General features: G+C 35.1%; 1 protein-coding gene and 2 long non-coding RNA genes across 3 annotated transcripts; all 3 read right to left on the bottom strand.

Annotated features, from left to right (window-relative positions):
* Nucleotides 1–7,393: 7,393 nt before the first annotated feature.
* Nucleotides 7,394–10,614, bottom strand: LOC128981995 (uncharacterized). Its single transcript, XR_008489527.1, has 4 exons — nucleotides 10,530–10,614; nucleotides 9,369–9,488; nucleotides 8,783–8,883; nucleotides 7,394–7,574 (listed from the first exon to the last, which is right to left on the bottom strand). It is a non-coding gene; the product is annotated as an uncharacterized LOC128981995 (long non-coding RNA).
* A 29,121-nt stretch (nucleotides 10,615–39,735) lies between these two features.
* LOC128981998 (uncharacterized) lies at nucleotides 39,736–42,955 on the bottom strand. Its single transcript, XR_008489528.1, has 4 exons — nucleotides 42,871–42,955; nucleotides 41,711–41,830; nucleotides 41,125–41,225; nucleotides 39,736–39,916 (listed from the first exon to the last, which is right to left on the bottom strand). It is a non-coding gene; the product is annotated as an uncharacterized LOC128981998 (long non-coding RNA).
* Nucleotides 42,956–48,738: 5,783 nt separating this feature from the next.
* On the bottom strand, nucleotides 48,739–51,027 carry LOC128981994 (putative uncharacterized protein DDB_G0285119). The gene is made up of 2 exons (XM_054401025.1): nucleotides 50,507–51,027; nucleotides 48,739–49,360 (listed from the first exon to the last, which is right to left on the bottom strand). Exons 1-2 carry the CDS (start codon nucleotides 51,025–51,027, stop codon nucleotides 48,739–48,741), a joined length of 1,143 nt encoding a protein of 380 aa, XP_054257000.1.
* Between the last annotated feature and the right edge of the window lie 21,062 nt (nucleotides 51,028–72,089).

Raw genomic sequence — 72,089 nt, 5'->3', positions numbered from 1 at the left:
TACCATGAGTACTACGGTAATAGCTTATTCCCTATATGGGAAATTCGCTAAAAGTTAATTTAAAGCTTAGGTCGTTTCATAACTCACCAGGAAATGCAGGCTCCCCCGGTGAAACAAGACGTCGCGAAATCTGCCAACTTACCAATATGGGAGCCGTGTTCGCGACTGGAATGCTATCCACCCCCTTAGCAAAATATGATGCTATGTAATAGTAATTTTTAATTTGGGTAATTCCGTTTGATATTAGAACAGTTTGACAACGAAACATGTGTTTCCGTGACTGGAAAACTCTCCCCCCTCCCGATCTCTGATGTCAACATGACGTAGGAACCTGCTTGGGGGGGGGGGGGGGGGTAGTTGTCCGGGGGACAGTCTTCCGGTGACCCACTCCCCATAGTGAATAATCTTAGGCTTCGCCATAGGTGATAGAGATCGGGTACTTCTCACTGATGTACTTCTCATACCAGTGATTATTGATATTATATAACAACCGCTTTAAATGTTAAGATGACCTATTAAAATGTTTATCAATTGGATTCCTGCTATTTTGCCAGATTCTTCTCAAAATATATCCATAAGCATTAAGCAATCAAACTACGTAAAACAGTTTAGGCTACTTACAGTATCCTCCAAAAGATTAAAAAGGAAATTTTGAATTTTTTTTTCTCCGTTACCAATAATTGTACAAACACTTTAATGTACTAAATTATTTTTATATTTTTAAGCTATTCAAAATGGTTTAGAGAAGAATTGGGAATTTTTATGTTTTGAGGGTAAAAAATTAGAAAAACCCCATAACACCCTGTTCCCATAGTCTGATCGTGCTGGTTCGGGAGCTCATTCAAGTTTATCCTGCCCTACACCTTCAAGCCAAATTTCATCAAAACCAGACAAAATGACTTGAGTTATCACGTTCACGGACACATATATAGTTGTTATATATATGTAACAATTTGAATGAATAGTTTTTTTTGGCCGCTAAGGACATCAAAATGAAAAAGTATATCAGTCCCGGGTCTAGGTCTGATCGTGCCACCTACAGTGATAGTTAATTCTCTTATAGTACAGGTAAAATTCGACTAAAAGACTAGTGGAAAACATAAAAATTAGCCCATTCATGAAACTTGCAGGAAACGTAGTACTTACCATTAGGTTTTGAAATCTGAAGAGTCCCTAGTGATTGGGGGGGTGGAAGTACCATTTTATGGGGGTTGAAGTTTATGGGGGTAGTGATTTTGAGAAAATTTTTATTTATGGGATCCAAGCAAGTGGGGTGTCATTTTCTATGTTTTTTTCATGCAGAAGTGAAGAAAAATACCCCCGCCACAGAAAACCTGCAGACTAAGCAAATTTTCATTTGCCTGATTGGATTTACACTAAAATTTCTCCTTAAAAATATCACATTTATTACCTATTTAAATATAATCAGTTTAATAAGTAATTAGGTTTGCTGCAACAGGGAGGGTAGAAAGTTTTTTTTGTTAAATGTTAATAGTTTAGTAAGATATGAATACATTTTCCAAATTTTATCAAAATATGTTCATAAACAAGCAAACTAAAACAGTTTACTTTCTCCATTAAATTAACATGGGAATTGTAAATTTAACATTTTTTCGAATTTTCTCCATAACCATTAGGCGCATGATAAAACTCCAATATACTAAATTATTTGTTTTTTTAAGCTCTACAAAACGGGTTGGAAAGAAATTGTGAAATTTTATGTTTTTTGGGTCAAAAATGGGAAAAAACCAATTTTTACCTTATAAACCCCAGTTCCCATAGTCCTATCATGCTGGTTCGCAAACTCGTTCAAATAAATGTAGATTTAAACGTTTATACCGAATTTCGGATAATTTTTGCTCGAGTTATCGCACAAAAATGATATATATATACATAATGAGTGCATTATGCATGAGTATATGAATTTGGACGAATGGCTTTTTTGGCCTCTAGTGACCTCTGCTAAAACTTACAATAAATACAACCAACAGTTGATGAGAAAAGACAAATTTATTAATAAAAACCTAAATATAGTATGACAAATTACGGTACTATAATTAATTTGTCTATGTGGCATATTTTAATGTTATGGCGTCAGCTGAATACTGGACAGCAACCCACAACAGCTGATGTTTTCAGCTGCCACTATCCTGATTAATCTTGTGTTCATTGTTGTGCAATGTTTACATATTTTGTGTATTGTTACTTCAATTATTCGTCTTTGACCGAATATAGTAATTCTGTTCATGTTTTTAGTGAAAACTCCGTGACGGCATTTTTTGCCATGTATATCCGTATTTGTTAGTGGCTGATTTAAAGCGAATGAGCATTTAATGTTTGATAATGAGTGAAAGTTGCAGTGAAAATGAAGTAAGTGGTTTGTGTTTTATTTGTGAACAGCCGGTGACAAGTCGTGAAAAAGTTGTTCCTAACCAAAGCGCACGGCAAACAATCATAAACTGTAGCATAGAGAGGGGTGACGAAAAACACAGTTTAATTACCGCAGATAGTTCTTTAGTAGTACACAGACAGTGCAGGAATGAATATACAAAGCCTTCTAATGTTAAGAAAGCTAAATTAAGAAGAGAATCACAAACCGATGAAGGTAATGTTTTGTCACCCAAAAGATTAAGATCTACAGGGACCTTTGATTTTTCTGGTGTTTGTATATTCTGCTGTGAATTAATAGCCGATTTAAATAAGAAACCCAATTGGAACAATCGTGAGATATTAAATTACACTTTCAAAAGTAATGTTGAGAAACGTGCACTCAGTAGGAAGGATAGATGGGGCCGGCAAGTTTTTTCAAGAGTTTGCTCAGTTAACGTGGAAGAAGTGAGGCCTAAGTATCACTATGTTTGCTGGAAGAAATTCATGTGTGAAAATCCTGCTTCCACGTTCATGCCTGATCGTCCTAAGGATAACAGTATATCCCAGGCAATGGAGTTTGTTTACTCTTACATGGAACAGAGTGATGACAGCCAGTTTTCAATCCTGGAGTTATGTGAGGTAGTAGAGGATTATGGTGTCAGCGTCCAAACAATGAAGGTAAGGCTCAAAGAACATTATGGAGATGACATTAGCATAACATGTACACAATCCAAAGTTCCAGTTGTATGTTTCCGCAGCTGTGGAGACAGAATCATTCGTGATCATTGGTACCAGGAAAGGAAGAAAAATATACAAGAAGAAGAAGAGAGGATTATGACTAAGGCTGGTGAAATAGTCAGGAGATCTATTGAAGATTTTATATTTGACAACAAAACGTACAATAATCCTCGTGGGTTTATGAAAAATATTTCTGAATGTATTCCGAGGCAGTTAAATGTGTTCCTGGATGTTTTAACTACGAAATAAGCGAGATCCCGCAAGCCAAAATCTTTGATTAACAAATCCGCTGTAATAGCCCACTGTCTGATTTCGCTAGTGAAGCCAAACTCTTTTCTCTCACCTGTTTTACTAAGTGTGGCTACTTACATTCATCAAAAGGTAGGATCAAAATCTCTCATACATATGCTTTAAAATCTGGGTTTGTGTGCAACTTATCACGATTTGAAGGTCTTTGAAGCTTCTATAATTGCAGCACCTAAGGAAATAATAAAAGAGGGCACTTTTGCACAGTTCAGTTTTGACAACTGTGATGTGAATGTAAACACCATTGATGGGCATGGTACATTTCACAACATGAGTGGAATTATGTGTGTAACTCCGTTAGACGCCATTGATACCTCCAATGACAGAATAATCAAACAAAAAAGAATCTCACAATCCTGCTTACTAGAAAACAAAGGAGTAGTTACAGCCCTAGATTACAGGCCCGGAAACGCATCTGGCCTGGATTGCTTCAAGTTTGTAGACTTGGAGGAACTGTTTCTAACAACAAATTGTGACGACTTTCCAAGCACATTGGATGTTTGTTGGTTAGTTACCAAACTGTGGAAATTGCCTGAAATACCAGGGTGGCAAGGAATGTTAGAAAGATTAACTTGCAGTGAATACTGTGATGTGTCCAGAGTAATTCAGTTACCCTTCATTATGGCCCCACCTTCAGAAAATGACACTATATATACTTCTCTAATGATGGCTATTAATGAAGGAGACAAAATAAACCTGAAAACTATTTTTGTAACATTTGATTTACCACTGTTCATGAAAGCAGTTAGCATTGTACTTTCATCCCCGCCTCAATCGCCCTTGCAGAGAATTGTTGTGCGGCTGGGAGGGTTCCATTTAGTGATGTCTTTTTTAGGTACTATTGGGTACATAATGGCTGATAGTGGGTTGGACCAGTTACTGAGTGTAGTATATGCAGAGAATTCAGTTACACACATACTTAATGGCCATGCTTATTCACGTGCAATTCGTGCTCATATGTTAGCATCTACCGCTATTGCCCACTTGGTTTTAAAGCATGTACATTTAACCCAAGAAGAAGAGGTTGAAATCAGAGACTTACTGGAAGACTTTACTGATTGTCCACCAACTAAACAAACTGTAGATGACAATGCAGCTGTAAGAAGTATTTCTGAAAAATTTAAACAAGAACTTTTGAAGGTTGAAGAGAGTGGACCAACCGCAAAATTATGGATTCAGTACCTTAAAATGGTAACTTTGGTTAGAAGATTTATTCAAGCAGAGAGAACTGGTAATTGGGAGCTCCACTTGGCTGTTGTAAAGATGATGATGCCTTATTTCATTGCAAGCGGTCACTTACACTACAGTAAAGCTTGTTACATATACCTTCAGTTGATGTCAACGTTACCCCAGCGAATGGATCCTGAGGAGTATAGAACGTTCGCTAACGGTTACTGTACTGTAAGACGCACCAACAAGTTCTGTTCAGGAACATGGACCGATATGGTCATAGAGCAGACTGCCAATCGTGAGTTTAAGGTACTGGGGGGGGGTGTGGTAAGAAGAGGGTTTACTGGTGAAGTGTTAAATGCATATGTCGTCACAAAACCTGCGTTTTCAGATATCGTTGAGTCACTTGAAGACTTCTCTGAAGTACAATTTTTTTCATCTGAACAGCATGTTGATGCTCGAGACAGTAGAGTCAAAAGAGATGAACAAGATATTGAAAAGCTAAGTACTTGGTTAGAAACTCATGATCCTTTTTCAAGTACAACTACGGTCGTCGTTTCAGTTGGCAGTGGTGTCATTGGGAACGATTCGATCAATTGCCACCTAGCCAAAGAGGTCGGTTCAAAAAGACTGTAGGACTTCTTGTAGCACTTCTTGTAGGACTTCAGTTCAAGGACATCAAACTGAAAAGGTGTGACAACATCCGCCCATTAAGTTCAGTCAACTCATCAATCAAATTCAAAGACAAAGTCGTTAACATTGACCCACTCATCCTGTACCAAAGAATGCTTTTAAGAAAAGAAGAAGACTTATCATATTTCTTCACATTTGAGATTGCGCCTTTCCCGTTGTCTTTGTTTACGAACACAGGGATGAGGAAGAATGTCAAATCTGCTCTGTGCAAAGAGTTTGATTGTACCCCAGAAGAAGACGTGAAGGAGAAACTGGAAAAAGTTTTAACTTACATTATTGATGGCGGGCACATTTTACACGCTGTAAAATGGGGTAGCAACATAAAAAGTCAAACTTACCAAGATGTATGCAATAGATACTTGCGATCTGTACAGAGTAAGTACAGGTCTCCGGTAATTGTATTTGATGGTTACAGTGATCCTGATAGTGTTAAAACATGCGAGCAGCTACGCAGATATCAACTTACGGCCCCTAAGATAAAAATGACTGAAAATACCGCTGTGTGTACGAACCAAGAAAGATTTCTTGCTAATGCTGACAACAAACAACAGTTAATAAGCATGTTAACAAGGACATTTAGTGAAGCGGGAATAGAAGTAAGACAGTCTACTGGAGACGCTGATGCGCTAATTGTACAGTCAGCCTTAGAAAAGACGTGTAGCGCTATAGTCACCAAAGACACAGATATACTTGTACTGTTGACTGCCCTTGCACCAGTGAATCATGAAGTTCTTCTTATCAAGCCAAACAAAGGATCTACCAGTGAGAGTATATTTTCTTCAATCAGCCTTCAACAACAGCATCAAGATGTTAAAAATTACATTCTCTTAGCTCACTCATTCAGTGGTTGTGATACCACCAGCGCAATTTATGGCAAAGGAAAAAAGCAAATACTCAAACTGCTAAAGACTGAAACTGGTTTGGCCAACCACGTACTCACCTTCCACAGACCTGATGCCAATCACATTGAGGTGAAACAAGCAGGGGAAGGTATACTACTTTTCTTGTATGGATCCAAGGACGGGACGCTTACACTAAATCAACTAAGATTTAATCTTTTTCAGTAATCGCTAAAGAAAAGTGTAGCCAGATTGGAATTACTACCACCGACTTCGGACAGTGCTGCTCAACACTCCTACCGCACCTACTATCAAATACAACTCTGGCTAGGGAATAAGCTGCGTCCAGAAGAGTGGGGTTAGGCTAGACATAACAACTACTTGCTACCAATTAGAACAACTGTTGAGCCAGCTCCAGAGACAATACTCAAATTGGTATCATGTTCGTGTAAAGGTAGCTGCTCAACATCACAATGCTCATGTGTAAAGAGCGGGATTAAATGTTCACCTTTATGCCGATTTTGTGAAGAAGGGGGATGTAGAAACTCAAAAAACATAACATTGAGCTGTCAGTAGTTGGCAGTGAAATTGTCTCAAATCAAAATGATAATGATAATGGAGAAGAACTAATTGAAGACCCTGACGATTTCATAGATGATGATGATGATGCGTCAGTGGGTGATGAACAATATGCCGTATAGTGGATAAAAGAGGCGTAACTACAAGTTTCTTAGTTACCAGTACTTAGTCCTCTCAATGTAACATAGACTCATTTTTTAATAATTAATATTAATTGTATTATTTTATTTTAACTTGTCATATTTATTTTTTAATGAATAAATTAGCCTTTTTCTAATAAATTGTCGGTTGTGTTGCTTTTATTATGCTTTTTTTCGATTCTGCATCCTAAGAAACATAGAAAACGACACCCCACTTGCTTGGATACCATAAATAAAAATTTTCTCAAAATCACTACCCCCATAAACTTCAACCCCCATAAAATGGTACTTCCACCCCCCCCAATCGCTAGGGACTCTTCAGATTTCAAAACCTTATGGTAAGTACTACGTTTCCTGCAAGTTTCATGAATGGGCTAATTTTTATGTTTTCTTGGTAGAGTTTTACCTGTACTATTAATACATTCGATATGCTTGATAGGGTCACATAAATATATCTTAAGACTAATATTTTCTCACTACTTAAACCAAAAATAGCAATATAGGCCTACCTTGAACAAATTGTAAATATTAATCAATTGAAACAAAAGAGTTGTTGAAATATAGTTTTATTTATAAAACACACATATTTATTTTCCAAAGCTAGCTTTTAAAATTTAGGTGTTAATTTTGTAAAGTAAAAGAATAAATTGTTAAATTAAAAATAACTATTCTTGGTCTTTTGTTTCCAAGTGTTGGGTGTTGCTTGGCTCCAGAACCAGGAATATTGTCCCATTTGTTCCTAAAAAAAATTGAAAAACTATAGTACAATATGGCAATGTACATTGTTGTAACAATATTTTTGGTCTGTAGACTGGCATAGATTTAAAACATTGACAAATTGATCGGCTGTTGGCAAAATATTTTTCCTACAGTTACCTAACAATGTACATGTTCTCTCACTGATTTTAGAAAGCAAAGTGGCCAATTCGCTCATCAGTGAGACAATGTTAACATTGTCTCACTCTAATTACTTTGTCTCAATCACTCCAGATTTGCAACGTGAAGGCACGAAATAGTGAGCGTGTAACATGCAGACAAGGTCGTATGCGCGCAATATACGTTGGCAGCACTGGCTGTAAATCAGCTGGTCAGCTGTTGTATCATTAAATGTAATATTAAAAGTTCACTTCTGTGTAAAAATATGTCACGTTTCTTTACCATTTATTTGTTTTATGGTAACTGTAGGAAAAATATAATGTACAACTCGAGTGCAAAGTGCAATTGCCTCACTCGAGAAACCATTCCACACTCGCCTACGGCTCGTGAGTAAGTATTTCTCTCGAGTGAGTCAATTGCTCCCTTTTCTCACTAGTTGCACAAATAACTATATTAGAGAGGAAGAAACAGAATAGACACATCTCTTCTGACTGCAACACTTGAAATAATTTTCACTCTGTAAAAAACATTCATCGTCAATTTTTTATGTTCTGGAACTTTAAGTGTTATATTTTTCACTATGCCAAGTCATAAACTGTACCTATGCAGTAGAACCTCGCTAATTCGAAAACCTATATAATTAGAAATGTTTGTCTGTTCCCCTCACAAAGCCTCTAAAATTAAAAAAAATAATATACCGATAGTACAAAGTAGTACAAAGTAGTTTTAAGCTTAATACAGCCTCTACAATTTGAATTTTGTTGCCATAATTAAAACTGTTACTTCCAAAATTCGAAGTCAACCTCTACAATTCGAACTGCATTACCGTAAGACAAAAAATATCTTTGTTGAAACATGAACTGACAATCCGTCCCCCAAGATGTGTTCATTAGTCTCCATTCTCTCAAACTCCACACTTAAAACTGGGACCTCCACAATTCAAATTTTATTTTTCTGACCTCTATAAATCAAACTCTTTACATTTTAAACTTCCCATAGTTCGAAATATATTTTCTTTCCTCTGAAATTCTACTGTACTAAGCCTACTCACTTACCACTACTAAGACTTACCTTGTATTTGGCTCAGACCTCTTGATTTGGCTTGTCCGAGCCAGTCTTTGATTAACTGCCTCTAACTCAGGGTATGTCGCTTTAGCCGAAGATGCATGAGTCTAAACATAAAAATAACACAAATTTGTTAGTGATGGGTTGAATTATGATTAAGATCATAAAATCAAAAATAAATCTAAAAAAGTTGTTGGCATTAACAAATTTAGGTAAACATTTACTTTGATCCTCTATAGTCTATAGGCAGCCTACATATTTTTGAATGTGATGAGTGACTACCTGAAGAAACATTAAGAGGATAGCTTTGCAATAGCCTACAATTTTATTAAAATGGTAAATTAAATCTTCTCTAGCTGGAATAAACATGATTTAATTTTTCCCAAATACATGTTGGTACATAAAACTATAGGAAAGCCTCAACTGTCAGATGCTTCAGCAAAATTTGATAGCGGCTCTGACCATTGCAGTGATCTCGTATTTGATTGGCTAAGCCAAAAGGGATCCAGCAAGAGACTACCGTTGACTTATCACTATTGACATTAATGCACACATGGATATGATTACAAAATAATATATTAACTGTTCTTACCAAATAAGGTAATCTTGATTTAAAACAAAGATCAGAATTCAACACTCGTTTCTTCTTGAACCGTACTGATCAGATGTTACTTTTGATGCCTTGCATTTTGTTGAGCCACCTTCAAGGAATCTGTAACAAGACAATAATAACTTAGTGTAAGTTAAACATAAGTTATCGATTTTTTTTTTTGTCGAGGCATATAAATTTTAGGTAAAATGGTGGTCAAGTTCATCGGGTTAACATATATCATTTGTCTCAAAGAGGTGAAAGGTGAGTTAACTTAGTCTTAAAATTGATCAAGATAATGCTTTGACTTAATGTAACCAAACATGCATGTAGGCTAGCCATTTTTAATTCATTAACTAAGACATAGTTGGATGAGCCACTTCAGTAACTTTGTCGTTCTACAGCCAGTTTATACTGACACCGGTCCGCAGAGCTTCCTGGATCAAACTCGCTATCGGCTTAGTCATACAATTTATTCATCCTTCATCCATCCCTTGCGATCAAACTGTTTTATGCTAACTTACCGACAAGTGTTCGTGCCCTATATGTTACCTGAAACAATTTAAATGTGTATATACTTTTCGGAGCCTACTCTTAATTTTAGGCCCTGGTAATTTATTTTATAAAAGAACATTTGACGAGCCACTTGCATTTCATAAAATCTGAACCACATCCGTCAGTTAGGCCTACGATTAAAACCTAAGTTGTAACTTAATAGGCCTAAGTAAGTATTTGCCTATCTTCAAGACAGTTTGTATAAAGCACTGTCTTTATTTCCGAAAATACAATACAAAGTTTTAACAATTTCGCTACTGTTAGAATCGGCTCCGCATTACAAGACAGCAAAAAGCAGGCAGCTCCAGCAATACCTTGTTTAGGTGATGAGACCTTCATGAGGCTGAAAGTTCTAAATAACTTACTGTTGTAATGCCTTCAAATGCCAATTCAAACTATGAACACTATGCCTAACTGATAAATAAGTAGCAAATAACAAGTTAGTGTCAGTAACTTAGTAACAGAAATCTTGCAATAATAATACTGTTGTAAGTAATGCCAATTCAAACTATGAACTATGCCTAACTGATAAATAAGTAGCAAATAACAAGTAAGTGTCAGTAGTAACAGAAATCTTGCAATAATAATAAAAATACTAAAATACTCAACTGCAACTCTTGTCTTCTGCTGCACCGATCGATGTATCAACATCAACAAAACATCAAGCCAAGCCTAAAAAAAAGTAAAGTTGATGACGTCACAACGGTGTCGGCTGCCTGACTAGAGTGCTGCCCGTGGAACAAATTTGAACTAATTAATGACGTCATCGTCCTACTACGAGTCCTCCCCTCATTGCGACCGCTCCGCGGACCGTGACCTACATAACAGTACCGGTGCTGCTCTGGCAGCTCCTAGCGACACGGTCCTGTACTACGTCCATTCGCGGTCCTCGCCTGAACTTCAATGCCCCCGTATGCTCGGCAAGTCTAGTTGTGGTTATATAAACTTTCGTTTGGGCATTATCATTGACTATATAGTCAATGATAATGCCCAAATGAAAGTGCACATTTAAAAGTGAGTTACAAGCGAAATATCCGTTTATTAAACTTAAGTTTGAGACGATCAAAAGTGATGTAGGCTGTGAGAAGTGTCGTACTGAGTTAGCGTTGCTCATGGAGGAGCTTATGATATTGATAAACACTTAAAGTCAAACAAACATGTTGCTTCTGACCATGCTGCGTGCTCGAGCAAAACTATATCTTCATTTTTCAAAAGCAACGTCCCAAACAAAAAGACCTGGACGTCTCAGCGGCTGAGGGTGCCTGGGCCTACCGGGAGACGGTCAGAGGGTCCCAGCCTCAAAATCTACCTAAAAATCCTTTGCCTGCTTTGGTGAGCGTTGCCACAGGGTCCCGGGCCGACCCCTCATTAATCCTGGGACCCTCAGACCGCAGTCGCCTGGAAAGGATTAGGTTCGGGTTTGATAAATGTTGACAAGGGGCAGCGTATTTCTATCTTTCACGATCAACTTAGTAAATTTAGTCACTAATTATTTAACAAAGAATTGTCACTTAAAATTTTAAAACGTCCCATATCTGTTGTTTGCACTTGTTATGTTCTCATTACTCCCTAATTCTGCCATGCCGAATTCAATACAATTATTTTCAATACAGAAAAATGGACCAAAAAGGCCCAATTCGTACAGGCGCTTTTTGAAAGGTATTCAAATGCATACGTGTAGTGTGATATATTCATTTAAAGATCTAATCACCCTAATAATTTTGGTGCTAATGAAAATAAATTGTCTCTAACAGTATTTACAGGGTGGGCCAAAACGTTTATAAAAGGACTTTGAAGTCAAATGCCGTATACTGAACGAAACAGCGCCAAATTTATTATAAAGCATATTTTTAGCTACTCTTTAAGACAACTTGCAGTAAGGGCATTTTGTGTTAATTTTTAATTTTGAAAAATCCCCAACTATAAGATTAAAAAGGGGTTGAACACTCTACATTCTCAAATACCAAGGTATGACAAATTTTATAGTTAAAGGCCTTTAAAAAAATATTTTTATTCAAGCAGTTTTTGTAATATTAACTACTACCTAATTTACTTTTTAGTATAAATGCGTGTATAATAAATCTACCCTATGTAAGCAAGCTAAGTTGTAGGCCTACCCATAAATTAGGTTATAGCAATTATAACTTTTAACACATCTTTTAAATATAATTAACTATACGAACATTGAAAAATAACTGAATTATTTCTTTTGACTGTATTCAAACAATAAATCCGGTAGCCTTAATGTGTATTCAGGAAAATGCCATCAATAGCTAGTACTGGGAAAGGTGATGGAAATGCCTATTGTAGAATGTTGTTTGGTCCGTTTATAACAAAGTATTCGACTTATTGTTGAATTCAAGCTAATTCAGAAACATAGGTCAGCACTTGGAAAGGAAAATGGAATATGAGTGAACAATGCAAAAACAAGCTCCGTTAATCCGTTCGAATTTCTTAGATTCCAGTAATTAGGTGACAAGTCACTCGGCGTTCCATTTTTAGGCATATGATCGTGTTTAACCTCAAAATATAGAAGTGTTCTATTCATTTAGTATGTGAGTAGGTGACACATTAAAATCCTACATCCGGGGCCGATATACTTTTAACGGTGTCCGTGAACACGAGAACTTGGGTAATTTTGGTCCGATTATGATGGCATTTGGCTTGAAGGTGTAAGGTGGGATGAACGGGCGTGAGTTAAAAACAATTTTCATGATATAAAAAAACACACTTTATTGCCCTCCCTGTAGCAGCTAACCTAGGTACTTGTTGTATAATGCTAAAGGTAACGAAGAAAGCTTGAAAATAAAAAAGACGACATTTGAAATATCTTTGTTACTGTTGTGGAGATGTAGTTTACATGTTTCTCATTTTACCTTCGTAGCAGCAAAACTAAACACTCTTTAAAACTAACTTTATTTACGCTATTATTTTGCCCGTGCCGAGGGTAGAATATAAACATAAATTCCACAAGGATGTATATTTCTAGTTTTACTGTTTGATGTATTTTATTTGTTCGTGGTAATATTAATTTAACTTATTTGGGGATTACACTATGTAAATAGCTTTCTAATATATTATATGATTAACAGTTTTGCCAAATAACTTTAAACAGTATAAACTCTCGTATAATGTTAATTCCAAAACATTCTAGTTTTTTAAGACATGCAGCAGTTTAGAACTTCACATGTAGGCCCTATACATACTTCACATATAGTTAAATTGTTTTAATATAGTTATGCAAGTGTCATCAAAACGGGTTGACACTGATAATTATTATTCATATCCTTATACCGTTAAAAATAAATAGAATTTCCTTCAAATCTTCATTATTTGTTTACAAACAGTATATCAGTAGTTTTTTTCTCTGTTTTCATGTCAATAACTGTAAATAGTTGTATTTTTTAGTTTTACTGTTTGACGTCTTTTTATGATTATTAAGTGGTACTAATAATCCATCTAAACTTATGTAATCATTATAAATTTTTTAATAAATTAGGCTTTCACGACTTTATTATTGTACTCTATATGATCTAAACGTTTTATGTAGAGGTTAATGCACCCGAGTAAACAATAAAAAAGTCAATGGTTTTATACATAACAGTGTTTACCCGAACATTAGTATTTTAGATAGATAGATGGATAAAAAACTAAATAAATATTTCATTAACAATCAGCAAGCAAAGCCATCGGACGATATCGAAGCATGAACAGTCCTAAATAGATCCGAGGTATGGTAATTTTATTTTTGTTAGTTTTTACGTACTTGATTAGCATACCCACAGCAGACCCCTTTAGATTTTTGTATGATATTATTGCGTAGTACAGTGTGTCAGTTGTTACATTGGTCTTTTATTTATAGTTGATTGTTTATTTTTCTCTTTTGCATTTTTCCATTTGTTTAATACATTTTCATTGGAAAATAGAGTTAAATCTCAATGAAGTTATTAATTATGATATTTCAACAAGGCTGATTAAAATACATAAACCAGAGCTATATTCCTTGAAACTAGTAGTACATCGAGTTTTAACTCCATAGTAAATTGAGCATATAATAAAGGTTGTAATGCAACTGAAACGCAAAATAATTTATTTCCAACAGTAACCCCACATGTGGGGTATTTCAGTGACTTGCGCGTTAATCCTCTCTTGGCTGGCGTTGCCAGAGAGTCCCATCGCTAATGAGGGGTAACCCTGGGACCCTCTGACCGCACTCGCTCAAATATTTTACGACCGACCCTTGTCTGGGTAACCCTGGGACCCTCTGACCTACAACCGGGCCTACCACACCGTACGTGAGAACCATAGCTTCCGCTCCAACGACTGCGCCTCCAAGGTAATAAATACTTGTTTTGAACCAAAGTTTCACTGTGCTAAGACCAAGACTCCGGATATAGTTACACAAGTTATTGCCCCATTAGCTCAGGCTCAGCTTAAAAAGGATCTGACTAGTTGCAACTATGTTTGTATACTGACAGACTCATCCAATCATGGTTCACAACAAATGTTTCCTGGTGTAGTACGCTATTTTGATAAATTTAGCGGCATTAAAGTAAAGGTTTTAGATTTGCAAATACCTCCCCGGAGAAACATCTGTAAACTCACCTTACAATATTCATTTAGGCTAGGCCTATTCTATAAATGTTTAAAGTTAATAAGTTAACAAAGATAAGGATTACAAAAGGTGTTTTATTTAAACAAATGAACAATTAACATGCAATGAGAAAAGGCTTGACGTTACAATGAAAGGATTGACAATGGTGTATGGGGTTAAAATTAAATTGAAATAAAAGATAAATTTGAATAATAACTTGAAGGTTCAAATAATTTAGATGTGATCTATCTCAGGGTAGGGTGTCGTGCTGGCTTGAATGCTGATAATTAATAAATTTAATAGCGTCCAAATAGGCCTAATTAAAGTGTTAAATTTACACAATCTCAACAATGGAAAATCTAATTTTGGTGTTGTCCAAAAGGTAAGTCCAATTAGTATAAAATTTAAAAGAGTTTAAAGAAAAGGTTATACTTAATTTTGAAGATAATGATTGAGTTGAGTCCTCTTGAGGTTTAGGCTACTATATGATATAACTTGAAACTTGAAATGAACTTGATTCTTGATAAATGAATTTGATTTAACTTAGGTAAAAATGTTGAGTCCTTCTTCTAATAATTTCAACTTCTCAAAGGCTTCCTTCTCTCTCAATTCCAATGTTCACATCACTGATTGTTGAACACATGGGATCACTTTCACTGCTTCTTAAATTTTGATTCCTTATGGACTAATTTTGAAATTATATTATAAGAAATTTTGATGTATTGCAATTCTCTTACATATTTAATAAATAATTAGGTTGTGGGTGTTGAAAAAAAATATAGGCTATGGAATGAATATTATTAATGATTAATTGAACATATTAATGAAATGATATACCTAAATTAGGAAAATGAATATTAGGGCAGCCTTTCTGAGGAGTGATTATTAGGTGTATGAATAAAAGTTAACATTTAAAAAAAATTTAATACTAAATAATGAATGAAATGAAATGAAATATTACAATTTATCTCCTCAGAAATTTGTATGATATGGAATGAAGGACAAATTTCGAACGAATATGAAATGGAATTCATGAATCATTTAGTATGAATTATATTTAAAGCTAGTTATGGGTCACATTAAATGATTGATATTTTTGGATGATGATGATTAGAAACTTCTTAATCTAAATTTACATAAACACAGGAACAAACATAAATGGGGAAATTAGTGAGGTCTAAGATAGTTCATGACCTGACACAGGGAAATAGCAATAGAAGCAATGTTAAGGATATGTTTTCACAGTTTTCACTTGGGAAATGGGGAAAGGTACACGCACTCGCGATTAAGGTTCATGACGATCTCCTCTTATATAATTTATGACACTTGATTAATATGGATTGAATCGGAATTTATTTACACAATGTTTTGAGAGTTTATGTCGCTGAGATATTCTTCACCATTTGACGTCTCCTCTTCTATAATTGGTTCTATGTATCGTTTTAAAGCAGAGATGTGATATGGTCCGAGTAAAATATCTTAATTCTCTCTTGTTACATGATACGTGGATTTTCCTAATATTTGCTTGATGAAGAACGGTCCTTCATAAACTTCGAAAAGTTTTGCTGTTTCTCCATAGATGGCTCTGGAGAGGGGATGTGTTTTTATTAATACTTTGTCATTTATTTTTAATGTTTGAGGTTTTCGATTTTGATTTAATTTTGCTGATCTCTTGAGTCTTATGGTATCCAACCTACGCTTAGCAATCAGAAGCTTTTGTTCTATAGGGGTTTCGGTGTTGAATGGATTTTCAGATAAATATTTCTCCCAAAATCGGCGATCTCTAACACCAAATTGTAATTCATTGGGTGTGAATCCGGTTGATTCATGGTAAAGCTCATTGAGACCTGCATTAATGTCAGGGATATATTTTGCCCACTTCTTGTGTTGATTGGAGCAATATGTGCGCAAACATCGCTTTATTTCACGAATCGGTCTTTCGGCAAGATTATAACATGGATGGTACACTGGATTAAAGATTAATTCAATATTATTTTGTTCCATCTTATGAATATATTCTCCGCTCTTAAATTGGGTTCCATTATCTGACTGGATTCTTTTTGGATATCCATAATTTGGGAAGTGCAGTGTAAATAACTTGTTTAATATTGTCTTAGTATTAGCTTTTTGCATGGGATATAATTTTACAAATTTTGTAAATATATCGATGACTATAAGAATATATTTAACGTTTGACACACTGGTAGGAAGAGGTCTGGTAAAACCAGCATGCCTATATAATCCTGACTTGACTTCTCTAATGAGTGTTCTTCTAGGAGTACCCAACAGAGTACGGCCATCAGAGGGCTATTCAACATGCCCTTGATATTTAGGACTTTATTTAAGGAGACCTGAGAGGGCAGACTGGGTTACATTGTGTTGTATGGTTCAAGAGGCTTTCGCGTTTTCATTTGAGATAGCCAAGGCCCTATCAATGATAATAATAATATCAGTCAGTCAGCTAGGCCTTAAAAGTAACAATATTCTTGAAGATTTTGTATCGGAAGTTATAGAAAAGCTATAGAGTTTGGAGTACGTGATAAAAAAATATGAATCGCCATAAAATTCTTTGTTTTTGATGTTCCACCAAAATCATTTGTTCTAAATACGAAAGGACATGGGGGCTACTCTAGTTGTACATAGTGCACAGTCAAAGTGCACTAGTGCACTACCTCAACAATAGAATGTGTTTAACCGATCTTGACGCTCCCAAACGAACCGATAATGATTTTTGAAATAAGACAGTTGAAGATTATAATCTTGGCTCTATCATTTAAAAACAAATCCAAATGTAGGATTTGTCACTAATGTTCCCTTAGACTACATGCACTTGGTGTGTTTAGGAGTTGAAAGACAACTTTTGTACAGTAAAACCTTTATAACAAGCCCCTCAATAACAAGTCACCCTTTATAACAAGTGTCATTTTCTAATCCCCTTGAATTTTATCTTACCACTAATCACATGTTATCGTAAACCTCGATAAGAAGTCGACCTATAATCCCCGTGAGAGTCTTGTTATAGAGGTTCTACAGTATTTATGGGTTGGCGGGGATTTGCAATTTAGGCTACAAAGTAGTTAAGTCAATCAAGTATCTAACAATCTTGGGGTGTTAAAAGAATGGATAGCCATATAATTTGTACGAAAACCCAGGAGCCTTACTTTTGTGAGACAGTGGAAAGCCACAGAACATCGGCAGTTCCTCTTGTATACAGGGCCGGTTGCCTTAAAAGATGTTTGTCCAAAAAATCCTTCCAACACTTCATGACACTCTCAGTGGCGATTAGATTACTGTGCAGTGTAAATTACCTTGACTTAGTAAGCTATGCCAATGAAAGATCTGTTGAAACATTTTGTCCAGTCTTTTACTATCATGTATGGGGAACACCAAGTTCCACACAATGTTTACGGGCTTATACATTTAGCAGATGATGTGGACAATTTTGACGTGTTAGAAAAATTCTCAGCATTTCGCTTTGAAAATTACCTAAAAAAGCTTAAAAAAACACCCGCAAGTCACACAATCCACTTGAACAGCTTAGTAGGCGCTATGCTGAGTTTGAAAGGAATTTCTCCCAATGTTCAGAATTGAATCAGCATTCCAAGTTAACCTCTATTCATCATGATGGACCGTGATGAAGTCCGAGATTGTGAAAATCCTCAGTATAAACATCTTACTATGCCGTCTCAAAATAGGCAGTAGCTCCATTGCTATTTGACCTAAGCTGCTGCCAGTGTAATGAAGAGTCTATTGTATTAATCAAAAATATTGCCACATCTGCAAACTCAAATGAAACTGTTGTTATAGGACACAAATTTCAAGTCAAAGAAGACTACTTCAATAAACCTCGAAAAAACTTCACTTGTCGATATCTTTAAATTTAGACATTTATCTTCAATACTTACTCATTGGTCCATCAAAGAAAATGCATTTAAAATTTTCCCACTGCAAAATGGGGATTACGTGACTTTTCCTTTAGTTCATGTTGAAATTTAGCTTGGTAAGTTACTTTCCTGTTAAAGGAAAGTACCAATAATTATAATTCATTATCATGGATGATTTTTTTATGTCGACCTTTTTTTTAAATTCAATTTATCCAATTTAACGATTTGAAACATAGACTATCAGCTGAAAACTACGATAAATAAAATATTGTAAAGAATCAAAAAACAACATTCAGGAAAAGGGTTGAGGGGCTCCTTTTGGCAAACCCATTAAGTACAGGGTTAAGAATTTTTTTATCTAAAAGAAGAATATGTAAGTAGATTTATTAATTTTTAAACCGAGTGATGTGTGCTGTTTTGTTTCTCTGCATGGATAGTTTCAGGAAAATGTGTTATATTGGTAAGAAACCCTGTACTTTTAATTATTTTAGTTTTCATTTTAGTTGACATTTTCTAGTAGTGTAACCATTGTATTTTGTAGAAATAAAAATTCTTGATTCTTGATTCTCTGTAAAACCTAATACCATTGACTACATATCCTCTTCATTTTGCTATTCAAAATCCTGAGGTCTTTCAAATTCCTGACCTTGAGCCGTTCCTTGGACATAACCAACCATTCATAAGTTGTATTTAAAAAAAGGTAAAACTGGTGCCAAGGAACTGGATAGTTCAAGAAACTTTCAGTGCTATTGGCCAGACGTCTCCAATCCTAGGAGTTATGATCGACAAGTGGAAAGTATGGAACCACCTAAAGATACGTGGCTACTGTTTAACCTCAAGAAAATAATTGCAAGAGCAAGTAAATCTCTCAATTTACTCAATACTTTTAGATAAACGTTTCTAAAATATTTGTGCTCGCTGCCCACCTAATATAATATGACCTTACTTATTTTCCCTTTTAATTATATTTTTATCTTTGTTTTATGTTAGCCTACTTATTTCCTCTGCTCCCTTTTTGCACGTTCTGTTTTTCAGAATCATTCCAAAGAGGAAAAGAAAAATTAAGAGAAGCCGGAAGCCGATCAGATCTTTCAACAGATGTTGATGGTTGAAAAAAAATCAGGGCACTCTAGGGCTAAAAAAGGTTGCACTGCCCCTCAAAGTGATGATGTTGACAACATTATGCCGTTTACAAAACCGCCATCAACATTTGAGGCACAAACAAAACGCGTAAAATGAGTTGCAATCGGAACCTTTACTGGTACCCAATGTGTCAGCAGTGGTCAAACACTCCCTACAAGACAAGAAGTGAGAACACCACCACCACCTAAAACGGTGCAAATTGAATTGAAGTGGTGTGTTCTTAATAACAATAATAAAACTAATAGTAAAAAAACGTTATTAAAGAATCTACAAGAGTCGTGGAACTCACGAATTACTCAGGTGCGCCTTGCCGTTAGATTCAATGCGGTTGGTCACGAGACATAGTTATTGGCTAAAGTTATTGCATTATTGTATTCTTGTTATTGTTTCTTATTCTATAATTATTCATGAGGGTGTCGGGGGAAGATTTGATTACGCCATCAAACTCATGCATTTACATATAAAATATTCCCCAATATCCATTAGATTGTCCCATTTAATGATTAAAGATTTGTTTCAACGTTTCAAGCTATAGCTGTTTACTAGTTAAAGACATCGTTTACCTACAAAAAAATTAAGAAGTAGCGAACAGGTAAGTTTTGAGTATGAATATGATAGACCTTTTGTGTGTAATTTTACTATAAAACACTCTAATTTTAACATGTTTCCCATATCTTCTTCCCCAACTAGAAATTTTTTTGTGTTGTTGAGTAGACGTGTCTACCCATTCTACTTTCACTCGAGCCTTTTAGCACGTTTTACTGCCCGCGCCCAGCTACCCCCAGTTGTAGTGCGGAGAGCGATGTGTGCGGGTGACTTTAACGATTCCAGTTTGTTATTTTGTTAAAAATATACTTAGAATATTTATATTAGCAGTAAGTGTTTTTTTAGGTTTTATTATTAGTAGTCGTTAGTGTGATCTGATATATTATTGTGAGTATTTTCGTTGAACTGTGAACAATGGAAAATCCTAATTCCAACAAAAGACAACATAGGTGTTGTTTTGCTGGCTGCAGCAACACGAAAGGTCACAATCCTTCCCTGCGTTTTTTCAGATTTCCTATTAAAAGGGAAGAAATTTGTGAACAATGGATTGTTAACTGTGCAAATGACAACCTATCATGCTTGGCTCCTACGACGCTAAACCGGAAAGTGTTGTGTGAACTGCACATTGCAGACAAATGTTTTACAGGTTCCTTAAAAACTTACATCAGACCAGCCTCCCGTAGAAGTAAGCCCCATAACAACACCACTTTTCAAAAAGCTTAAACCAATTAAAGGACGCAAGCCAACTCCAGGTAAAATGACTCCCAATAAAAGGCGAATGTACAGAAAACTTTAAAGTCAGATAAAACTTAGAAAAAGGTACCAACAAGCTGCTAGACTTTTGAAAGCTAAAAAACCGAATATAAGCAAATCGGAGCAACTCGAAGCCATCCAAGATTATTTGCCGGAAAAGGTTTCTGATTTTTTTGCTATGCAGATAAACCACTGCAATCAGACAACAAAACCGTATACGGACAAAGAGAAACCGCAAGCTCTTTCGTACAGGTACCGGTATGTAATCTAAGCTAATTGCATTACATACTTAAAATATAATACAATATTAATTGTAATATGATTACATAATATTTGGTTAATTGTGTCATTCTTAGCTAAAAATGTTGGAAAAATTCAAACAAATGATTAATTTCAAAATATTGGTGGTTCAAAATGAACATGTTATAACATAACGGTTATAACAAAAGGTATGAGTCAACTATCTAAGTCGAAGACAGTATACACAGACAGTATATATTTACGTACTAATCTGCTTTATTTAATTATTAAGAAGAGATACTTAAATTAAATTTTTTAAACTGTACTACATTAATCAACATTTTTTTTTTGTACAAATTGATAAAATTGTTGAGGGACCCGTGCGTAAATTGTTCATTTTAATTGGTTAAAAAATCTTTTCCCGAGGCAAAACAAATGTAATCCAATGCACTTATTTTTTTAAATATTATGTTTGTTTAAGATAGTTAATTTTCGCTAAAATTAATTATTTATATTTTCGAACTATAACATAAAGTGGGATTTAACTACTTTAATTAGGTTACAATTAATTACCAATATCTTTAGCCTTTTTACACTCAATATAAACGGTTTCGTCTCGTTATTTTACAATATCACTACGGTTAAAATTCCAATTTGATGATCTGATCGATAATCACAACAATCCTTTAAGTAGAACGACTGAAAAATAACTCCGAGAAACTCCTTACCAGTACAAAAATGAAAAATATAAGCTTAGTAATTGTGGGCCAAATTATTTGATTACGATTGGCATGAGTATGCAGTGCTGGCCAAACTTAAATAACTTTTGAAACAATTTTTTATAGTTTAAAAACGTACATTTTATTTCATTGAAAATTTGTGTACGCTTATTAATGTTTACGGGGGAAACATAAAAATGTACATTTAAAATTGTCTTGTTAATGTTTAACCTTATTGTTAAAAAGTCAAGTGTTTGTTTACATATTAATATATTTTTGTCAAATTTTGTTTGGATGAATTTATCTCATAATGATAACTTAAAATAAATCTGTACATGGATAATGACAAAAATCTATGTATGGGTTGTTGCGGCGCGTGTGATGCGCCAATTTTATGGAAATAATAAAAGAAAACTAACACTTTAAATGAACTATGAATTTATTGATGTGAAATAGATATTAAGTGGACTGTATAAATGATGAACTAAACTAATGATATACGTGGAGGGATTTGCCTCACACGTCCTATAGAGGAAAACGAAAACTAACTTGATAATGCGATGCTAGTCGAGACACTGAATGAATAAAAGACACCTTCCTCACCCACGATTGGGGTTACAACTTTCTAAAAGTGGTGAGGAAGGGTCCGTCCATTCGCAGAAGGATGATGGTTTATGACTCTGTTGCCGGCGCTAAAAGCCGACAATTGCCCTAAGAGAATGCATGTTTGCTATTTCACAACACTAAGTTCTAATTACACATGAAATATGGCATTTATAATGATTTCCTAATAATATAAACGTAATGACGCACAGGATCAGAAATACAGGGTGACACAAAGGAACCGGACGTTTTTTAAACAGCTGTTCCATTGTTGTCGCACGTGGTAGGAAGATTGAAGTTGTGATCATTACCTTCAGTGAGGCTTGCCATTTTTGTTGAAATGGCTCAGTTGATCCTAAACCATCACGATTTCACATACGATACTTTGGTCTAAAAAGGTGAATCCATCGTCAAAGCCAGCGGGAATTTAGTCGACATTTTAATATTGAACGCCATGGAACGGTTCCAAGCCGAAATACGCTATTAAGACGGTTTCACGGTTCCAAACAATTCGGAATGTAACAAGAAAGAAACCACCAGGCCTTGTCAGAACTTCGAGAACACCCTAAAACATCGCCAGAGTGAGAGCAGTATTGAATTAACGTTTCCTAACAAGGTGATTTCTCGCTTTGGTGACATACCGTGGCCGCCAAGGTCACCTGACTTGTCCACTAGTGATTACAGCTCGGCCAAAACTTCTGTGCGCGTGAACGGGTCGCTACTAGCCGAACTAAAACATACGGGCACCGGCTATTGGCAGTGCTAGGGGTAGTGGTGGTAGTGGTGAGTAGCAAGACACAAATGTTTTCACAAAAGTACCCCCGCCAACCCCCTCGCCTAGACTTAACCAGATCTGGTCGCGCGCACAGAAACTTTGGCCGACCTGTACTTCCTTTGGGGCTTCTTAAGGAGCGTGTTTATGCTCACTAACCACGCACTCTAGAGGATTTGAAGTTGGGAATCACAGAAGATGTCAATAGCATTGAACAAGACCTCCTGACCCGAGTTTCAGATGATTTTCAGACCAGAATGAACATATGTAGAGAATTACATATGCCCGCCACGCCATATGCATGACGTCATTTTCAAAAAATGACTGTTTTGTAACAAATGGCAATTGTTTACCTCACTATGTACAGTATTAAAACCATTTGATTCCGTTTAACTACTGTGTACTACTTATTTAAAAAACGTCCGGTTCCTTTGTGTCACCCTGTATATACAATCCTCAACATTCTCCCCCCTTGAAAGTGTAAATCTTTCAACTACTAATTAAAAATTTCAGTAAACTAATTACACGTTTTATTGAAAATGTTAACAGCACATATTTATCAAAATATCATTAAGGCAAAAATAACCATATTGCCTAAGGAAAGCGAAACATTACAGATGCTTACTTGTTTAAATAAGAGTTTAACATAATAATGTACGACTATAAATAGCGTGTAACAAAGTACTGTAACTTGAAGATAAACTGGAAGTGTGCTTGCCCTTGCACAGTACACGAGTGAACTCAGCGCAGAATCGGTCACCGCGACCTGCATACACTTGTACAGTGGATGGCGCATGGCGGGCAACAAGCAGATGCGAAGGTTAAGTGGGGGGGGGGAGGGATCCACAAAAATGACGAGCGAAAAAGTATGTGCTCTCATAGGCAGCTGTACCGCAACTAAAGCGCTCCGCTCCGCGTAGAGGTGTGTCGCTGCAGCTGGAACTACATTTATCCACCGTTCCGAGAGTGGAACTCGTTCCACCGTTCCAAGCGGAACCACAATCCAGTTCCAGTTCCGCCGGAACTACTTTTTTTAGCTGCAGCTGAAAACTACTGAGAGGAACGATTTGAATGTAGTTCCGCACAAACAGCTGCAGCGTTTTCGTAAATTTTGAAAGATAAGTTCCGTAGTAACTGGATTTGTAAAACACATAGTTACGCCAAAACAGCTGCAGCTGGTTTATTACTAACCACGAATATAAAAGACATAAAATCCTTATCGGGCAGAGCAGCTGCTGTGTTTTGACTTGGTCTATCAGCACAAAGGCTTAATGACTTTTTAATGGTTTTATTGCAACTGGCAGCAATAAAATAAAAATACACCAATCTCAGTTCTAGTAAAGTCGTGCTCGTGTACGTACATCTCGGTACAATAATTTATTGTTTTGATTAACATAAGTCAGTTTTTCCTATATTAATTTTTGAATACGGTATTTTGTGAAGTGTTGGTGTCAGTGTTGTGTTTAGGTAAAATCGTTTATAGCCGCATTTACACTATGTAACAAATGTTGATGATTGATATTTGTGTAAAGTTGTTGTATAACTTGTTATATGACAATATTTTAACAAAAACAATTAAATGTATCATATGGTTTTATAACAATGACATGCACTAGAGTGTTTAAAAATATGTAATGTTAACAGAATTGTCTACTCAGCATAAAAATTTGGGCATTATTATGTTTATAATCAACATGGTCAATATTTAAATTTCTTTTCGAATTTAGTTTGTTATAGTTGCAAAAATATTAATCTATACTATTATAAAGAAGAGGTGGTGTCTGTGTGTGTGTGTGTGTGTGTGTTTGTATGAACTAATCTCAAAAACTACCGAACCTACTGGTCTCAAATTGCACACAAATGAAGCTACAGCTCTGAGGATACATATAGAACTAATCCCGCTTCGATATCGACCTCGGGCTTTGCCCCGTGGGCTTTCAAAAGTCGGAGGTGAGAGATTAAAAAGTAAATATTGATTGATGGTATCCATGGTAACAAAGAACAAACCTAGAAAGTTAAAAAATGTAAACATGCAGAACTAACTAACTATCAAATGAATTTTGATTTCACACACACACAGCTGGTTCAAACATTTATTTAAATACTGCACGAATATTAGAACAGAGAGGGTAAGGATCATATTTAAAATAATGATGTCACTAGCCTGAATGTAAACATTATTTAACATTTACTTAAATGGAGCTGTCAAACCATATGTAATTTCATCATAGTAGGATTCTTTCAGTTACATCATTTGTTTATGTTTATAATCTATTATACTGAGTCTGTTCTAACATTTGCGATACGCTGTAATAATATTTTACAGTGAATATTTCATTGTAAAAATAAATCATTCATGGATATAGGAAATAATTAAGATTCTACAATCATTGCCGTATCAACCTAGGCCCTTATCCTGAATTGTATGAAATTGCAGTTTTGGATTTATTTTTGTGTAAACAGTAATTTAATATCCCTGCTGCAGCAAACCTATAGACTAGCGAGTTTCCATTTGCCTGATTGTAATTTTCCTAAAATATGTTAGAAAACTACACTATTGACAGGTTTGGAACTATTGTGATAGCTTTTCGTTTACAGTCCAAACTATTAATCAGGTTCTTTTATTATACCTTAAAATATATCATTATGGTTTTGTATACTAGGTAGCCTAAAATAAGTATTCACAGTATGAGTAAACAAAAAAGTACTAGACCTATTACTATTAGGCTAATACAGTTCAATTTCGTTTCTAAAACAAATGGTAGGGAGTGAAACCATTTGGCATTTTCAAAGAACCAGCATTCATTTTTTCATACTGACCCCGTTGCAAGGCAATGGTATAGCTGCTAACAAATACGAATAGTAGCGCACCAGTCAAATTTTTAAGTGACCGACGCTACTAATTGGGACCGACTAGCAATAAAAAGCTGTGGTACACAATGAGACCTTTACTTTTTTCTATGGTTCAGGGGCAGTGGTAGAACAAAAGAACAAAACTTTCTTAAACCATCTCACCCATAACTGCAATAAGCATTTTATACTTATATACCAACCCCGTACGAAGGACGGGTACTCTGCTAGTCTACAATAAAACAACAACTCAAAGTGCGTCTGACATTTAAACTAGCCTTACCACTTACGATATTATTTTTAAACCCAATATAAACTAAAATAATTGTATTTTTAACTTAGATAAAATTAAGTATTGTATAGATATAATAGCAATGTTACATTATTTTATTTTTTGCGATTACATTCCCTAGTAAAAGGTCATATAACTATGTTTAAAATCATTGTTGTGTTACAAAGTGTAAATGCGGCTTGAGTGCTAACAATTTATTTGTAGGCCAAGACACTTTTAAGTTTGAACTTAAACAATGTTTTCGAAACATCGGAAGAACTGCAGTAGTATGTGGAAATATTTCACCATTACCAATGAAAAACTTAAAAACTGTAGATGCGATCTGTGCGGAATCACACTGTCGTACCGTTCAACTTCGTATAATCTGAAAAAAACATTTGGAAAGAAGGCATGTGGGGGTCAAGCTCAGTGCGGATCCAGGCCGTCCTTCAGAAACTACAACATCTGCTGAACAACATCGAACATCGATGGTATCTTTAGAAACAGCAGGTCCATCAAATTCTGTACTACAATCTTCATCAACATCTGTATCACAAGCATCTTCATCAACATCTTTACCACAATCTGCATCAACAAATACTGATGGAACTGCTACATCAGGTAATGTACCATTATCAAACCTTCCTCTACCTGCAACTACAAATATTCAGATAAGTCATTCAGAAAACCCCCGGAAAAAAGCAAGGCAAGGGAGTATTACAAGCTACGTCCCTAAAAAATTCACTCAAAGCCAACAAGAAAAAAATGACTCAGCATTCTTAAAACTTTTTTATGGGGATTTTCAACCATACTCCATAGTAGAGGACATCGGATTTAAGGAATTTGTTTCTGCCTTAAATCCAAGCTATCAATTGCCCTCCAGAAAGACGATTTCCCAAAATTTAATTCCTAAATAATTTGAAAAGTGCAAAACCGTTATCGCTGAAAAAATGAGCAAAGTGGACAAAATTTGTTTAACTGCTGACGCTTGGTCATCAAGTACAAATGAAAGCTACATTGCAGTTACTGATCACTTTTTGGATGACGACTTCTTATTGCAGTCAGTTCTCTTGGACTGTACAGTCTTTGAGGGATCTCATACCTCAGAACACGTTTCCACAGAGATAAGTAATATAATAAAATCTTACAAATTGTCAGGAAAAATATCTGCTATTGTAACTGACAATGCTCCCAACATGGTGTCCGCGGTTACAAACTTTTTGAAACTAAAACACTGGCCCTGTTATGCGCACACACTTAACTTGGTAGTGCAAGACACCTTAAAAAGTGTATCTGTTGTTGTGGAGAAATGTAAAAAAATCATTACTTTTTTCAAAAGAAGTAATACAGCAACAGAAAAACTTCTTAAATACCAAAAGAACTGCGGGATTAAAAATCCTAAGAAACTGTTACAGGATGTATCGACACGATGGAACTCGACTTATTATGTGTTAAACAGATTTGTCGAGTTACAAGAAGCTGTCCGAAGTTCCATCGCTCTCATTGAAGTGGATTTGCCGACCTTGACAAACGACGAGTGGAACATGTTTTCAGATCTCTGTAAAGTATTAAAACCATTTGAACAGGTAACATGCAAGATGAGCGGGGATAAATACTTCACAGGAAGTCAGATTGTTGTTTTAACAGTTGGCTTACAAGACGTATGCTCGAAATTGTTATCACTCGATCTACACGCCACAGTCAAAGGAGTCGTCTCAGATCTATTAGTTGGCCTTCTTGAACGATTCGATAATATCGAATGCAATAAACTTATATCGGTAAACTCGTTTTTGGACCCGAGGTTCAAGCTCTATCCTTTTTCAAGTGATGCTCACAAAGATTCTACAAAGAAACTGGTCATTAAACTTGTAGCCTCAAAAATTGCTCAATCCACCACCCAGGGAAGACCTAATGACAACGACACTCCAGCTAGAATAACAGAACCACAAACAGAACTTTCCGTATTTAATTTTTTTGACTCAATCATCGGCAATGTAAGTAAAGACTCAAACAAAAGCTCTCCGCAGGCGATGGCAATCATTGAAATAGATAGGTATCTTGCAGAAAATCCCCTTGAGAGAGAAGGTGACCCGTTTTCATGGTGGAAACACAATGATCGGTTCTATCCTAATCTAAGTGCTTTAGTTAAGGAGTACATGAACTTTATCGCAACTTCAGTTCCCTGTGAAAGGTTATTTTCAAAAACGGGACTTGTTCTTAGTGACCGCAGATCTCGTCTGCATTATACCAAAGTCAGACAACTTGTATACCTTAACAGTAACTGGAGGTATATGTAACTTAATATCTAAATTAATGTCCAGAAGTTTCACGTTCTGCACTTCATTCCAATTTCTCTAAAGACGTATATTCTTATCGCATTTACTTCGTATGATCGTGTGAACGGGTTGTACAATACTATAGGCTAGTTGTTGATTCCAAGTTGGTAAATTTTAATTTTCTTATTTAAACTAAAAGATGTACATTAGTTTATGTCCATCTCAATCTATTTTGATTTATTAGCGTATCATTGTATGAATTTGACTAACTATACTGTAATTAATTTATTTCAAACAAGATAATTGTTTAGTACTTGTATGATAAGTTAATTAATTGGTAAACCATTGTGTAGTTTAAAAACAGTTTAAAAACAATTTTTAACTGTCTTCCATACAAACGTACATAAACTAACCCCTTCATATTTTATATTTATTAGCTTACCTTTGACTAAACTTGTTTAGACTATACTGTAATTAATTTATTTCAAACAAGAAGATGATTGTTTAGTACTTGTATGATAAGTGAATTAATTGGTAAACCATTGTGTAGTTTAAAAACAGTTTAAAAACAATTTTTAACTGTCTTCAATACAAACGTACATAAACTAACCCCTTCATATTTTATATTTGTTAGCTTACCTTTGACTAAACTTGTTTAGACTAAACTGTAATTAATTTAATTCATAACAAGAAGATATTTCTAATGCAGTAGTATGATAAGTCAATTGATTTTAAAGCCGTGTTTTATTGTATTATATATATATATATGTATAACTATTCTTCAACATAAACAAATTTACATGAATTTATCCTTTTATATTTAACATTTTATTAGGCCTAATTTCCCTTTGTAACATGTTTAAACTGGACTATTTAATTCGTAGTTGAACAATAATTTAATAGTTGATTTCAAGTTATAACCATTTTATTTTCAAGTAAAATCAAGTAAAAAATTTACATGATTTTATTTTCATCTCAATTTATTTTGCTTTATTAGCGTATCATTTTTTGAATGTGTTTGAACTATACTGTAATAGTATTTCATTTTAACAAAAGGATGTTTGCTGTGTATTGTTGTATCATGCAATAATTAAACCTTATTTATTATTAAGTACATTGTTTGTATTCCATCCCGAGAAAATTCTTATCTATTAGCTTCTATTTAATTTAAGATCTTAAAACTAAGCTTTACTTATGAGTTTGGAATTATTTTGTACATATATAGGTGTTATCTCTTGCAAAAAGGTTGATCACGTCCACCCTTTAAAGTGCATCTTTTAAATACGTTCCAATACTGACATCACTCCGCCGCAGCGGGAAGAACTAGCTGCAGCGGGCAAAACTAGCTGCAGCGGGCAAAACTAACTGCAGCGGGCAAAACTAGCTGCAGCGGGCAAAACTAACTGCAGCGGGCAAAACTAGCTGCAGCGGGCAAAACTAGCTGCAGCTGGAACTGCTTTTGGAACGAGTTCCACAGCAACCTTGGAACTAGCTGCAGCTGTTTCGCCCGTGTAACTGCTTGGCACATCTCTAGCTCCGCGGACGGTCGCGATGGGGGGAGGACTCGTAGTAGGACGATGACGTCATTAATTAGTTCAAATTTGCTCCACAAGCGGCGCGCCAGACGGACCCGTGATGAAGATGACGACGTCACCGTTTCTCGCGGCTCGCGAGCGGAGAGAGCAGGCGTAATCAAATTCGTCTGCTACTTGATTTGTCAACTGTTGAGTTAGGTTAAGAAGCATTAATTTACTTGCAATAAGGTTTTTTGTAATAATTAGGCCTACAGTTTGATTAATTAAGTTAAGTGGATGTTAGAACGTCAGTTTAACTCTTGAGAGTAATTAAGTGAACATAATTTATCGATGTAAATTAATTTAATAAGTTAAGTTAGCTCTTAAACTCAAGTAAGTTAGGCCTTAAAACTGTTTTAACTGTGGGTGTGGGACATTTACATTAGTGAAGATATGACACTGTGACAAAACACCCTTAAATTTTAAATGATGTATGCATAACTTAGGGCCTAACGATTTCATTTCAATAACATCCAGTCAGTAACTTTAGTTGGTTACACTTAGAGCTATCCCAATTAATTTTCCAGTAAAATAAAAAAACTAGGTTAACATTAAAAAACAAGCTCGAAGCCTTTGAATTAAGGCTATCTAACTTAGGCCTAGCTTATTCATTTGAGTTGTTAACAAATCAGTCGATAGATAAATCTAAAAACCTTGCCTACTTGGTCAGAATTGATCTGAAACTAAGATGCCAGATATAGTCTGTGGAAATACTGTAAGTTAGCATCTAATGTTCTAATAAAAAGCAAGCCTCGACTTGAAAACTAGGTTTGCTTTTATAGCAGTGAAAACCAGTTGAGTGTAGCAATCATGTTTCATGGTTTTTAATGAAACAATAAATATAAAAAAATGTTTATGGATATAATACAAAATACAAATGTTCCCACACACTGCACTGCTAGCCTTTACTACTTCCTTCAGCTCTTCCTACGTCGTGGACCTGTTTCCCTTCCTTCCCATGGCATTTTAGGATAGCCGATTCATTAATCTTAATGCCACAAACGGTTCCCACACTCAGCACCTTTACTACTTCCTACGTCGTGGACCTTCTCCCTTCCTTCCATGACCTTAATGTAACTGCCACAAACGGTTCCCACTCTGCACTGCTAGCCTTCACTACTTCCTTTTCCCCTTCCTACCTCGTGGACCTAATTCCCTCTTCCCTCCCTTCCCATAGCATTTTATGATTGCCGATACATTAGTCTAACCAGGGCAGCGTTAAGGGTCAGTGAAATTCTGGTCAAACCCAAAAGCAGCGCCCCCTTTTTTCCTAGTGCGGGCGGGTGGTGGTTGGGGGGCACCCCTAAACCTCCGGTGCCCCTGGGCATATGCGCAGTCTGCCCGTTTATAAAAGTGGGCCTGAATCTAACTGACACAAAGGGTTCCCACACTCTGCACTACAATAGGTTGGTGTGTTGCTACAGAAAATAAAATGAGTGTTTTTTATTCAAATCTTGAACGCTTAATATGAAATAAACAAATTTGTCAAAACAAAAAAGTAAATCGGTTGGTGGTCTAGGTCTTATCAAGAGACCTGCGGTAACAGCTTATTCCCCATTTGGAAAATTCACTAAAATTAGGTGTAATGGCGGAGGCCGTATTAAATAAAAATAAGTAGTTTTTTAAACGATAAATACTTACCTTATACCATTGTCTATTGGATAATAGTCAAAGCTTATACCTAAATATTGAGAACTCACAGTACCTAAAATGTGCTGTGGTCAGGGAAATTAACAGAATTCCGTCAGGGAATTCTGTTAATACACTCACGTCACTTAAGATATTTTTGTGGGAACCCAGTTCAAATACCTTGGGAATTACTGGTAAAAGACTTAGGTCGGTATGATTTTACCTGTTCAAAGAGGCTTCCCAGGATTTGGGATGACAATTGATTGTACCCTTTTGAAATGAGCTGGTAAATATTCCAGTCTTAACATTGTATTAAATAACATGGTAAAAACTTAATTCCTTTTTGTGGAAGCTCTATAAATATTTTGCCAGTTATGAGGTTGTAACCAGGAGCCTTGTCAGAATGAAGATCGTTGACGATGATTGATTTCACCTACGATGATATTTACTTCTGCAATGAGAAGTCAAGTTGTAATGGAGACTACAAATACTCAAATATCTCTTCCTCGTTGTTTACTTCTGCATTTGATTTGAACACATCCTCAAAGTATTGAGCAAAGGGTTCTCTGTGTTACATTTGGCCCAGGCAATTAGACTTTAAAAAAATACCCCCGCCGCAGCAAACCTGCAGACTAAGCGAATTTCCATTTCCCTGAATGGATTTACACTAAAATGTCTCCTTAAAAATATCACATTTATTCCCTATTTAAAAAGAATCAGTTTAAAACATACTTAGGTTTGCTGCAACAGGGAGGGTAAAAGTGTTTTTTATGTAAAATGTTAATAGTTGGTAAGAAATAAAAACATTTTCCAAATTTGGGCAAAATATGTTAATAAACAAGCAAACTACAACAGTTTACTTATTCTCCATAAGAATAACATGGAAATTTTAAATTTACAATTTTTTGGAATTTTCTCCGTAAATATTAGGCGCATTATAACGCTTCAATATACTAAATTATTTGTTTTTTTAAGCTCTACAAAATAGTTTAGAAAGAAATTGCAAAATTTTATGTTTTTTGGGTCAAAAATGGGAAAAACCCATTTTTACCCCATAAAAGCCCCCATAAACCCCCGTTCCCATGGTCCGATCATGCTGGTTCGCGAACTCGTTCGAATAAACGTAGGTTTACACGTTTGTACCAAATTTCATCAAAATCGGATCATTTTTGCTCGAGTTATCACGCTAACGGACACATATATAAATATATATATATGAATTTGAACGGATGGTGTTTTTGGCCTCTAGGGACCTCAAAACGAAAAAAAAATCGGTCCTGGGTCCAGGTCTTACCATGAGTACTACGGTAATAGCTTATTCCCTATATGGGAAATTCGCTAAAAGTTAATTTAAAGCTTAGGTCGTTTCATAACTCACCAGGAAATGCAGGCTCCCCCGGTGAAACAAGACGTCGCGAAATCTGCCAACTTACCAATATGGGAGCCGTGTTCGCGACTGGAATGCTATCCACCCCCTTAGCAAAATATGATGCTATGTAATAGTAATTTTTAATTTGGGTAATTCCGTTTGATATTAGAACAGTTTGACAACGAAACATGTGTTTCCGTGACTGGAAAACTCTCCCCCCTCCCGATCTCTGATGTCAACATGACGTAGGAACCTGCTTGGGGGGGGGGGGGTAGTTGTCCGGGGGACAGTCTTCCGGTGACCCACTCCCCATAGTGAATAATCTTAGGCTTCGCCATAGGTGATAGAGATCGGGTACTTCTCACTGATGTACTTCTCATACCAGTGATTATTGATATTATATAACAACCGCTTTAAATGTTAAGATGACCTATTAAAATGTTTATCAATTGGATTCCTGCTATTTTGCCAGATTCTTCTCAAAATATATCCATAAGCATTAAGCAATCAAACTACGTAAAACAGTTTAGGCTACTTACAGTATCCTCCAAAAGATTAAAAAGGAAATTTTGAATTTTTTTTTCTCCGTTACCAATAATTGTACAAACACTTTAATGTACTAAATTATTTTTATATTTTTAAGCTATTCAAAATGGTTTAGAGAAGAATTGGGAATTTTTATGTTTTGAGGGTAAAAAATTAGAAAAACCCCATAACACCCTGTTCCCATAGTCTGATCGTGCTGGTTCGGGAGTTCATTCAAGTTTATCCTGCCCTACACCTTCAAGCCAAATTTCATCAAAACCAGACAAAATGACTTGAGTTATCACGTTCACGGACACATATATAGTTGTTATATATATGTAACAATTTGAATGAATAGTTTTTTTTGGCCGCTAAGGACATCAAAATGAAAAAGTATATCAGTCCCGGGTCTAGGTCTGATCGTGCCACCTACAGTGATAGTTAATTCTCTTATAGTACAGGTAAAATTCGACTAAAAGACTAGTGGAAAACATAAAAATTAGCCCATTCATGAAACTTGCAGGAAACGTAGTACTTACCATTAGGTTTTGAAATCTGAAGAGTCCCTAGTGATTGGGGGGGTGGAAGTACCATTTTATGGGGGTTGAAGTTTATGGGGGTAGTGATTTTGAGAAAATTTTTATTTATGGGATCCAAGCAAGTGGGGTGTCATTTTCTATGTTTTTTTCATGCAGAAGTGAAGAAAAATACCCCCGCCACAGAAAACCTGCAGACTAAGCAAATTTTCATTTGCCTGATTGGATTTACACTAAAATTTCTCCTTAAAAATATCACATTTATTACCTATTTAAATATAATCAGTTTAATAAGTAATTAGGTTTGCTGCAACAGGGAGGGTAGAAAGTTTTTTTTGTTAAATGTTAATAGTTTAGTAAGATATGAATACATTTTCCAAATTTTATCAAAATATGTTCATAAACAAGCAAACTAAAACAGTTTACTTTCTCCATTAAATTAACATGGGAATTGTAAATTTAACATTTTTTCGAATTTTCTCCATAACCATTAGGCGCATGATAAAACTCCAATATACTAAATTATTTGTTTTTTTAAGCTCTACAAAACGGGTTGGAAAGAAATTGTGAAATTTTATGTTTTTTGGGTCAAAAATGGGAAAAAACCAATTTTTACCTTATAAACCCCAGTTCCCATAGTCCTATCATGCTGGTTCGCAAACTCGTTCAAATAAATGTAGATTTAAACGTTTATACCGAATTTCGGATAATTTTTGCTCGAGTTATCGCACAAAAATGATATATATATACATAATGAGTGCATTATGCATGAGTATATGAATTTGGACGAATGGCTTTTTTGGCCTCTAGTGACCTCTGCTAAAACTTACAATAAATACAACCAACAGTTGATGAGAAAAGACAAATTTATTAATAAAAACCTAAATATAGTATGACAAATTACGGTACTATAATTAATTTGTCTATGTGGCATATTTTAATGTTATGGCGTCAGCTGAATACTGGACAGCAACCCACAACAGCTGATGTTTTCAGCTGCCACTATCCTGATTAATCTTGTGTTCATTGTTGTGCAATGTTTACATATTTTGTGTATTGTTACTTCAATTATTCGTCTTTGACCGAATATAGTAATTCTGTTCATGTTTTTAGTGAAAACTCCGTGACGGCATTTTTTGCCATGTATATCCGTATTTGTTAGTGGCTGATTTAAAGCGAATGAGCATTTAATGTTTGATAATGAGTGAAAGTTGCAGTGAAAATGAAGTAAGTGGTTTGTGTTTTATTTGTGAACAGCCGGTGACAAGTCGTGAAAAAGTTGTTCCTAACCAAAGCGCACGGCAAACAATCATAAACTGTAGCATAGAGAGGGGTGACGAAAAACACAGTTTAATTACCGCAGATAGTTCTTTAGTAGTACACAGACAGTGCAGGAATGAATATACAAAGCCTTCTAATGTTAAGAAAGCTAAATTAAGAAGAGAATCACAAACCGATGAAGGTAATGTTTTGTCACCCAAAAGATTAAGATCTACAGGGACCTTTGATTTTTCTGGTGTTTGTATATTCTGCTGTGAATTAATAGCCGATTTAAATAAGAAACCCAATTGGAACAATCGTGAGATATTAAATTACACTTTCAAAAGTAATGTTGAGAAACGTGCACTCAGTAGGAAGGATAGATGGGGCCGGCAAGTTTTTTCAAGAGTTTGCTCAGTTAACGTGGAAGAAGTGAGGCCTAAGTATCACTATGTTTGCTGGAAGAAATTCATGTGTGAAAATCCTGCTTCCACGTTCATGCCTGATCGTCCTAAGGATAACAGTATATCCCAGGCAATGGAGTTTGTTTACTCTTACATGGAACAGAGTGATGACAGCCAGTTTTCAATCCTGGAGTTATGTGAGGTAGTAGAGGATTATGGTGTCAGCGTCCAAACAATGAAGGTAAGGCTCAAAGAACATTATGGAGATGACATTAGCATAACATGTACACAATCCAAAGTTCCAGTTGTATGTTTCCGCAGCTGTGGAGACAGAATCATTCGTGATCATTGGTACCAGGAAAGGAAGAAAAATATACAAGAAGAAGAAGAGAGGATTATGACTAAGGCTGGTGAAATAGTCAGGAGATCTATTGAAGATTTTATATTTGACAACAAAACGTACAATAATCCTCGTGGGTTTATGAAAAATATTTCTGAATGTATTCCGAGGCAGTTAAATGTGTTCCTGGATGTTTTAACTACGAAATAAGCGAGATCCCGCAAGCCAAAATCTTTGATTAACAAATCCGCTGTAATAGCCCACTGTCTGATTTCGCTAGTGAAGCCAAACTCTTTTCTCTCACCTGTTTTACTAAGTGTGGCTACTTACATTCATCAAAAGGTAGGATCAAAATCTCTCATACATATGCTTTAAAATCTGGGTTTGTGTGCAACTTATCACGATTTGAAGGTCTTTGAAGCTTCTATAATTGCAGCACCTAAGGAAATAATAAAAGAGGGCACTTTTGCACAGTTCAGTTTTGACAACTGTGATGTGAATGTAAACACCATTGATGGGCATGGTACATTTCACAACATGAGTGGAATTATGTGTGTAACTCCGTTAGACGCCATTGATACCTCCAATGACAGAATAATCAAACAAAAAAGAATCTCACAATCCTGCTTACTAGAAAACAAAGGAGTAGTTACAGCCCTAGATTACAGGCCCGGAAACGCATCTGGCCTGGATTGCTTCAAGTTTGTAGACTTGGAGGAACTGTTTCTAACAACAAATTGTGACGACTTTCCAAGCACATTGGATGTTTGTTGGTTAGTTACCAAACTGTGGAAATTGCCTGAAATACCAGGGTGGCAAGGAATGTTAGAAAGATTAACTTGCAGTGAATACTGTGATGTGTCCAGAGTAATTCAGTTACCCTTCATTATGGCCCCACCTTCAGAAAATGACACTATATATACTTCTCTAATGATGGCTATTAATGAAGGAGACAAAATAAACCTGAAAACTATTTTTGTAACATTTGATTTACCACTGTTCATGAAAGCAGTTAGCATTGTACTTTCATCCCCGCCTCAATCGCCCTTGCAGAGAATTGTTGTCCGGCTGGGAGGGTTCCATTTAGTGATGTCTTTTTTAGGTACTATTGGGTACATAATGGCTGATAGTGGGTTGGACCAGTTACTGAGTGTAGTATATGCAGAGAATTCAGTTACACACATACTTAATGGCCATGCTTATTCACGTGCAATTCGTGCTCATATGTTAGCATCTACCGCTATTGCCCACTTGGTTTTAAAGCATGTACATTTAACCCAAGAAGAAGAGGTTGAAATCAGAGACTTACTGGAAGACTTTACTGATTGTCCACCAACTAAACAAACTGTAGATGACAATGCAGCTGTAAGAAGTATTTCTGAAAAATTTAAACAAGAACTTTTGAAGGTTGAAGAGAGTGGACCAACCGCAAAATTATGGATTCAGTACCTTAAAATGGTAACTTTGGTTAGAAGATTTATTCAAGCAGAGAGAACTGGTAATTGGGAGCTCCACTTGGCTGTTGTAAAGATGATGATGCCTTATTTCATTGCAAGCGGTCACTTACACTACAGTAAAGCTTGTTACATATACCTTCAGTTGATGTCAACGTTACCCCAGCGAATGGATCCTGAGGAGTATAGAACGTTCGCTAACGGTTACTGTACTGTAAGACGCACCAACAAGTTCTGTTCAGGAACATGGACCGATATGGTCATAGAGCAGACTGCCAATCGTGAGTTTAAGGTACTGGGGGGGGGGTGTACAGAGTTGCGATCTGTACAGAGTAAGTACAGGTCTCCGGTAATTGTATTTGATGGTTACAGTGATCCTGATAGTGTTAAAACATGCGAGCAGCTACGCAGATATCAACTTACGGCCCCTAAGATAAAAATGACTGAAAATACCGCTGTGTGTACGAACCAAGAAAGATTTCTTGCTAATGCTGACAACAAACAACAGTTAATAAGCATGTTAACAAGGACATTTAGTGAAGCGGGAATAGAAGTAAGACAGTCTACTGGAGACGCTGATGCGCTAATTGTACAGTCAGCCTTAGAAAAGACGTGTAGCGCTATAGTCACCAAAGACACAGATATACTTGTACTGTTGACTGCCCTTGCACCAGTGAATCATGAAGTTCTTCTTATCAAGCCAAACAAAGGATCTACCAGTGAGAGTATATTTTCTTCAATCAGCCTTCAACAACAGCATCAAGATGTTAAAAATTACATTCTCTTAGCTCACTCATTCAGTGGTTGTGATACCACCAGCGCAATTTATGGCAAAGGAAAAAAGCAAATACTCAAACTGCTAAAGACTGAAACTGGTTTGGCCAACCACGTACTCACCTTCCACAGACCTGATGCCAATCACATTGAGGTGAAACAAGCAGGGGAAGGTATACTACTTTTCTTGTATGGATCCAAGGACGGGACGCTTACACTAAATCAACTAAGATTTAATCTTTTTCAGTAATCGCTAAAGAAAAGTGTAGCCAGATTGGAATTACTACCACCGACTTCGGACAGTGCTGCTCAACACTCCTACCGCACCTACTATCAAATACAACTCTGGCTAGGGAATAAGCTGCGTCCAGAAGAGTGGGGTTAGGCTAGACATAACAACTACTTGCTACCAATTAGAACAACTGTTGAGCCAGCTCCAGAGACAATACTCAAATTGGTATCATGTTCGTGTAAAGGTAGCTGCTCAACATCACAATGCTCATGTGTAAAGAGCGGGATTAAATGTTCACCTTTATGCCGATTTTGTGAAGAAGGGGGATGTAGAAACTCAAAAAACATAACATTGAGCTGTCAGTAGTTGGCAGTGAAATTGTCTCAAATCAAAATGATAATGATAATGGAGAAGAACTAATTGAAGACCCTGACGATTTCATAGATGATGATGATGATGCGTCAGTGGGTGATGAACAATATGCCGTATAGTGGATAAAAGAGGCGTAACTACAAGTTTCTTAGTTACCAGTACTTAGTCCTCTCAATGTAACATAGACTCATTTTTTAATAATTAATATTAATTGTATTATTTTATTTTAACTTGTCATATTTATTTTTTAATGAATAAATTAGCCTTTTTCTAATAAATTGTCGGTTGTGTTGCTTTTATTATGCTTTTTTTCGATTCTGCATCCTAAGAAACATAGAAAACGACACCCCACTTGCTTGGATACCATAAATAAAAATTTTCTCAAAATCACTACCCCCATAAACTTCAACCCCCATAAAATGGTACTTCCACCCCCCCCAATCGCTAGGGACTCTTCAGATTTCAAAACCTTATGGTAAGTACTACGTTTCCTGCAAGTTTCATGAATGGGCTAATTTTTATGTTTTCTTGGTAGAGTTTTACCTGTACTATTAATACATTCGATATGCTTGATAGGGTCACATAAATATATCTTAAGACTAATATTTTCTCACTACTTAAACCAAAAATAGCAATATAGGCCTACCTTGAACAAATTGTAAATATTAATCAATTGAAACAAAAGAGTTGTTGAAATATAGTTTTATTTATAAAACACACATATTTATTTTCCAAAGCTAGCTTTTAAAATTTAGGTGTTAATTTTGTAAAGTAAAAGAATAAATTGTTAAATTAAAAATAACTATTCTTGGTCTTTTGTTTCCAAGTGTTGGGTGTTGCTTGGCTCCAGAACCAGGAATATTGTCCCATTTGTTCCTAAAAAAAATTGAAAAACTATAGTACAATATGGCAATGTACATTGTTGTAACAATATTTTTGGTCTGTAGACTGGCATAGATTTAAAACATTGACAAATTGATCGGCTGTTGGCAAAATATTTTTCCTACAGTTACCTAACAATGTACATGTTCTCTCACTGATTTTAGAAAGCAAAGTGGCCAATTCGCTCATCAGTGAGACAATGTTAACATTGTCTCACTCTAATTACTTTGTCTCAATCACTCCAGATTTGCAACGTGAAGGCACGAAATAGTGAGCGTGTAACATGCAGACAAGGTCGTATGCGCGCAATATACGTTGGCAGCACTGGCTGTAAATCAGCTGGTCAGCTGTTGTATCATTAAATGTAATATTAAAAGTTCACTTCTGTGTAAAAATATGTCACGTTTCTTTACCATTTATTTGTTTTATGGTAACTGTAGGAAAAATATAATGTACAACTCGAGTGCAAAGTGCAATTGCCTCACTCGAGAAACCATTCCACACTCGCCTACGGCTCGTGAGTAAGTATTTCTCTCGAGTGAGTCAATTGCTCCCTTTTCTCACTAGTTGCACAAATAACTATATTAGAGAGGAAGAAACAGAATAGACACATCTCTTCTGACTGCAACACTTGAAATAATTTTCACTCTGTAAAAAACATTCATCGTCAATTTTTTATGTTCTGGAACTTTAAGTGTTATATTTTTCACTATGCCAAGTCATAAACTGTACCTATGCAGTAGAACCTCGCTAATTCGAAAACCTATATAATTAGAAATGTTTGTCTGTTCCCCTCACAAAGCCTCTAAAATTAAAAAAAATAATATACCGATAGTACAAAGTAGTACAAAGTAGTTTTAAGCTTAATACAGCCTCTACAATTTGAATTTTGTTGCCATAATTAAAACTGTTACTTCCAAAATTCGAAGTCAACCTCTACAATTCGAACTGCATTACCGTAAGACAAAAAATATCTTTGTTGAAACATGAACTGACAATCCGTCCCCCAAGATGTGTTCATTAGTCTCCATTCTCTCAAACTCCACACTTAAAACTGGGACCTCCACAATTCAAATTTTATTTTTCTGACCTCTATAAATCAAACTCTTTACATTTTAAACTTCCCATAGTTCGAAATATATTTTCTTTCCTCTGAAATTCTACTGTACTAAGCCTACTCACTTACCACTACTAAGACTTACCTTGTATTTGGCTCAGACCTCTTGATTTGGCTTGTCCGAGCCAGTCTTTGATTAACTGCCTCTAACTCAGGGTATGTCGCTTTAGCCGAAGATGCATGAGTCTAAACATAAAAATAACACAAATTTGTTAGTGATGGGTTGAATTATGATTAAGATCATAAAATCAAAAATAAATCTAAAAAAGTTGTTGGCATTAACAAATTTAGGTAAACATTTACTTTGATCCTCTATAGTCTATAGGCAGCCTACATATTTTTGAATGTGATGAGTGACTACCTGAAGAAACATTAAGAGGATAGCTTTGCAATAGCCTACAATTTTATTAAAATGGTAAATTAAATCTTCTCTAGCTGGAATAAACATGATTTAATTTTTCCCAAATACATGTTGGTACATAAAACTATAGGAAAGCCTCAACTGTCAGATGCTTCAGCAAAAATTGATAGCGGCTCTGACCATTGCAGTGATCTCGTATTTGATTGGCTAAGCCAAAAGGGATCCAGCAAGAGACTACCGTTGACTTATCACTATTGACATTAATGCACACATGGATATGATTACAAAATAATATATTAACTGTTCTTACCAAATAAGGTAATCTTGATTTAAAACAAAGATCAGAATTCAACACTCGTTTCTTCTTGAACCGTACTGATCAGATGTTACTTTTGATGCCTTGCATTTTGTTGAGCCACCTTCAAGGAATCTGTAACAAGACAATAATAACTTAGTGTAAGTTAAACATAAGTTATCGATTTTTTTTTTGTCGAGGCATATAAATTTTAGGTAAAATGGTGGTCAAGTTCATCGGGTTAACATATATCATTTGTCTCAAAGAGGTGAAAGGTGAGTTAACTTAGTCTTAAAATTGATCAAGATAATGCTTTGACTTAATGTAACCAAACATGCATGTAGGCTAGCCATTTTTAATTCATTAACTAAGACATAGTTGGATGAGCCACTTCAGTAACTTTGTCGTTCTACAGCCAGTTTATACTGACACCGGTCCGCAGAGCTTCCTGGATCAAACTCGCTATCGGCTTAGTCATACAATTTATTCATCCTTCATCCATCCCTTGCGATCAAACTGTTTTATGCTAACTTACCGACAAGTGTTCGTGCCCTATATGTTACCTGAAACAATTTAAATGTGTATATACTTTGCGGAGCCTACTCTTAATTTTAGGCCCTGGTAATTTATTTTATAAAAGAACATTTGACGAGCCACTTGCATTTCATAAAATCTGAACCACATCCGTCAGTTAGGCCTACGATTAAAACCTAAGTTGTAACTTAATAGGCCTAAGTAAGTATTTGCCTATCTTCAAGACAGTTTGTATAAAGCACTGTCTTTATTTCCGAAAATACAATACAAAGTTTTAACAATTTCGCTACTGTTAGAATCGGCTCCGCATTACAAGACAGCAAAAAGCAGGCAGCTCCAGCAATACCTTGTTTAGGTGATGAGACCTTCATGAGGCTGAAAGTTCTAAATAACTTACTGTTGTAATGCCTTCAAATGCCAATTCAAACTATGAACACTATGCCTAACTGATAAATAAGTAGCAAATAACAAGTTAGTGTCAGTAACTTAGTAACAGAAATCTTGCAATAATAATACTGTTGTAAGTAATGCCAATTCAAACTATGAACTATGCCTAACTGATAAATAAGTAGCAAATAACAAGTAAGTGTCAGTAGTAACAGAAATCTTGCAATAATAATAAAAATACTAAAATACTCAACTGCAACTCTTGTCTTCTGCTGCACCGATCGATGTATCAACATCAACAAAACATCAAGCCAAGCCTAAAAAAAAGTAAAGTTGATGACGTCACAACGGTGTCGGCTGCCTGACTAGAGTGCTGCCCGTGGAACAAATTTGAACTAATTAATGACGTCATCGTCCTACTACGAGTCCTCCCCTCATTGCGACCGCTCCGCGGACCGTGACCTACATAACAGTACCGGTGCTGCTCTGGCAGCTCCTAGCGACACGGTCCTGTACTACGTCCATTCGCGGTCCTCGCCTGAACTTCAATGCCCCCGTATGCTCGGCAAGTCTAGTTGTGGTTATATAAACTTTCGTTTGGGCATTATCATTGACTATATAGTCAATGATAATGCCCAAATGAAAGTGCACATTTAAAAGTGAGTTACAAGCGAAATATCCGTTTATTAAACTTAAGTTTGAGACGATCAAAAGTGATGTAGGCTGTGAGAAGTGTCGTACTGAGTTAGCGTTGCTCATGGAGGAGCTTATGATATTGATAAACACTTAAAGTCAAACAAACATGTTGCTTCTGACCATGCTGCGTGCTCGAGCAAAACTATATCTTCATTTTTCAAAAGCAACGTCCCAAACAAAAAGACCTGGACGTCTCAGCGGCTGAGGGTGCCTGGGCCTACCACACCGTACGTGAGAACCATAGCTTCCGCTCCAACGACTGCGCCTCCAAGGTAATAAATACTTGTTTTGAACCAAAGTTTCACTGTGCTAAGACCAAGACTCCGGATATAGTTACACAAGTTATTGCCCCATTAGCTCAGGCTCAGCTTAAAAAGGATCTGACTAGTTGCAACTATGTTTGTATACTGACAGACTCATCCAATCATGGTTCACAACAAATGTTTCCTGGTGTAGTACGCTATTTTGATAAATTTAGCGGCATTAAAGTAAAGGTTTTAGATTTGCAAATACCTCCCCGGAGAAACATCTGTAAACTCACCTTACAATATTCATTTAGGCTAGGCCTATTCTATAAATGTTTAAAGTTAATAAGTTAACAAAGATAAGGATTACAAAAGGTGTTTTATTTAAACAAATGAACAATTAACATGCAATGAGAAAAGGCTTGACGTTACAATGAAAGGATTGACAATGGTGTATGGGGTTAAAATTAAATTGAAATAAAAGATAAATTTGAATAATAACTTGAAGGTTCAAATAATTTAGATGTGATCTATCTCAGGGTAGGGTGTCGTGCTGGCTTGAATGCTGATAATTAATAAATTTAATAGCGTCCAAATAGGCCTAATTAAAGTGTTAAATTTACACAATCTCAACAATGGAAAATCTAATTTTGGTGTTGTCCAAAAGGTAAGTCCAATTAGTATAAAATTTAAAAGAGTTTAAAGAAAAGGTTATACTTAATTTTGAAGATAATGATTGAGTTGAGTCCTCTTGAGGTTTAGGCTACTATATGATATAACTTGAAACTTGAAATGAACTTGATTCTTGATAAATGAATTTGATTTAACTTAGGTAAAAATGTTGAGTCCTTCTTCTAATAATTTCAACTTCTCAAAGGCTTCCTTCTCTCTCAATTCCAATGTTCACATCACTGATTGTTGAACACATGGGATCACTTTCACTGCTTCTTAAATTTTGATTCCTTATGGACTAATTTTGAAATTATATTATAAGAAATTTTGATGTATTGCAATTCTCTTACATATTTAATAAATAATTAGGTTGTGGGTGTTGAAAAAAAAATATAGGCTATGGAATGAATATTATTAATGATTAATTGAACATATTAATGAAATGATATACCTAAATTAGGAAAATGAATATTAGGGCAGCCTTTCTGAGGAGTGATTATTAGGTGTATGAATAAAAGTTAACATTTAAAAAAAATTTAATACTAAATAATGAATGAAATGAAATGAAATATTACAATTTATCTCCTCAGAAATTTGTATGATATGGAATGAAGGACAAATTTCGAACGAATATGAAATGGAATTCATGAATCATTTAGTATGAATTATATTTAAAGCTAGTTATGGGTCACATTAAATGATTGATATTTTTGGATGATGATGATTAGAAACTTCTTAATCTAAATTTACATAAACACAGGAACAAACATAAATGGGGAAATTAGTGAGGTCTAAGATAGTTCATGACCTGACACAGGGAAATAGCAATAGAAGCAATGTTAAGGATATGTTTTCACAGTTTTCACTTGGGAAATGGGGAAAGGTACACGCACTCGCGATTAAGGTTCATGACGATCTCCTCTTATATAATTTATGACACTTGATTAATATGGATTGAATCGGAATTTATTTACACAATGTTTTGAGAGTTTATGTCGCTGAGATATTCTTCACCATTTGACGTCTCCTCTTCTATAATTGGTTCTATGTATCGTTTTAAAGCAGAGATGTGATATGGTCCGAGTAAAATATCTTAATTCTCTCTTGTTACATGATACGTGGATTTTCCTAATATTTGCTTGATGAAGAACGGTCCTTCATAAACTTCGAAAAGTTTTGCTGTTTCTCCATAGATGGCTCTGGAGAGGGGATGTGTTTTTATTAATACTTTGTCATTTATTTTTAATGTTTGAGGTTTTCGATTTTGATTTAATTTTGCTGATCTCTTGAGTCTTATGGTATCCAACCTACGCTTAGCAATCAGAAGCTTTTGTTCTATAGGGGTTTCGGTGTTGAATGGATTTTCAGATAAATATTTCTCCCAAAATCGGCGATCTCTAACACCAAATTGTAATTCATTGGGTGTGAATCCGGTTGATTCATGGTAAAGCTCATTGAGACCTGCATTAATGTCAGGGATATATTTTGTCCACTTCTTGTGTTGATTGGAGCAATATGTGCGCAAACATCGCTTTATTTCACGAATCGGTCTTTCGGCAAGATTATAACATGGATGGTACACTGGATTAAAGATTAATTCAATATTATTTTGTTCCATCTTATGAATATATTCTCCGCTCTTAAATTGGGTTCCATTATCTGACTGGATTCTTTTTGGATATCCATAATTTGGGAAGTGCAGTGTAAATAACTTGTTTAATATTGTCTTAGTATTAGCTTTTTGCATGGGATATAATTTTACAAATTTTGTAAATATATCGATGACTATAAGAATATATTTAACGTTTGACACACTGGTAGGAAGAGGTCCGATGATATCAACGGCAAGTTGTTCATTCTTTCCTGTACATAGCACTCCTTTCGCTGTAGCCATCAATGGTTGGTTACTGATCTTACATTTCTGACAAATATCGCATGTAGATAGGTATTTCCTTATAGTTCGATTCATGTTACGAAATATGAAAGTTTCTTGCAATAACTGAAAGCATTTTTTGGCTCCGCAGTGTAGGTAAAACAGATGACATTCCCATATGAGATCCTTAATCATACAATTAGGAACAACAATCAACCATTTGTCTCTTAACTTTTGATAAAGAGTATTTTTATAGATGCGGAAATTATTTGATAATTTTTGTGCAAAATCTGAATTTGGTTGTTCTTCAAGTATTTCAATTATAGGTTGTAGTTTAATATCTTCTCTCTGCAGTTGTGGTAGATTTCGTAATGCACTCTTCAGTTGTTGATCGGGGATGTTTTCAATGTAGTGAATCGTTAATTCCTTTGGATTGTTATATGAGATAGTGGATTGGTCGATTGAAAGGCGACTTAGTGTGTCAGCAGTAATGTTATCTATACCTTTACAATGAACAATTTTGAAGTTATATTCTTGTATAGTGAGTATCCATCTGGCTAATCGGTTATTTAATAGGCGGCAAGATTTTAAGAAAGTAAGTGCGTGGTTGTCTGTGATAATAGTTAATTTTGTTCCAAGGATGATATATCGAGACTTCTGTAAACAATAAATTATGGCAAGGAGTTCCTTTTCTGTCGTAGTGTACCTCTGTTCGAATGGTTGAAGTGTTCTTGATATAAACATGATGGCAGCTTTCTCTCCATTTTCTCGTAACTGATATAAATGTCCACCTATTGCATAGTCGGAAGCATCAGTCTGTAAGAAGAACTCTTTAGATGGGTCAGGATGTGTTAAGGTATTAGTTTTTAGAAATAGTTCTTTAATCTTCATAAAGGTGACGTCATCTTCTTTGGTCCAAACAAATTTGTTTTTCTTTGAAGTTAGTCGCATCAAGGGTTGTGTGGTTGCGGAAAATTTATCTATGAACTTGTTGTAATAATTTATACTACCAAGGAAAGCTTTAAGTTGAGTTCTGTTTTTAGGGGTAGGGAAATTCAATATGGGTTCCACTTTGCTCTGGTCCATTTGAAGTCCATCATTTGTTAACGTGTACCCTAGAAATGGTACAGAATTTTGGCAAAACTTTGATTTATTGAATCGAACTGTCATGTTGGCTTCTTCTAATTTCTTAAATATATATTCTAGATGTTTTATGTGCGACTCAAAATCTGGTGAAATTATACATATATCATCTACATAAATTGCAGTAAAATCTTCAGCTTCTGAATCAAATACATTGTCTAGTGCTCGAACCAAGGCGGCTTGTGAGGTAGAGATACCAAATGGTGTTACAGTGTATTGGTAGGTTTTGCCTCTGAATTGAAATGCTGTGTATTGTTTGGAATTTTCAGTAAGTGGTATTTGCCAATATGATGCGGTAAGATCAATACTACTTATGAACTTTGCATTTTTACATTTCCCAAGAATCTCATTTACACTTCTGTTGCATTCAAAATCAGGAATAATAATCTCATTTGCTTTTCGGGCATCAAGACATAATCTGATTTCTCCAGTTTTCTTAATGACTGGAATTATCGGGTTAATAAATGTACTTTTACTCCTTTCAATTACTCCTAAGGATTCCATCCTATCAATTTCTTTTTGTACTGCATCTTGATATTGTTGTGGCACGGGATAAGTTGCGCTTTTAAAGTGTTGCGGATTATCTACTCGCAAATCGTGAGAATATTTATTGCATATGCCTGGTTGTTCAGAGAAAATGTGTTTGTAATTATTTAATAATTGACTTAGAATTGTTTGTTCTTCCTGAGTAATACATGTGTTTGGTGCTAATGATGTATTAATCTCCTCAAATGTTAATGTGGTGTCCTTTGATGGATTACTTTGTTGATCATTGAAGTTGTGTGTTGTGCTATCATACTCATTATCTATTACGTTATTGTGGTACACATCGTACATCATATTATCAAAATTATCATTTATATTATTATTTGGCCTATGGCTATTATTAACTACTATTTGACATATTTGTCCTTCATGATGACACAAATTAAACTTCACTGTAACATTGTTATTATTGATTTGCATATTGATTTCATTTGTATTAAAATTCAAATCCATTTTAAGGGCGGATAGTACATCGACTCCAAGGATGACTGGCTTTATTAAGTTTGGCACTATCAAATATTCAGTAAGCACGGTATGTTTATTAATTGTGGTTGGGACATATATTGTTCGGGAAACACGCTTACTCTTTTCTCCTACAGCAGTTTTTATAACGGTATTATTTACAGGGAGTTCTTCAAATGGTTGTAGGTTTATTCTGTTTTCTTGAAACCATGATTCGGCTATACATGTAACTGACGAACCTGAATCAATTAAGGCATTTGTGTTGATGTTATTTAATTTTATGTTAATTTCTGGGCAGTTAATTTGAATGTAATTTTTGTTGACATTAGCTTCGGATTCATCTTCTAAGAGAAAGTTTTTATCACATAATATATTATTTGTCTGAATATGGTTAAGTATATGATTCCTAGATTGACCGAGGATTTCGTATTTTGGCGCTGTATTCAATGAAGAATCAGTTGACATAATTCTTTCTCGGCCGTAATCTACAGCGCCGAGTGGTTTTCCGACCTCTGTGGAGATCGTGAAACACGAGAACTTGAATGGTGGCTGTTTAGTTGTGGATCCATGGGTGGAGCAGTCGGGGCAATAGACAAGTTGGGATTTTGTCTAAACATCGCACATATTTGGTTTTGTTCCTTAGTAGGATGATTCCGATTATAATTGTAGTTTTGGCCATAGTTCCGGTCCGGGTAGTGGTCACGCTGGTACGGTTTGTTGTCTCGGTGCGCCCGTTGGTACTGTTGGAACTCATTACCATTGTTTCCGTTGTATCTGTAATTTTGTTTATTCCAATGATGTTGGTTGTTCTGTGTATAGTTATCGCTGTGTTGGAAGTTCTGGCGGTTCATCTTGGGCACGTAAGCTTGTTGGTTGGTAAATCGATCATGATAACGTTGCTGGTTCTGTATGTTAGGGCTAGACGGTCTGCTGTTCTGGTGACTGTTGTTGTAGCTCTTAACTTTCTTCGGTCCGTCTCGAATGTCATCCTTCTGTAGAAGTCGTTCCATGGCTCTTATTGTGGTGATATTTTGCACATTAACACTATCCTGGATGATTGGATCGAATCGCTCTGCCAATAATGATACGATCTCCTCTTCACTTAAACTATGGGAGATGGATTGCAATAAAAGTACACGTTCGGTTAAATATTCCGTACGGCTCAAAGTTCCATTAGCTCGATATTTTTCAGACTCAATCTTGGCTTTTATTCCTCTTTGGACGGCTTGACTCCAATATTTGCACTCAAATTCCTTAACAAAATGGTCCCAATCAAGAATGTCTGATCTGATTAGTTGTAACCATCGGGATGCAGGTCCTTCAAATGACGTTTCCAATAGGTCTTTAAGGTATTCGGTTTGATCGCAGTTCATATTCCTTTCGATCCCTCTCTCGTAATATCGCTTAAGTTTGCGCAGATATTCCATTGGGTTACCGCTTCGTCCATAAAATTTCGGCAATTGACGATCATTGTTCTCATTACCGCTACAGATTACCTGAATTGCACCTGCTTGTCCATTTATTGGGTTAGCTTGCTTTAAGTTGTTTACTTCAGACTCACATTTGATTAAATTTTGGTTGAGAGTTTGAATTTCGAGCTGTTGTGTTTCAATTAATCTAGTTTGTAGGGTGATTTTACGCAATACTTCATTTTGTAGGGCAGTTAAATTTATTTTTGAGTTACGTTCATTGTCAAGTTGTGTTTTAACTGTGATTTCTTCTATTTTCTGCTCAAAATTAGATTTATGTTCTTCTAACTGTGATTTTACTGTTGAGATTATTTGTTCTTGGAATTTGTTATGCTCTATTTCTGAATTAGATTGTTGTTTTGATATGCTATTAACAACAAATTGCTTCAACTGATTTTGAGAGTCTTCAATTTTTAACATTAGCCGATCATTTAGTTTAGCTGTTTCTTCAGTTAAAATACTTTGTGTTAATTTTATGGCATTTATTTCTGACTTTATTTCAATTTGACTTTCTCTAGTTTCACGTATTTGTGATTCAAATGCGTTTCTACAAGCTTGGATTTCTTGGTAGGTTTCGTTTATTTTATTGTTAAATGTTTGAATTAGTTTAGCTTCAGTTTGATTAATCTGCAGTTTTGTTATTTCTTGGATTTCTGATTTAGTTTCACGGATTTCGTTTTTAGTTTCACGGATTTCTGACTTTAATTCTGCAGTTATTTCTGACTTTAATTCAGCACTGGTTTGTTCAAACTTATTACTCAAGTTGGTCATAAGGTTAACTAACATGTTCATATCGATTGTGGGTGTCTGTACTGGAGGATTTGTGACGTTTAATTCATCAGTTGAAGTGTCGGAATGTGTAAGGAGCTCGTGATTCACATTATGAACGGACTGAGACTGTGTTTGAGTGATATCAGCTGTTCGACGGCTGTCTGCAATATCGTCTATCATCACATTTGTCGAGGTTCGGGGAACGTCGTTTAAGTCCGGTTGTATTCGGCACGACGGCACAATTGTGTTTTTTGTCGGTGGCGTTTCGGCTAGAGGCAGTTCGTGTGGCGGAACAAAGGCGGGTAAAGTCGAATGATCAACGCTGTCTGATTGGTCAATGGATCCGGTGAACGGTTGGTGGTCGTTGCAACTTGAGGCTTCTTCTCGGGTTTGTTGTTGTTCTGCTCGTTGCTCAAAATGGCTGCCGTGTGTTCTGTCATTTATGTCATCGTCGGCATCGTCACTTGAACTCGACAATCTATCCAGAGACGCGTAGTTTCGTTTAGGCCGTAAATTATACTTATTTTCCGACATTTTAATGTGAAATGTGTTAGGTCATGCGTGGTTATTAAATATGCGATGTTGTTGTGTTGATTATTTTGGGAAACAGGGGCAATTACGGGACAAATTAACAATGCAAGCTCTTAAATCTAACAAACTTATAGGCTAGTTATGGTGAGAATTGCAATAAAGTTAATGAGCTATTCAAGCCAACACGTTGGTGCGCCAATTTGTAAACTCACCTTACAATATTCATTTAGGCTAGGCCTATTCTATAAATGTTTAAAGTTAATAAGTTAACAAAGATAAGGATTACAAAAGGTGTTTTATTTAAACAAATGAACAATTAACATGCAATGAGAAAAGGCTTGACGTTACAATGAAAGGATTGACAATGGTGTATGGGGTTAAAATTAAATTGAAATAAAAGATAAATTTGAATAATAACTTGAAGGTTCAAATAATTTAGATGTGATCTATCTCAGGGTAGGGTGTCGTGCTGGCTTGAATGCTGATAATTAATAAATTTAATAGCGTCCAAATAGGCCTAATTAAAGTGTTAAATTTACACAATCTCAACAATGGAAAATCTAATTTTGGTGTTGTCCAAAAGGTAAGTCCAATTAGTATAAAATTTAAAAGAGTTTAAAGAAAAGGTTATACTTAATTTTGAAGATAATGATTGAGTTGAGTCCTCTTGAGGTTTAGGCTACTATATGATATAACTTGAAACTTGAAATGAACTTGATTCTTGATAAATGAATTTGATTTAACTTAGGTAAAAATGTTGAGTCCTTCTTCTAATAATTTCAACTTCTCAAAGGCTTCCTTCTCTCTCAATTCCAATGTTCACATCACTGATTGTTGAACACATGGGATCACTTTCACTGCTTCTTAAATTTTGATTCCTTATGGACTAATTTTGAAATTATATTATAAGAAATTTAGATGTATTGCAATTCTCTTACATATTTAATAAATAATTAGGTTGTGGGTGTTGAAAAAAAATATAGGCTATGGAATGAATATTATTAATGATTAATTGAACATATTAATGAAATGATATACCTAAATTAGGAAAATGAATATTAGGGCAGCCTTTCTGAGGAGTGATTATTAGGTGTATGAATAAAAGTTAACATTTAAAAAAAATTTAATACTAAATAATGAATGAAATGAAATGAAATATTACACATCAGATATTATTGTCAATTATTTGAAGGACGTGCTGTAAGAACATCAATTAACACAAAAAGTAATTTCATTTAGTGGAGATAACAGTAATACAAATTTTGGTGGTGCAGCTAGAAAGGGGAAAGAAAATGTTTATTTCAAACTAAAAGGTTTGTTAGGCAGAGATATTGTAGGCATTGTATGTGCAGCACATATAGTGCACAACGCCATACTAAGTGCATCAGATTGTTTGCCAGTAGATATAGAGGTTATTGTCGTTAAAGTGTATTCATTTTTCTATCTGTACACAGTAAGGGTGGCAGCTTTCAATGAAATGTGTGATTCGGTCGATATTGAGTACCACAAAATGTTGGGATACATCAAGACTCGCTGGCTTGCTTTAATGCCAGCAGTTGAAAGAGTTTTGAAGCTTTTCGTGCCACTTAAAGAGTACTTTCTTAACCAGCCGAAATATCCTGAGGAAGTTTTTTGGAAACCCACATTCAGAAGTATGACTTTATTTCATACATAGCCAAGCAGCTACGTTTCAACAAACTGTTTCAAATGTAGAAGGTGACAAGGTCTCAGCAATCGAGGTAACTGTTCAAGTAAAAAACTTGAAGGAAAATCTCAAACAGAAGGCCGTGAACAAATTTGTTCCACACATAGTTCGTAATTTGATGACGTAATGTTGCTCAGAAGAAGAAAAGCAAAGTATCACTAACACCTTTGTTTCGTTTTACGAGACATCACTGCAGTATTTAGATCAATGGACTATCCATTTTCAAAACTTGTAGATATTTCAATGGGTGATGTTGAAGAACACTCCCAAGTGGGAGGACATCCAACCGTCAGTTGACTATTTAATTAAGAATAAGTATTTTCCACCAGATTGTGATACTAAAGTATTCGATGAAATTGGGTGTGTGTTGAAATATGTTTGAATCAATGTTGTTAATTGGAACGAAGAACAAGTTGAAAAAGATTGTGTGACAGAGAAGTGCACGAGTTTTATGACTCTAAGCTTACTCAAGTAGGCCTAATTTTTCTTAACCGATTTTGACCATTTGCGTCTCATTGGAAAGAGTGTGTCGCGTAGATTCGCAATTTGTTTACATTAACTTGGGCTCTGCCCCTGTTGCTTTTAAAGCCCCCATGTAATTCTTATGAAGAACAATTTGTTTACACTGATCAGCTGGATAATTCAATTGCTGCTAATATTTATTTTTGCAATTCAATGCAAAGATTTACTGATTTGGTTGAAATTAAATATTTACTATTTAAATTTGTGTTTGTGTACATATTATTATTCCAAAATTTTAAGTTAAGGGAGGGGAGAGAAAGGGGGTGAAATATCTTACAAATTATAAGCTAAATACAAATATTTTTCGCCAAACACTTTATTTTTTCATGCTCTTCTATTTGATATGTCACAAGGGGTACCTTGCTATTTAAAAATACCCCCGCCGCAGCAAACCTGCAGACTAAGCGAATTTCCATTTGACTGATTGGATTCACACTGAAATGTCTACTTTAAAATATAACCTTTATTCCCTATTTAAATATAATAAGTTTAACAAGTACTTAGGTTTGCTGCATCAGGGAGGGTAAAACTGTTTTTTTCGTAAAATGTTAATAGTTGATAAGAAATAAAAACATTTTCCAAATTTGATCAAAATATTTTCATAAACAAGCAAACTACAACAGTTTTCTTATTCTCCATAAGAATAACATGGGAATTTAAAATTTACAATTTTTTGGAATTTTTGCCGTAACCATTAGGCGCAAAATAACGCTTCAATATACTAAATTATTTGTTTTTTTAAGCTCTACAGAATGGTTTGGAAAAAAATTGCTAAATTTTATGTTTTTTGGGTCAAAAATGGGAAAACCCCATTTTTACCCCATAAAACCCCCCGTAAACCCCCGTTCCCATGGTCCGATCATGCTGGATCGCGAACTCGTTCGAATAAACGTAGGTTTACACGTTTGTACCAAATTTCATCAAAATCGGATCATTTTTGCTCGAGTTATCGTGCTAACGGACACACACATATATATATATATATATATATATAAATCTGAACGGAAGGTGTTTTTGGCCTCTAGGGACCTCAAAACGAAGAAAAAAATCGGTCCCGCGTCCAGGTCTTACCATGAGTACTACGGTAATAGCTTATTCCCTATATGGGAAATTCGCTAAAAAATAAGTTCCGGGGGGATATCTTACAAATTTATGAGACAATTTTAAAATGTTTTTCACTAAACATTTTCGTTTTTCGTGCTCTTTCATTTGATATGTCACAAGGGGCACCTTGCTATTTAAAAAACATTAGTTGGTGGCGGGGGGGGAAGAGGCGGAATGTGAATGTAACGTTGAATTCAAAACAATTGGGCCCCCTACGTCAATATATAATTCCCGCAAACTGCATAATTCTATCTATTGCGGTTTTTACATAAATAAAGATGAAAGTAAAAAAAAACACCCTGTATTAAAAAAAAATTGGTTTTTCTTTTCCGAGTTCGTTTTGCTCATCTCCCTGACCGATTTTCATGATTGAGGTCTAAAACTGAAGGTATGCACGCACATATTTGCCATCAAGCATCAGCATATATTTATCTATAATCCCACTCGGTATATACGTAAACGAAATGTTCTCCCCATGTATTTCTTATTGGAGTTAAATTTGGTTTTCCTTTTCCGAGTTCGTTTGGCTCTTCTACCCAATCGATTTTCATGATTGAGGTCTCAAATTGAAGGTATGCACGCACAGATTTGCCATCAAAATTCAGCATATATTTTTCTACAATCCCACTCGGCTTGTACGTAAACGAAATTTTCTCCCCATGTATTTCTTATGGGAGTTAAATTTGGTTTTCCTTTTCCGAGTTCGTTTGGCTCTTCTACCCAATCGATTTTCATGATTGAGGTCTCAAATTGAAGGTATGCACGCACAGATTTGCCATCAAGCATCAGCATATATTTATCTACAATCCCACTCGGCTCGTACGTAAACGAAATTTTCTCCCCATGTATTTCTTAAGGGAGTTAAATTTGGTTTTCCTTTTCCGAGTTCGTTTGGCTCGTCTACCCAATCGATTTTCATGATTGAGGTCTCAAATTGAAGGTATGCACGCACAGATTTGCCATCAAGCTTCAGCATATATTTATCTACAATCCCACTCGGCTTGTACGTAAACGAAATTTTCTCCCCATGTATTTCTTATGGGAGTTAAATTTGGTTTTCCTTTTCCGAGTTCGTTTGGCTCTTCTACCCAATCGATTTTCATGATTGAGGTCTCAAATTGAAGGTATGCACGCACAGATTTGCCATCAAGCATCAGCATATATTTATCTACAATCCCACTCGGCTTGTACGTAAACGAAATTTTCTCCCCATGTATTTCTTATGGGAGTTAAATTTGGTTTTCCTTTTCCGAGTTCGTTTGGCTCGTCTACCCAATCGATTTTCATGATTGAGGTCTCAAATTGAAGGTATGCACGCACAGATTTGCCATCAAGCTTCAGCATATATTTATCTACAATCCCACTCGGCTTGTACGTAAACGAAATTTTCTCCCCATGTATTTCTTATGGGAGTTAAATTTGGTTTTCCTTTTCCGAGTTCGTTTGGCTCTTCTACCCAATCGATTTTCATGATTGAGGTCTCAAATTGAAGGTATGCACGCACAGATTTGCCATCAAGCATCAGCATATATTTATCTACAATCCCACTCGGCTTGTACGTAAACGAAATTTTCTCCCCATGTATTTCTAATGGGAGTTAAATTTGGTTTTCCTTTTCCGAGTTCGTTTGGCTCGTCTACCCAATCGATTTTCATGATTGAGGTCTCAAATTGAAGGTATGCACGCACAGATTTGCCATCAAGCTTCAGCATATATTTATCTACAATCCCACTCGGCTTGTACGTAAACGAAATTTTCTCCCCATGTATTTCTAATGGGAGTTAAATTTGGTTTTCCTTTTCCGAGTTCGTTTGGCTCGTCTACCCAATCGATTTTCATGATTGAGGTCTCAAATTGAAGGTATGCACGCACAGATTTGCCATCAAGCATCGGCATATATTTATCTATAATCCCACTCGACTTATACGTTAACGAAATTTGCTCACCGTGTATTTCTAATGGGAGTGACATTTTCTTTTCCTTTTCCGAGTTCGTTTAGCTCTTCTACCCGACTGATTTTCATGATTGAGGTCTTAAACTGAAGGTATGCACGCGCAGATTTTCCATCATGCATCGGCATGTATTTACCTATAATCCCACTCGGTTTCACTCGTCTTATACGTTAACGAAATATGCTCACCATGTATTTCTAATGGGAGTGACATTTTCTTTTCCTTTTCCGAGTTCGTTTAGCTCTTCTACCCGACCGATTTTCATGATTGAGGTCCTGAATTCCTGACCATGAAAATTCACGCAAATCTTGGCTAGCCCTTATAGTTTTTTAGTTATAGCCGTTAAAAAAAAAACGTGTTTTGTCGTTTTTAGAAGTCCGCCATTTTGAATTTTTGGGGGGGTTAAAGTTTGAAAATGAGACTTTTGCAAATTTCACCATTAACTATGGATCCCATACTACAATACCACCAAATTTCAAGTCATGGTAGTAGAATCGGAATCTTTTTATTCGGCTTCGGTTCAAGAGGTCATATGTTTTATTTCCAGGATGCCCACAAGAATTAAATGGGTTTGGGGTTTCCCTTAAAATTGTGTTTGCCTCATTCTCTCTTAACAAAATGCTTACGGTGTTGAAAATAATAGATCTACGGTACGTGATTTAACCAAGAAATCAATGATAGCAATAATTACCGTATTTAATTAACTGCTCAAACTACCCGGATAAAATCTATAATAGCCTACTAATTCCCCAAGGAAGTTCTTATGTAGGCCTACGGCAAAACTATTTTATTTATGAATAGTTTCTATATGATTGATTTGTCAAATTAAAGGGATTTCTCTGTAGAAGTCATGAAGTAATTTTTGTCACCCTCAGTTCAGTATGCTTTGCTTCATTGGATTTCATTTAAGTTTCAATGTTATTCTTATGGAAGAAACATTTTGTTGGATTTGTGTCCCTTGTGATTTCTCTAAATTAAGTCATTACATTCATCTGAAATTAAAATTGACAAGAAAACTGATTTATAGTTTTTGCTTTCAGCGCTGGTATTGTTTTACAAACTCCAAAGAAAAGAGTTCGAAAACGCATTCCTGATGTAAGTAAGTGGAAGTTTAACAAGTTGAAAAAAGCTCACCAAAGTGGTGCAGATTATGTCAGCCGAATAGGCAAGAATGTTAACTCGAAAACTGTAAAAACATTAAAAACGGCCTCACAGATTGTAGGTATGGATGTTTGAGGAAAATAACTGATGATGAAAGAATGGATATTCACGTAAGATACTACAGTCTACCAAATTCAACTGAAAAGAGACACTTCATTATCAACCAGAACGCCAACCGGAAATGCTGACTATGCAAGAGAGCATATAAAGTCATTCCCTACCATCGAAGCACATTATTGCCGAGCGACCACAAACAGACTTTACTTAGGTACACATTTGGAAAAATGTTTGAACTCTATAAAGAACGGTGTTCTGAAGAAGGAGTCCAACCAGTAAAAGATTCTAAATACAGAAAGATTTTTAACACTGGATTTAAATTGGGATTTCACATACCAAAAACGGACAGATGTGATTTTTGTGAAATGTATAAAACCGCCCAACAAACAGAAACTCTAACTGAACAAATGAAAGCTGACTACGAATTGCACATTAATCTGAAAAAATAATGAGTATATCCCGAAAGAAAGGAAGAGAGAATAAAAACTTGCCAGTATTGCAATGCTTCTACTCTTGGGCGTTGTGATGGTGGACCTAGCGGAGATGCCCTTGCTCCTGTGTCACCTGCAGATGCCCAAGCTTGGTTTATTGGTAATCATTTCGAGCCACTTCCATCTGCACCATGACACGAGGAACACGATCCTAACATCGAGCTCGTAAGTACTCTTGAGAATTTTTCTAACTCGTTCATTCCGGATGAGGTATAGGAATGTAAAGCGGCCGCAACTTCAGCTCAGATACTAGCAACCAGAGGAACTGAAACGTTACTAACTGTTTCAGATATAAAAATCTTTTTCCGGATGACTATAACAATGGCATACCTAAAACTCCCAAAAATAGAATGTATTTGGCAGCACAATTTAGATTTCTAGCATAGCAGATGTCATGCTAAGAAACAAATGTGTGTGTACGAGCCAATCTTCGTGTCAGAGATTGTTTTTCAGTTTCTGGCGAGGAAAAAAGATTCAATAAGTATTAGAAATTAGCACCATTGCTCAACGCTATCGATGCTGCATACCTCAAAAATCCTAGGTCTTTTGATGTATCGACGGATGAGCAGATAGTACCGTACTACCATTCTGGGGTAGTACTCAAATGAGACAACACGTGAAGGGAAAAATAATTTGGTTTCCTGTGCGCCTGATGGTTTTCCCCTGGATTTTTCCCTAAATGAAGGTAAATGTGACAGTATTTTACCTAACTACCCTCAGGTGGACGTAGAGTGGGGAGGTAATTGTAAGGTTGGCAAAACACTTACCACAAGGAAGGTAAATCTTTATGGATAGTTTTTTTTTATTTTTATTATTTTCTCCTGTTGGATGAGCTCCACGACTTTGGTTTCCAAGGGACAAGTACGATGGTAGAAGACCTAGATAGTATACAGGGGTTGGAACAGATCTATAGTAATGCAGATTTGCGAGGAGGAGGCGTAGACTACTTGAACCAGATAGTCAGAAACAATTTTTTTTTTTTTTTTGTCCTAGGACGCTAGGCACGAGCCTGGGATTGTTTTTTACATTACTTCAGGCTAGACCTAGGGGTTGCGGCATTGTCACTTAGATAAATCCATTGGTGACTTGGCGGGGATCGAACCCGGGACCTCAGGGACTAAAGTCCCGCGCTCTAACCACTACGCCAGCTCGCTCCCCAGTCAGAAACAATGGATAGGTAGCTATCGTAAAATGGTTGGATAATAAGCCAGTTATAATAGTAGCTCAACAGTTCTTGGAGTGGAGCCTACCTTTTAATACTTTTTTTTAAATATAGTATCGTTTTTAATACTACTGATGCATGCGTTGGTATGAGAATGAACGCAGGTATATTTATGGAAATAGCCCTCTAGAAGTAAAACCTTACAACTAGTCCAGGCGCTGAGGGGGTTTGAGCATGCATAAACGTGTAACGAAATTTGACTTTTGATTGTTGCTATGGGTACCTAGTAGATGAAGAAAATCGATGTTGTCGCATTTCTAGGTGGTTAATAACATGGGGGGAGGGGGTGAAGTTGGGGGGCCACCCGGGGGGCCGCCGCTCACAACATAGCTTATATCTCGAGAACCAAAAGTCATATGAATACGTTAGACATGTCAAACTGTGTAGAAAAATGCATTCTACAAAGAGATTATGTAGTAGTTTCACGGAAATTGACAATAAGTTTCTAAAAATTATATTTTTTAAATTTATGATAAGTATAATCAGGGGTATAGCCTAATGGTTTTTGTTGTTGTTTAGAACCATTAATTTTTTAATTGACAACTTTTGAGAGTAGTACACAATAGGTAAATAGTACTTCTGTATAATGAAAGTATTGCGGTACATAACCTAACAGCTATACAATCCTCAGATCCAATAAACATAATACAAACAAAGGCACAAAACGCGTCGCTGTCATTGTTCCTGCTGCCGTAACTATTAATGGCGAGTACAGTTCAAGCTGAGACTTATATTAGACTTTTAGAAAGATGGAGAATTTGAGGATTCATTTATATATATATATATATATATATATATAATAGTATTGAGAGACTATTATGTAGCGGGAAATATAGTTTGTAAAAGAAGAGAGTTCAAAATATATTTTGGTGGTGGATCGTTTCCATCACCATCTGAAACTGCAATAAATTCCCTACAATTTATATATCTCCGAATCTGAGGTTGGTTATAACAATTTTATGTAGTTTTAAAAAGGTCATAAAAATTATGTTTTCGTAAAAAAATTTTAACATTTCACATTCTGACGTAAATTACTCAGGAAATTTCGATTTCAACTACATTTAACTATACATTTTTAGAAAGAGCTTTTACTCTTAATTATGCAGTGTAACAAGGCTACAAATACAAGCTAGGAATACAATGGAAACTCCATGTACAGTATCTAAACTTAAATTTATTTCATTACAATACAAAATTGATGGTAAAAGAAAAGAAACTAAGGGTTCACAATAAAAGTTTACAAAGGGTGGCAAATGAATTTACAAATTTAAGCTTTAGGCTAGGCCTATTACAATAGTTCTAATTTAGGTTGAGGGGTTATATTGCATGGATCTTTATCCCAGGTGGGGTGATCGAGCGACGTTTGAATTTAATCTTGTGATTATATATAGCCTAATTAAATTTTGTTTTGAAATATAAATTATGTTCGAATTATTTTCTGATAGGTTGAATTAATAAATGTTCTGAATAAGCTTGTATTAGTTTCTTGACTTTGAAATTCTGGTACAAAAGTTCAAAAGTTAGGCTTAAAAATGTTGTAATGGCTTCGATCCAAGGAAAGAAAATGTCTGCTGGAGTGATCTCACCAAAATTGATGTCTTCTTCACTGTTAAATTTCTGGATGTTGTGTGGTTATTAATGTTTGTAACAAGGACGGATCTTCTTTAATCAAATTTCACTCATTTATTCCAAATATATGCACTTTTTTAATACATTTTCATATTAAAATATGCAGTTTACAATTTATATCTTCATACTAGCTCAGCACTCTTGGAAGTGAGGAAGGTTTGATGCATTGTTGCATTCACATATGTCAATGCTGACTTTATCACGGAAAATTTTAGGCCACTGTTCACACATATATTATAACAATTTTCATTTGCTATAGAGCTAAATTTGAATTTTTACAAGTTATTTAAGTAAAATATATTGAATTTGAAGCAATTTTGTTACAAAAAGTTATAGGTTATTATATATTTACATGAAATAAGGTTATTTGAAAATGTTCTATATTATAATGTATTGAATCAATTACCTATCGGTCTGCTTGGCCATATATTATACAAGGTTTGATAAAGGGAGATGGATTGACATATTGATAAAAATAAAAACATATGGTAAAAATTAAATTATTCTATTGAAAATTTGTGTGAAAATACTAAATTGTTACAGCAGTATAATATTTATTTACTGTTGATGCAATAAATCTATTTCTCATACAACAATTAAATACAATTTGGTTTTTAAAATAGTTTGGTAGTTTTTTTATAATTTTTTAATGCGTATTTAAAAAAAAAACATTGATATTTCTACGTAAGGAATCATATTTTACACAACCTTAACATTTGGATAATATGGATAAAAACATTTTTTTTATGATTTTTAGGGTGGATTTAGACATTTCTAATTTGCATAATCCAAAAATTTGCAAACCTCTTGCTATTACGCCTAAAAGCATTGCTGAAAAATATATATTTTATATTATTATATTCTACATTTATCACTGAAACATAATATATAATAGATATCTACTTATATGTCATGTAACTGTTCTCTGGTGAATTATATGATACAACTACAAAAAGGCCAAAATATAACCACCACTGGTACCCAGATAGGGTCAAGGATTGAGAGATAAGAAGTAAAATTATAATGCTTCAAACTTCAACTAATCAGCTGTTTAGGTCGATTTAATAGTTAACGATTGGTGTGATGATTCGTTGCATTACTGTTAGAGACAATGAGGGGTAAAGAAAAATTAACCTCTCTTTTTAAGTTTTGAGTAGTGGTTTTAGGTAATTAAAATACTGTCACAGGTTAATTAATGCACATAACTGGCGTAAATAGTGTTAACGACACTCGTAGAAGTTTTTAGGGCACTCGCCAAGGCTTGTATTTAACATTTTCTACTCGTATCGTTTACACTACCTTTACGCGATCGCCGAAACAGCTGTTGCACCAATTGTGCAGCCTGGTCAGGTGATGGAAACGTTCAACTACCAAATTTTTTTGAACTCTCCTCTTTTACAAACAATATTTCTCGCTACATAATAGTCCCTCAATACTATTTTATATATATATATATATATATATATATATGAATCCTCAGAATCTCCATCTTTCTAAAAGAATAATATAAGTCTCAGCTTGAACTGTACTCGCCATTAATAGTTACGGCAGCAGGAACAATGACCGCGACGCATTTTGCGCCTTTGTTTGTATTATGTTTATTGGATCTGAGGATTGTATAGCTGTTAGGTTATGTACCGCAATAGTTTCATTATACAGAAGTACTATTTACCTATTGTGTACTACTTTCAAAAGTTGTCAATTAAAAAATTAATGGTTCTAAACAACAACAAAAACCATTATACTCCTGATTATACTTATCGTAAATTTAAATAATATAATTTTTAGTAACTTCTTGTCAATTTTCGAGAAATTACTACATAATCTATTTGTAGAATGCATTTTTCTGCACAGTTTGACATGTCTAACGTATTCATATGACTTTTGGTTCTCGAGATATAAGCTATTTTGTGCGCTGTGGCCCCCCGGGCGGCCCCCCAATTTCACCCCCTCCCCCCATGTTATTAACCACCTAGAAATGCGACAACATCGATTTTCTTTATCTACTAGCTACCCATAGCAACAATCAAAAGTCAAATTTCGTTACACTTTTATGCATGTTCAAACCCCCTCAGCGCCTCGACTAAACGACAAGGTGGAAGGGGGTAGATTTGCTGGACATGATGATATCTTACTATCGGACATCCGATCGAACCAAAATGTAGACTTTCAGGTTATTATTTCACATGATCGACTTTGTAGTTGCAGATAACACGCGAAGGGAAATAGGACAGATCTTACCTGCAAAACAGATCTGACCGATCGAAATGTGAAAAACCACCATTTTGAAATTAGCATTGATCATAAAAGTTACATTAGTGTGGATCTGTAAAATCCACGCTAATATCAATAGTTTAAGATAACCTATATTTGACAGTTAAAATATTATAAATCAAGTTCAATAAGTTGAAATAATATTTATGTAACCTAAAGAGCTTATTTTAATCTCCATGATGTGTGTTGTGACAACTTGGCTTGTTTGCGAAGTATTTCAAAACCTATTCAAGATCATTTATATCTTAAACCATCTTTTATTGCAGGACGTTATAAGTTTAGTAAAATGAATTTAGTAGTAATGAAATGAGTTTAGTAAAACATGAGACTGTGTCAGAGTATATCGCAAGCTTGAAGCGGTTATCGATTCATTGCGAGTTTGGTGCGTCGCTGAATGATTATTTTCGTGACCGCCTAGTGAGTGGCATTAAAGCCTTGGTTTCTCTGAATCACGCAGCGTCATTGCGTGATCCGTGATGTGTGATACGCGGGAATCACGCGTGCGTGATCAAAAAGGCGGGTGTTTTCTCTGACCCCACCCTCGCAGGGCGCGATTATATCTTAGTCATGGACAACATGGATGTCAGACTCGTTGCTGTAGCTTTGTTGCTGGACGAAGAGGATAATGAAGAAAATGTACTAGTGAATTTAGTAAATGAAGACCCTTTGCCACTCTTTATTAACAGGGAGGAAGAAGGGTGTTTTAGAATCCTGATTACCAGGCATCTGTTGGACAATGAAACTAAGTTTAGAGAGTGCTTTAGGCTTTCAACACAGTTGTTTTATGAGGTGTTAAGCTGTATCCAGGAAGAAATTTCATTGCCAGCCACAAACAAAATAAAACAACCTATTTCACCATTCCAAAAGTTGTGCTTGACGTTAAGGTAATTAGGTATGTATATATATAATTAGGTACGTTAGGTATGTATATATAATTTCGTATACTAAACAATTCAAGTTTGTTAATTCATCCATTATTATTGAAATATTAAAATTTCTTTAATATATAAGGGAGTAGATTAATTAAAAATTATTTAAGTACTAGTAAAACAATACAACAGATAAGTTACATATAACATTTCAAACAGCCATAATTACTAGTAATAGGCCCTATTGCATTTAGTAAGATGTGTGAATAAGGAAAAATATAACAAAAAAATCATAATGAGACAAAACAAAGTTTATTTGTTAACTGGAAAAATGCTGTACATAGCTCAACTAAACCAATTTAAAAAAGCGTTTTCCATCTATTTGAGTGGTTTCGGGGTTACTGGAATTGTCATCACTGGACATTGTTTGGATACAGCGTAGGAGTTATTTGTCAAACATTTGAGGCAGATTGTTTGTTCACTGTTTCCAAATACTCAACCGAATAGTTCAGGTCGGTGTTGTCGAAGCTGCTGTCGCTAGTGGTCACAATGTGGTTAGCCATTCTTGAATTATCATGCCTTATGTTCATCGGCATGCCACGGTTACTAGACACAGACTGTGGTACGTCCAATTCACCTTCTGTTAGGGCTCTCATCTCCATTTCAGTCACTATCTGGCAAACCTTAAGACGGGTCTCCACCTGAAGATGTCGGGGAGGTGTTTTTACGACTTCTGACATGCTCTTAAAGAAAATGTCGATCGAATGCTCTGGAACATTTGCAGTTTTCTGCGCCGTAAATAAGTCCTTCAAAATTAAGTTTCGTTCCTCACGGCCAGATTTGATTTCTTGGATAATTTTTTCCTTCGATATGATTTTCTTTTTCTTCTTTTCGGGCTCATCATATTTTTCATTCGGCTCATTTACTTGTGCTTCACCAATCTCTTGAGTACCTTCTGGCAATTCCAACAGGTCTCCGTCTACTGCTTCGTCTGTGCCATGATCGGCTATTCCAACTTGTGGTTCTGTGTGTGAAGTACCACGGCCGTAGTTAAAGGAGGCCGTGGAAGTACTCGGCCTACTCTCACCGTCAGCTGGTGCTGCAGTCAGAGGGGCAGGCGATTGCAAGCTGGACGCCACTCTGTAAAAAACGTTAATAAGTTGTATAATTTGCTTGACCTGGTTGAAATTATTCACACTTAACCATATTTTGTGTATGCTTTACCGTTTTGTATGTAAGTACAGTAAAGTGTAAAAGTATATTACGTTACTAATCCTGAAAATAGGTGTTTACCAGACGAGTATGGTCGTTCCCGTGCGAGACGAAGTCTGGTTCGGAATTAATTATTATACGAGCCCGGTAAACACATTTTGGACGATTGACGTTTACATATTACGCCCTAATACTCTAGGCTGGTTTAACAATAAAAAATCTGTACGAATCATTATACATTATAGATGGTAGATATAGTATATTTAGTCTAGTCAAAATATGAAAAAACACCACTTAACCTAAAAAAAAATTGCTCTAAAAGGTTTTTTGATGGTTTTCATTTCCAAAAGGTATGTTAAATTACATACTAAAATTCTAATAAAATCGGAGTCTCGGAAATTTGATTTTTCCAATATGGCGTCCAAAAATTTGAAAAAATAATAAACCTTACTATTTTCCCTGTAAATTTTCTTCTGAACCTCCAATTTAGACCGAATTTGGTACAAACCTTTGAAACTGTATTATCTATAAACTATTCATGATTTAAGATAAATAATATACAGTAAACGTGTTGTATGAGGTTAAAAATAGGTAATAATCTGTCTCAAGTTGTTAGTAGTAAATAACTTATTTCAATATTGGTCACTATAGGGAACAAAACTTTTTATCCCTAGTCTGTGCTATACCCATGTTGTAAATCCTAAAAAAATGTATGCAATTTAGCATTTTTAATAATTAAATTATTTTATCCTTTACGTGGTGGTGGGATAGTTATAAAAAAACTATGTAATTCTTACGGAAATTCTGAAAATTACCATATCTTGATTGTTAATTGGTACACTTGGATAACAATTCATCGTGGCCTGTATCGTCTCCACAGATACAAACACACACATATTTGTCATAAGCGAATTCTGTGTTGGGTCAAGTAATAGAATTTGTTTCAGTACTTATTTTTACGCTCATTCAATTCTTTTATTTTGTAATAGTTCACAAGTAGTTTATAAAAAAAAATATATGTATCATGTGTACAGGTTTATTTTGGCAATTCTGCTGTTAATCAGATGTTTTTTTGACTTCATATGATTCCAATCGTATTGTTGTTCATGTTTCCAGTTATTTAGATCAAATTTACTCTAGTCAAGATATGAAATAAAACCCCTTAACCTTAAAAAAATTGATTTAAAAGATTTTTTGATGGTTTACATTTCCAATAAGTATGTGAAACAATATACTAAAAGTCTAATAAAATCGGAGTATCGGAAATCGAGTTTTTCAATATGGCCAAAATTTCCAAATTTCACTAAAATATTTCCATAGGCAAGCAAGTTTTAACACTTTATTTATTCTCCATAAGAATAACATGGTCATTTTAAATGTACACTTTTTTATTTTCTCCGTGACCGTTAGGCATACAACAACGCTTCTGAATACGAAATTATTTGTTTTTATGATCTCTTCAAAATGGTTGCAACTTTTTACAGTGAAAAATGGGAAAATCCCATTTTTACCCCGTAAAAAATAGATCTTAAGCATACTCAATTTTTGGGCTTAACCTAGACACAAATATTAAATATACACAAATCATAATACAACAACTTTCTTCAGGGTTATATGTTTTTAGGCCAGTGTCACTAATGTAACCTGGACATTCTAAAATAAAAATATTTTGTCTTATGGTCTGGCAATCTATGGAGGAACGCCCAAAAAATTTAGATTCAGTTCTGAAACTCTAAAAATGCTATAAGAATCATGCTATACTTACTTAGACAAACGATAACTGTAAAAAATCAATTTTCAAAACTATACATTTTGACTGTCTTATCAATAAATATGTACTATAACTAGTAGGGGCCATAGCCCGTAATTTAGACTACAATAAAAAACCATATATAAAAAGACAAATATTCGAAATATGGTTTTAAAATTATCAATTTTATGTTACTTAAAATGAACAGTGTTTCTTTTTTATATCTTGGTTTTCCTTCCGTTAGAGTCGTATATTAGTTGTTCCTGATGTGTCAATGAAATACAATTGTAAAATAAAGATTTAATCAATAACACAACATAACAAATGGAAACATGCACACGGTTTGTCCATTCATATGAAACTAGAAATAAAATTTATCTAAATTTATCAATCTCAGCTTCTATGAAAAACTAAAAAAAGGAAACCTTCATGAGATCAAAATTTTTGAATCATTTTCCTACCAAATTAAAAAGTAAAATAAACCAAAATTATTTCATAAATCTAGTGAATCAACTGCTAAAAAAAGAAAAGAACTATTATTCATTTGAAGAGTTTTTTCAATTAATGTAAAAAAATCATGTTGAGATGCTCTGCTGGAAAAAATAAACAATAAAAACGATTCGATGACCCAAAGTGCCGCACCAGAGATTCTCTTAAGATTTGTTCACTGCAACTACTCTACTAGCTGCAAGAATTTGCAATGCTCCTGCAACAAAGTATGGGTTACCTTGTACTACAGCTTGTGGACTTTACCAGCTTGAAGAACAATGTGACAGTTCGTAAAGTGATCAAAACAGTGAGTGTATAACATGATGAAAATTATGAATTATTATTTGTATGATGCTCTACTACTAACCACAAGAAAGTGTTACTATATTATACTCTTACTAATATTATAAATGTGACAGTTTGTTTGTTTGAAGTTCAATCACGCATTAACTACTGGTCCGACTGGGCTGAAATGTGGCTTTATGATAGCTCAGATTCCCTATTAATACAAGCCTATTCTTTTCTCAAAAAATCCTTTCGGGCTAAAAATGTATAGATATTTATTTAAGTAAATAAAATATGTATGTTGAATTTTAGCAAGCTTGTGATCTTTATTTTAAGACCTATTATTGCATTTTTCAAGCAAAAAATAATCATAAATTAAAATACCCCCGCCGCAGCAAACCTGCACCCTAAGCGAATTTAAATTTGCCTGATTGAATTTACACTAAAATATCACATTAAAAATATCACATTTATTCCCTATTTAAATATCACTACTTTAACTAGTACTTCGGTTTGCTGTGACAGGGAAGGGTAAAAAAAGAGTTTTTAGTAAAATGTTAAATAGTTTAGTATAAAACAAATGCATTTTCCAAATTTGATAAAAATATATTCATATGCAGGCTAACTACAACAAGTTTTCTTATTCTCCGTAAAAATAACATAGGAATTTTAAATATTTTTTTTTTTTTTTGAATTTTCTCCGTAACTAGGTATTAGGCCCATGACAACGCTTCATTATTCTAAATTGTTTTTTTTTCTGAGCCCTAAAATGGTTTCAAAATAAATTGCTAAATTTTACGATTTTAGGGTCAAAAATGGGGAAAACCAATTTTTACCCCATAAAACCCCCCATAAACCCCTGTTCCCATGGTCCGATCATGCTGGTTCGTGAACTCGTTCAAATAAATGTATGTTTACATGTTTGTACCAAATTTCATCGAATTCGGATCATTTTTGCTTGAGTTATTTTGCTAACGGACACATTTGACCAAAATATTCCGAGACTCCGATTTCATTAGACTTTTTTCCTGGAAAATACACGTCATAATTCTAAGTCAAAATAACCAATAAAACAATTTAAAGAAATTTTTTTAGGGTTCTCGTACGGATTGACTCGACTAATTATATTATATATAGTTATAGATAATATTATAGATTATATATCATGATTATATATACAGTATATTATATATTGGCTGTACAATTAATTTTAGTGTAAAATTCATCTGATTATAACTTCTTTAGGAAAAGTATTGTTTGTGTAGGGAAAGTAATGTGTATGTAACGAAAATAGTGTTTATGTCAGGAAATTTCAGCTGATCACTATTGTTTTTGGTGTTTGGAAATTGTAGATTTTCGAATATCTTAGCTTTACGCAAATGGGCTATTTTCAAATACAGAGTGATGAAAATATACTTTATAGAGTTGTAAGAATACGTTAGATAATGATTTGTACTTACTTTCTTCCCTTAAATGTGACATCCAAAAATTGCAGGTTTTTGCTGAAGTACTTTGATTTGGGGAATGCAGGAGATCCAGTAGTACTGTTGGCTTTAATTTTATTCAAATTCTTCTTGTACGAGTCTCGTATAGTTCTCCATCTCATTTTACATTCATCAACTGGAAAAATAGATTAAAATAATTGTTATTATCACCAACATTAGTATAAATTATAAAAATATTTTTTTCCTACAGTTACCTAACAATGTACATGTTCTCTCACTGATTTGCGAAAGCAAAGTGGCCAATTCGCTCATCAGTGAGACAATGTTAACATTGTCTCACTCTAATTACTTTGTCTCACTCCAGATTTGCAACGTGAAGGCACGAAATAGTGAGCACGTAACATGCAGGCAACGTCGTATGCGCGCGAAATACGTTGGCAGCACTGGCTGTAAATCAGCTGGTCAGCTGTTGTACTGTTGTATTTGTCACTTCACATTAAATGTTATATTAAAAGTTCACTTCTGTGCAAAAATAGGTTATGTTTCTTTATAAATTATGGTAACAAGTTATGGTTTTATGGTAACTGTAGGAAAAGTATAATGTGCAACTCGAGTTCAAAGTACAATTGCCTCACTCAAGAAACCATTCCTCTCGAGTGAGTCAATTGCTCACTTTTCTTACTAGTTGCACAAATAACTATTGTTCCAGGTATTTGGCAACAGGAGAAAGTTTTCTTTCCCTAGCGTTTCAATTCCGGATATGTTACAGCTGGATAAGCAAAATTATTAAGGAAACTTTAAGTGCGATCAAGAGCAAGATGTTACATGTTATAGGAGAAGAAGAGAATCTTCCCATGCCAACTGGAAATGTAATAGAACTGTCTGCAAGAAGAGGTAACGCAACTAATTTAGCTTACAAAATAAGAGACGCCTTCAAAAACTACTTCTGCAGTGCCACAGGATCCGTGGATTGGCAGTTGGCTCACGTGAGGGAATTGGATCGAAGTATAGAAATAAAACGAACTCTAGAGATATATGATAGAATTGGATTACTTTCTTCATTCTATTATGTATTAGTGATACTTGTGTCACCTCCTTGTAATTAGACGAGTCAAAATAAGAAAATGTATTGCACAACCTTAAAAAATTGCTACAAATGGTTTTGTATCGTTAATTTAATCTAATTGGTATATTAAAAAACATAGTAAAAGTCTAGGAAAATCGGAATCCCGGAAGTGGGTTATTTTCAAGATGGCGCCTAAATTTGCCAGAAAGTACAGATTTAAAAAGTTATTATTGTATAAAAAGCACATTTCTTATCAGATTGTTTTTCAATTTGGTGTGAATGTAAAAAAAACAAATAATTTAGTATATTGAAGCGTTATTACTAATGGTAAGGTTGCGTTTAGCCTAATGGTTACGGAAAAAATTAAAAAAAAAATTGTAAATTTAAATTCCCATGCTATTCTTATGGAGAATAAGTCAACTGTTGTAGTTTGCTTGTTTATGAACATATTTTGATCGAATTTGGAAAATACATTCATTTGTTACTAAACTACAGTATTAACATTTTACAACAAAAACACATTTTTACCCTCCCTGTTGCAGCAAACCTAAGTACTTGTTAAATGAATTCCATTTATATAGGGAATAAATGTGATGTTTTTAAGGAGACATTTTAGTGTAAATCCAATCAGGCAAATGGAATTTTGCTAAGACTGCAGGTTTTGCTGCAGCGGGGGTATTTAAATGTGTATTATTACTTTAAATTAGTTTTTAATCCGTTAGAGTATAATTTTAGTGGATAATTATCATTCATGTATTCCTTCGTTCTCTCGTATCAAAAACTGACTAGGCCTGATGATGCTCTTATGCAATTTTCTGTATATTATGGCTGATAACGATTTTCAGCCAGATCGCCCAATTTTTACAAACAACTAAATCGTTAAATACGAAGTGGTTGAAATCAGACAAAAAGGTGCGTCAAAATGTCCACCGAATGGTGGAATAAACGCGGCTAGTGTTCGAAGAGGGAACACCATAGTAGAGGTCCCTGGAAATAAGGTGCATACAAGTTGTCGTAAGGTATAGCCTACATTAAAAAAAAGATATAGAACTACACTTGAAGCGAACACATGAAGGTTAAAGTAAAAAGCAATAATTGAAGCAGCAACAATATTTAAAAAAGTGGCATTAAGGGAAAGGTACAATCATATAACATAATATAGAGAAAACCCCCACCATAGATGACATCAATATTCAGTCGGCTTTAAATTACATTTTATGTGAATCACTTAGAATTTAATCATAAACAACATTTGTTAGAAAAGTCAAACATCAAAAGGTTGCTGGCATCGGTCAGTCGATTATTCAGGAAGTCCGCCAACGAGCGCTAGTTGATCCTTTACACTTATCCCTTTCTGTACAAATGCATAATTTATTCAAGACCAGATTTCTAAATAGGCACTTTAAATAAATTGGAGTTCTGCTCGTCGTATAGTGAAGTGCAAAGATTTGGAAAAAATGCTGCTAATGTTATTGCCCCAAACATGGGAATAGCACTGAAATAAAATATTCAGCTTTGTTATTAGCAGCAGAAAATGTTGACCACAATATATTAACTCTCGATGTAAAAGTAACGTTTCATGGAATGGAAATGATAGCTGCCATTACACCAGGCAAGACCATACTAGTGTAACCTTGCACCAGGACAGAAGACAGTCTTAGATATAGCAAGGCGTCATTCAGCTGAGTTGAATATTGCTGTATTATCGAAAGTGCCGATATTTGTTTAATCTTCAGAAAACAATAGGTTTATTCATAAAACATAAGTTTTACAGAGCCCCTAATTTTCCCTGAATGTAACAAGAAGATTGATATTTTGTGGGAACTGTCGTC

This window comes from Macrosteles quadrilineatus, unplaced genomic scaffold (assembly GCF_028750875.1).
Source record: "Macrosteles quadrilineatus isolate MER2022 unplaced genomic scaffold, UCM_ALF_1.0 Scaffold_74__1_contigs__length_567022, whole genome shotgun sequence".
NCBI classification, from domain to species: Eukaryota; Metazoa; Arthropoda; class Insecta; order Hemiptera; family Cicadellidae; genus Macrosteles; species Macrosteles quadrilineatus.
Note: the sequence above shows the minus strand (reverse complement) of the source record. Positions and strands in the feature narration are given on the sequence as shown.

Excerpts from the sequence above, each read along its gene's own strand:
- LOC128981994 (XM_054401025.1), bottom strand. The coding sequence starts at position 51,027 with ATGTCGGAAAATAAGTATAATTTACGGCCTAAACGAAACTACGCGTCT. Across the intron at positions 49,361-50,506 it reads CCCACAATCGATATGAACAT|TTTAAGTGAAGAGGAGATCG; the intron begins GTTAGTTAACCT and ends CATCTCCCATAG.